The sequence below is a fragment of the Chlamydotis macqueenii genome, chromosome 2 (assembly GCF_036417535.1).
Source record: "Chlamydotis macqueenii isolate bChlMac1 chromosome 2, bChlMac1.mat, whole genome shotgun sequence".
Taxonomy (NCBI): domain Eukaryota; kingdom Metazoa; phylum Chordata; class Aves; order Otidiformes; family Otididae; genus Chlamydotis; species Chlamydotis macqueenii.
This window is the reverse complement of record NC_141557.1, coordinates 132,330,826-132,402,914: the sequence shown is the minus strand read 5'-3', so window position 1 is coordinate 132,402,914 and position 72,089 is coordinate 132,330,826. Positions and strand designations below refer to the sequence as shown.

Here is a 72,089-nt window from a genome sequence, read left to right as displayed (position 1 = left end):
GTTTGGATAAAAAATTAATTTCACCATATGATACAATTCCAGTGATACTTCCAGATTCATGTGAATACTTAAAGAAGAGTCTTGACACATTTGGCACAGACTAGATTGTAAAACATTATTCATGGTGATGAAGAGTTTCTCAGGAATTACTTTAATAATTACTCCAAGTTCTAATGTAAAGAACTAATAAAATGTTGCATTTTATTTTTTAATTTGGATTTAACATCTGGTGTGAAGTTTTATTTTTCACATCTTTATAAAAAATCACCAATCAAAAAATCAAAAATCACCATTTCTTCAACAAGAAATGTAGAAATATGAGCCAATGCTTTCACTTTGAGGAATGGGCCCATCATACTTATGGCATTATACTGAACTAATTCAGCAACTGGGCTGTGGCATGCTTCTATTTTTAATCTTATACATCAGAAATAGAAGGGAAATATGCTAGCTCAAAATAATTTTCACAATATATTCTTAAATACTTTGTGTTATTTGGTCAAACTGTAGAATTTAGAATTGCAAAAATCTGAATATTTGATTCACTGGAGAGTATTTGATTAGATATAGCTTAATATTTCAATCTCTTCTTTGGTTAACTGTGAAATTTCATATTGATTTAAAAGATTTACATACATTGGTCTCAAAACTGAAATTGAGTGAAGATTTCTGTTTTTATCCAGTAGCATGAGACACACTTTGAACTCAGAGCCTATATTAAGCTGATCTTTGCTCTAAGATATTCAGTCTAAAAAAAAAACCTGTTTGGATATATAGAAGCTATTACTTATGAAAATAATAGCCAGCAACTAAGAAAACCTTTTGATCTCCAACTGTTACTGACTGGCAGTGTAAGACATGGAAAGGGGAAGTGCAATCACACAAAAAAAATCACAAGCAGAATGAAGAGTTGAAATTGCGTCCCCTGACTCTTACTCACAATCACCTTGCATGAAGAAAGCTAAATACTTGTAAAATGAAAATTTAAATATGGGCATTTGGCTTTCATTTAATACTAGGTAGCAAAGGAGATTTTGAGAAGAATGCCACATTGATTACAACACTCTTTACGGTTGCAGTAGGGTGGGGGATATTTTGTTTTCCTTATACCACTTCCATATTATTCTTGGGGAGCGTGTTGATTTTAAATGGGATTCAATTTTATTTTCTCAACAGATAATGTATAAAATAAGGTTAAGATAAAACAGGCAGGGCATAATGCCTCAAATAAATATTTTTTATTTTGTAAATGTGTACATCCACATCTCTTATGTGCGTCTACTTAGTTTTTAATCCATGAACATGTTTTAAGTGCTCTGTTCAGTAGATTTTTATGTCCATTTGGGAAAGCCATTTAGATGTTAAATGCATCAGATGATGCCAAGTGTTGTCAATTAAAGTGCAAAGGAGTTATTCAGAGGTCAACTGTAGGCAGTAATGAGAGAGAAAAAAGGGGGTTTTGCTGGCAGGCACTGCTGGTTTTCCCCCTCATTGATTTCTTCCTTTGATTTTTCTTTCAATACTTTTGGAGAACTGATTCTCTAAAAGGTCTAGTTAAAATTGAAAAAGAGAAATAGGAAATCAAACTAAGCTTCAAGCCCAAGTTTGCATTTTTTAATATAATTTTTGTGTGTATCTAACTGCCACTAAGCCAGCATGACTCTTTTACCTGTCTAATATACTGACTTGCCACAGCTCCTGAAATATTCGCAATACAGTATCCTCTTTCCTGCAGTTTTGGCTGCCTCCCTCTGGTTCTAGGGACCACTTCATTCATTTCCCACCAGTGTGAAATCATTGCTTTTTGTGGACATAAATTAATTAGCAATAAACCAGAAAGACATTACTTAGCAATGTCTTGCAACCACCAGTTCAGATAGAAACTCCACTGAATTCTGTTATTCCTTTGAATACCTTAAAATCAGCCTCATATGTTTCTTTCTTGGCTTGACTTTCTCTGGATCTTTCAGATTGTGTTATTTCCTATGTCCTCTGTCCAAATTTTCAAGCTTTTCTTTCCAAAGCTTTGCTTGCAAGAATTCCTCCTGCCACCTCAGTTTCTCTTCTTGGTTATCGCTGCCCTCAGGCTGTTATTCCCCTCACTGATCTCTGTATTGTAAGCAGAACCAGATGAGGCCAGCTCCTTATTTGCCTCTCTGAGCTGGCTTGGATGACTATGTGTATACTATCCCTTGTATACAATTTATGCACTATAAACAAAATTTAGGAGAGCAGAGTCAGTAGAGACTTGACTACTTGTATCTACTTTTACCTGCAAACTAACTTAAGCTGAAGTTGCGTAGAAATGTGATTTGACCTTGTAAAAGGAGATGCTTGGCCATCTCAAAGTACCCCAAGTTCTCACATCTGTCCAGTGCCAGACATAAAATCACTGTATGCAGTTGGGACAGATGGAAGCTGTTCGACCAGGCTTTGGGAACTAGGGCTATTTGCACTTCAAATAAATATGGGACTAAATGGGCTTTAAAGTGCATGCAGTACATGCAGACAAATGCAGAGTTTAGCTTCGGGCATGGTGTCTGAGTCGCTGTAAAGCAAGCCCCATTTGTGTCTAACAAGTCAGCACTCTGCATACCTGCTGAATTTAGCCTTTAGCCCAAATTTAAACACAGACATACCCTCCCTGCTGACCAGTCCTACAATATCGAGTTACCTTATGGCAAAGAAGGTGAATGGAGTCCTGGGCTGCATTAAACAAAGCATTGCCAGCAGGTCAAGGTGGGTGATCCTGCTGCTCTACTCAGCACTGGTGAGGCCACACCTGGAGTGGTTGGTCTAGTTTTGGGCTCCTCAGTATGAGAGAGACATGGACATACTGGCCCTTCCAGCAAAGGGCCATGCAGATGATGAAGGGGCTGGAGCATCCCTCCTTTGAGGAAAGGCTGAGAGAGCTGGAACTGTTCAGCCTGGAGAAGAGAAGGCTCAGGGAGGATCTCATCAATGTATATAAATATCTGAAGGGAGGGTGAAAAGAGGACAGAGCCAGGCTCTTCTCAGTGGTGCCCAGTGACACGACAAGGGGCAATGGGCACACACTGAAACACAAGAGGTTCCCTCTGAACATCAGGAAACACTTTTTCATTGTGAGGGTGACCAAGCACTGGCACAGGTTGCCCAGAGAGGTTGTGGAGTCTCCACCCTTGGAGATATTCACAAGCTGTCTGGATGTGGTCCTAGGCAACCAGCTTTAGGTGGCCCTGCCTGAGCAGGGGAGTTGGACCAGATAAGTTCCAGAGGACCATTCCAAACTCAACCACTCTATGATTCTGTAATTCCTTCCAAACATACAAGTTCAGCACAGTTCCTGTCAGAGTCTGAACATCCCCTTGCACTAATATTTCCATGTTAGAACTACAATGTATTATGGATGAACAGATTTCTCTTAGGTCATTTAGTTTCCCTGCATTTGGACCCCAAACATTTTGGACCTTGGACCTTAGATTTGAACTACCATTTTAGCTCTTCCCAGTTCTGTGCTTCCCTGTAAGTCCTCCACAGAAATTTCAAATATCCTTTCCATCAGCTGATGTGTAATCATCCATTATCTTAATCAGTCATCTTTTGTGTATTTTATCCTATAGTTGTGTGTATGGCAGTTCAGCTAATATGCCTGATGCATAAACATCTGGTAATTACTAACAAAATTATTACTATTTTTGCCATAAACAGAAACAAATATTAGAAGCAAATGCTGCCACTGACATTCTTTGAGGTAATTGTTTTTTTCTTGCCAATGATGTACAATTACTGTGTAGCTATTTTTGTATGTAACAAATTTCTCCGTTCTAGTAGAAGCGCCGAGGTCCCTGTTTCATATCTTTGGAGATCAGCATGCAGTATTCTGCTTGATTCAGTAATTTACAGGAGCTCTGTGTTGTTCCTATTTGCACTGTGAATCCAGACATCTGTACTTGCTATCAAAATGGCATATGCACACCCTGCAAGGCAAAATTTCCTCTTTTTTGTTTGGTTAAGAGAAAGTATTTCTTTCCAGGTCCTATCACAAGGTTTGTGTTTGCAGCTCTAAAACTCCAGCTGCTCCCAGTTTGAGAAAACACCATTTTAATAGAAAATATCGTTTAGTTATGAAGCATCCTCATTACTCCTATGGATCATTAAAACACTATGAAAACAGCACGGAGGCTGAATTTGTAGGCTGCTCTGGTACAGATGACTGATGTCCTTATCCTGCTATCAGTCATTCTTTGGGGAGTGATATTGACAGAAGCAAGGCTTTGTACAGGTGTAGGAAACCATGCAAGATGATTGTAGGACTTGGCAAGAAAACTATTTTGGCTTAATTTTCACTTCATTTCAAAAGAGTTTTTCTATTCCAGTACTCATTTTTAGCTACAGTTCTTTTAAAGTAGAAAGCCTTTTTCTGAATGGAAGGACATCCTTAAAGGTAAGAAAAAATTTCCTGGTCCAGCTGGATGCTAAATAATAAAAACTGGAAAGTGTTGTACAACCATGAAGCAAAACTGAGAGACTCAATATGGGCGTGCACTGTCAAGGAATATCAGAACAATAAAACAAGTTTATTCTGCCATTTTCTCACAGCAACTCTATAATTCCAGGAAAATCAATAATAAGGGGATGTAGATTTCTCTGGATGCTTGAGAGTAGGTGATAAATATCAGTTTTATATATTTTGATCATTCTCGTTATGGCTATTCAACTATTTGCCTCAAGGCAGAAAAACAAACTGAGAAATTTTTTTTTTTTCATGAAGCTACCTCTTTTTTAATGGCATTATGTTAGCTCTGTACAGAAAAAACAGATTTGTTTGTATACATACTGTGACTAATACAGAAATGCTGTGGGGTTTGGTAAATATATTTGTTAGAGGTTTGGGTTTTTTTTTAATTTCACTTTCTAAAGAGGTGAATGAGAACATTGATCTATTACTTGGCTCTGCCTTTCATTTTGCAAGATGGGATTTTTTTCCCCCTTACTTAATAATAACTGAAAGAGTGGTATTTGTTTTCAAATACCTCAGTGCTTGACTTTCTGGCTAAAGGAGGTTACACCCACATAATTAGTGTAGAAAAAATGTGACCCTTTGTTATTAGTAGATGCTAAAGCTCACTTTTAGCCTTTCGTGTGTTCAGTATGTGCTTCCAAAACCATCAACCTGAGATCTGATCTCACATTCTTACAGTTTCTTACATTATTCTATCTTCTTATAGTTCCTATGCAAACCTCTCCTTCATTTCAAAGAGAGTTTTGCCTGAAGGAGTTGTACAAAAATGCCCCTATGCTTTATTCAAAGATGAATTCCTAAAGTTGTGAAGGTTCAGCTCAGTTAGGAAACTTATAAGCCAGAGTAGAAACACAGTGATGTGGTCAAATGCCATTTTGAAAATAGTAATGCTGTTTATCTAACAACATTCCTAAAATTCTAGGCAAGGCCTGACAGAGTACTTTTTTCCTTCTTATGAGAGCTATTATAATATTATAGATGGGGAGAAACTCTTTAGCAGATAGTTGTGATAGGACAAGGGACAATGGTTTTAAACTAAAAGAGGGTAGATTTAGACATAAGGAAGAAGATTTTTTTTACAATGAGGGTGATGGAACACTGGAACAGGTTGCCCAGAGAGGTGGTAGATGCCCCATCCCTGGAAACATTCAAGGCCAGGTTGGACAGGGCTCTGAGCAACCTGATCCTGTTGAAGATGTCCCTGCTCCTTGCACGGGGATTGGACTATAAGGAAATCCAGACTAGATGACCTTTAAAGGTCCCTTCCAAACAAAACTATTCTATGATTATGTGATTATATTAAACAACAACGGTATTCACTCCCAGAGCTTTTTAGTAATGCATGAAGGGATTGCTGCATAGTCTTCTATTTCTACATTAACCAGTAAGACTTAATTACTTAGTAAGGTTTATCATTCTCTATCCAAATGTCACTAAAGAGTGCTGAAAAGCATATATCACCAACTGCAATTGTCATAACTGTAATAATATCTTAGAGCTTTTTAATTAGTCAGTCCTTGCAAATTTGTTAGGCCAGGAAGTGTGAGGAGAACAGATCTCTCGCTGGTAGCTTCTTCTGAATGGAACCTTACACAAGTGACAGCAGTAAAGCCTGTGGAGTCCTCTGGTGTCTGAGAGTCTCTGCCCAGAGAGGACATTCTCCCTGACTAGCAGTGCTATCTCTCCTGTCTACTCAGATCCCCAGATGTGTAAGTCGTGATTGTTTTGGGTACAGAGCACTGGCTTACAGGAGAAGCTTTGTAAGTGTTCTCTCCTTAGTGAAATACAGTCAAGCAAAATGCTTCGTATTAGACCTAGAAATCTTGAAAATAAATGTTTTTCTTAAAAAAGAGGACAAAGAAGAACCTGTCATGTGATTGCCTTAATAGACATCCATCTGCTGTGTGACTTCATAGCTTGCTATGCTATGCTGCATCCATCTGCTATGTGACTACGTAAAAGGTGACTACAAATGGCTTTCTGAAACTCTTAAGGAAAAGTACCTCTCTCCATAACTCAGCCTTGCAGGACTTAAAACATGAAATGGGACAAGGTGAAGTGTAAAAGAGAGAAAAATCATCTACGATTGTTCAGGAAAACAAAATTCCAACTTGACTTGGAAGATGCTTCAGTCTGGGATATCTGGCTGCTTCATGCCTGCCAAGGGGCTGCAACAGAAAGCCAAAAGCCTATGTGCTGTTGGAGAGCTCCAGTCCTAGCTGGAGCAGAAAGGCAATGCATTCTGTAACCAGCAGGACTGGAGATAAAGCTCAGCATTTCTAGAACCTGAGTTGCTAATGACACACTTTGGAAAGAAGAACCAGGCTGGGAAAGTCTGAGGAAAGGTATTCACAGAAGTGGTGGATAAGACATGTCCTTGCAGAAGAAACCTAACTGTCCTATCCCACTCTTAAAAATACTGCTGTAAACCAGAAATTGAACCAGAAGCATGATGTGCATCAGGTTTTCGAAATCTCAGTGTACTCTGGCTGTCTACTGTGTCCTCTGGCCTTGTAAATGTTTTAATTTCTAAAATTTCCTCTGTCATCTCTCTGAAAGCATTCAAACCATGAAGAATTCATCCAACAGATCTCACACGTATTACTGTAAATATGTTTAACTGGGCAGTGTATGGTGTTGACAAAGTTACCTTTCTCTTTACATACTTTGAGTGAAGAAAAAGTGTTCCACAATGTGTCAGACATCATAGTTTAGAAAGGATCAGGTCTGTGGGGTCTAGCAAGCATGAGATGATCCCTCCTAGAATACAGCATTGAACGTCTAAATTGGAAGACCCAGGCTTCTTGTGCCCCCTCACAGGGAAGTAAAATTTTTGTGTGTATCAGCTCACTGTTCCCACTCTAATGGTTTCCATTAGAAGGAAATTGCATCTGCTGGCCTAAAAAGTCTCTGTTTTGGACAATGAGAAAGTCAAGTGTACTGAAGATAGCACTTGACCTCAGCAAATATAGTTAGTAAGCTCCAAAAAGCACCGTGTCTCAGATAAAGAGGATTTAGCATATGAGACCTTACCCTTTTCCCTTCCCAGTAAAAAAAGTGAGGGTGAAGTAGAGAGGTGGCATCACCTGGGTTCATAGGTATGTCAGTCACCAGGGTGGATGTGTCCCAAGGATAAAACTTGGAGGCATGCAGAAGATGTTCATTGCTGATACATACCATTATATTAAATTAATTACTTGCTATGTCTTAAATACATGCATGCAGTTGGTTTTTTTTTACCCTTATATGGATGACGCTGTGTTTCTGTTTGGGTTACTATTTTGTGAGAAAGTCTTGCAGAGCCAAGCCATGACAAAAAAAAATGCACTCAGTATTTTATTTTTATACCTAATAATAATCATAATAATAATCATAATCCCTCCTCATGACTCCTCAAGGATTCAAAGCAAATAAATACGAGGGGAATAAAAATAACTAAGATTTTGTTTGAAGGCTTGTGGTTTTGTGTTTCAAATTTATTGTTTGGTCTTCTGAACTTTCAGAACAATATGCTGTTCCTAGACGATGCCATGCAGCTCTAACACTGTAAACAGTAATAATATTTGTATTCATATGTTCAAGGAAAGAACTGAGCTCTGAAATATCTTTGCTGGATTCTGCTAAGGATAATTTTTTAGGAGAAAGACGTTTTGCATAAAAGGAACTCCAGTCCAATGTTGGAACCCCCTCTAGTGGACCTGAAGTAGTAATTATGCAGCAAACATGCCCTAGGAATAAATACATCTATACACAGATTTAAATCCATATGAAGCTGATTTACAGCATGGGCTTGATGCAGAAATTATAGGGTACAGTTGATTCCTGCTCTCAAAGCCAATAAATAAGTGTAATATTCACTTCAGCACTATTATTCTAGATTTACATCATAGGAACTGAATTTGCCCAGGCAGTCTCACATCTACTGAGGGACAGAGAGATGGAGTCACAGGAAAGCTCCTACTTGTAATTTACTTTTTTTCAGATGAGCACTCAGTTTCAGTGTCTGACTTCAGCATTTTCTCTCATCATAGTTATATATTTATGGTATACTTTTCTGTCATATAACATAGAATAGAATAAATATATTCCTATTTCCATGCATACCAGATATACCTATCTGTTAAACACAGTTGTATAAGCTGTATTGTTTGAAGTATACTTATTTAGTAAAGAACAGGTCTTTATTTATAAAAGTCTTGTCAAAATATTTGTTCAAAATCCTGTAAAAGCAACTCCCCCAAATTACTAACTGCAATGATTCGGTAGATTTTTTTCTTCCTGCACCCCCAAATTATATTCATCCAGTTGTATGTTTCTCTTGATAAATGATATTTTGGGATTTTTTATGAACTACCATGAAAAAGGCAAGTTGTGTTATAAAGGCAAAGACCCTAGGATGGGGAAGCAGTGGTTAACTGACAGCTTCAAAAGCAGCTCTCTCCCACTAGCTTCTCCCAAAATTAGCCTGGAATATTAATGCCAGAATGAAATCTGCTCCTAGATGCTACTGATTGGTTGAATAGTTGTAGTTTAAGGAGGTTTTATTATTCTTATTGGAGGGAAAGTGTTGGTTATGTCTAGATTTCAGATCAGTCGTGGTTTACGACAGCTCCTGTGGGAGCTGAAGAAAGTTAATAAATGTCGGACTGCGTTCATGAGAAGGATGCAACTATTGCAGTTCTCTGTCCCTTGAGTGCGCCTAGGCTGACTCTATTTCTCATAGAAATGAGATCTATGGAAGTCATGTGCCTGTGCATAAGCCTGTAAAGAACAGCACAAGATGGTGTTTAAGACCTGCTTGTCAAGGATGTAAATCTCTCCCTTTGGGCTTGGGGGTGGCTTTCTCTTCTTTGGCTTGACTGCTCTTATTAAGCATGTAAATCCCTTCGAATAGTTTCCTTTGAAGATAAGCTTATCAATCCTACTCTTTTTCCTTAAAGAAAACAATAAATGTAGTTTTGGACCCATTGTCAGATCTAGTGTGTCAGTCTAGGGGTTAGGGCATTCACCTGGGAGAAGGTAAGGCCTTTAATTTCTTTTTACACAGTGGGGAAATGCTTTAAAAAGAAGGCTTGAGAGGCTCTGCACCAGAATACTTTCTTACCTAGAAGGTAGATGATGGAGATCCAAAGCCTCAGCCAAAGAATGGGATTTATTCTGAACCTTTGATGTCCCAGATCAAAGCTTTAATATTCAAACTGTTGTGAAAACAGGCGCTGTTGCTACATTCTTTGATAAAGTGGTGTTCTAGGAAGACTGAATGTTAGGCTAAGACACAATGTACTGTCATGATCATCTGGCCCTTGTTTTGTTTCATATTCATAATAATCACGAGGTATGATTAACTTGAGGTGTTTTCTTTAAAGAATAAAATGCCCTAAAGTTTCTGTGGCTTTCAACAGAACCGTCAACCACAAAGGGACACAGCATCTAGACCTTGAGCTATATTTAAGACCCTTATTTAAGGTTTTGAGTTTTGACTCAAAAAAGATCAGCTGGCAAAAGTGATGAATAGCTATCTAAAAGAGAAGGAACTCACCTTCCTGGAAGAATGAAAGTATTAGGACGCAGTTCTGGCCTCAGTAGTTTCATATGCAGTGGCTCATACTCAGAGCCACTAAATTAGCTTAGTCGAAAACAATCTCAGTGGGAGAACCCTTCCCTCCAACATTTATTTCAGCTTCCTAGTAAGGACGAGTGAGCATATCAGCTTACAGCTAAAAAATGATAACTGAAAGAAAGGGCTAACCTTTTTCACGTGTGAAGCTTCAGGGTTATATGCTGCACCTTCACTTCACGTACAGTGCATTTGTGCTTCCTTGTGATGCAGCCTGACAGACTGGTTCATAGAAATCCTGTATTTCAAAGCCAAAGCTGTCAAGCTACAGCATGAAAGCTTTTAAGATAAAATTGCTTACTTTCCCTGTAATGTATCTGCAAAAGGGTTGGTGTACTATCTTTACTGGAATATAAATGCTAACATGGCATTATATCTCCATAATCGGGCAAATCGTACCTGACCAATTTGGTGGCCTTCTATGAAGGGGTTATAGCATCGTTGGACAAGGGACAATCAACTGACGTCATCAACCTGGATTTGTGCAAAGCATTTGACACTGTCTTGCACTACCTCCTTATCTCTAAACTGGAGAGAGAGGTATTTGATGGACAGACGACATGGTGGATAAGGAATTGACTGGATGGCTGCACTCAAAGAGTTGTGCTCAACGGCTTAATGTCCAGTGGAGACCAGTGATGAGTGGCGTTCCTCAGGGGTCGATATTGGGACCAGCCTTGTTTAAAGTCTTTGTCGGCAACATGGACAGTGGGATAGAGTGCACCCTCAGCAAGTTTGCCATTGACACCAAGCTGTGTGGTGCAGTCAACATGCTGGAGGGAATAGACGCCATTCAGAGAGGCCTTGACAGACTGGAGAGGTGGGCCCGTGCAAACCTCCTGAAGTTCAACCAGGCCAAGTGCAAGGTCTTGCACATGGGTCAGGGGAATCCCAAGCACAAATACAGGCTTAGAGGAGAATGGGTTGTGAGCAGCCCTGAGGAGAAGGACTTGGGAGTGCTGGTGGACAAGAAGCTCAACATGCCCTGGCAGTGTGCACTTACAGCCCAGAAAGCCAACCGCATCCTGGGCTGCATCAAAAGAAGTGTGGCAAGCAGGTTGAGGGAGGGGATTCTATCCCTCTACTCTGCCCTGGTGAGACCCCACCTGGAGTACTGTGTCCAGTTCTGGAGCCCCCAGCATAAGAAGGACATGGACCAGTTGGAGAGGGTCCAGAGGAGGGCCACAAAGATGATCAGAGGGCTGGAGCACCTCTCTTATGAGGACAGGCTGAGAGAGCTGGGGCTCTTCAGCCTGGAGAAGAGAAGGCTCTGGGGAGACCTTACAGAGGCCTTCCAGGACCTACAGGAAAGATGGGGAGAAACTCTTCAGCAGGTACTGTTGTAAAACCATTACAAGGGGTAATGGTTGCAAAATAGAAGGAAGTAGATCCAGATTACATATAAGAAAGAAATTTTTTACAATGAGAGTGGTGGAATGCTGGAACAGGTTGCCCAGAGAGGTGGTTGATGCCCCATCCCTGGAAACGTTCAAGGCCAGGCTGGATGAGGCTCTGAGCAACCTGATCTAGTCGGGGATGTCCCTGCTCCTTGCAGGGGGGTTGGACTAGATGACCTTTAAAGGTCACAATCTCAGCCTGCCTGGACTAGTAAGGTATTATAATGCTCATGAAAATTGTGTTCTGCTTTTCCTGTTGCTGAAACTGAAAAAATAATGACAGGTTTGCCATGTAATTGTAGTTGGTGAGTCAAGCAATTTTTATGCTTGGGAAAATTGTACTGTTCTAGTCATCATAGATTATAGACATATAGACATAGTACATAAACAAAAAAAAAGGAAATCAGTTTACTAATATGTATGAAATGTATTAGTTAAAAAGAAATAAATTCTATGTAATTGTATTGAATTATATTAAATATCATGTTCAATTCCAGACATCACCACTGATCTAATTCGTTATAATAGTTCTTCTGTTCTGTTCACTTTGCAGCACCATCCAAATCTTAAAATAGAAAAGAACATGGTAGTAGATGGAGAGGAAATATGTTTCAAAGTGACATACATCTCCCTCCTCCTTCTGCCATGTAACTGCAAAGAGATACAATAATATGAAATATAGTAGTGTCATCATGTCCCTTTAAAGTAAAACCACTGGCACAACCCAATCCACAGCTTTTTCATATATGGCAAAGTTTTCAAGTTTTTGTGTAAGAACAATTTTCAAATTCATATCAAATATTACTGAAGGTTTAAAAGCAGAAACTTGTAGCTGCCTGTAACCACTTAATTGTCAGCTCAGTCAGGCACTTTTATGTGCAATATGGTTGCTAAAACGAACAAACTCCAGACGCTGTTACCAGGGTTATTAATATCCTTTCTTTAGAACCTTGCAGAGCTGGTCAAATTAGTGTCTTTTGGGATACTACTCTGATTACCATTTCCAAGTTGGTTTTTTTCAGCTCACTAGATTATTATATGTTGAGTATTGGTGGTTTATCAGCTGCAGCCTCATTGCGAATCATCTTGTGTCTAAATCTGCAAAGCCTCATTCACTCAGGGAAAAAATACAGTAGCCTCACTTCAAATATTTTGCAAGTTAAAGTGGTTCCTAAAACGTAATAATGACTACAGTGAAACTGTTACATATTTTTTGAATAGCTGTTCCATGTTGGATATGAGCCCTTGCTATCTCATTTCATGAGAAAGGACAAAATGAATAGAAAATCAAGATTAAAAGAGAAGTTTGTGTGTCCTGATTCTCCAGTGTGTAGGTGGAGGGAAATACTCATACTAGAAACTGAAGGGAATTGTCTGTGTAACTAAGCCAGGTGGTGCCCCCCAGCACTTTTTGTAGGGGGCAATTCAAAGAACCTAACCTAGATTGTGCTTCTTAATCATCCCCTAGAGAAGCTTCTCTCTCTCTATTGATTGTGCACATAGAAAATTAACTCTATCTCAACCAGAACTAGTACACTTGGTGAGATGAGGGATAGGAATCATTGGTTTTAAATTGGGGCAATTTATTTAGTGAAACCTCAGGGCAAAAAAATACTCCATTAATTCTCCTTGTGATTGAACTCCTCACAAAAAATTTATCAGATGAATCTGCCTCTGGTAGTCATAGTGTACCTCCAAGTGAGTTTTATACTAGTCCAAGTCTATTGTCTACAGTGAAGGGAGCTATTATGAGATTACTCTATGCTGTGATTTTGTGAACTACGACACTCTATAATCTGTATAAATCAGATTCCCCTCTTTTTTAAAAAACTGTTATTTTTGCAAATATACTGAGCACTGTCAACTTATTATTTGTGAATATGTAGTGTCAAAAAAAACCTCAAAGTAGTTACTTGCTTCTTTTGTAGCTTCAAATTAACTGCTCAGTTCTTTACATTTACTTGCATTCGGTATTCCTGTTAAAATATTTAGGAAACAGGAATATCTACTGCATAGTCTCACTTGCCCTAAACAAATAAAAACAGTAGAGAAAAAATAACAGTTTTAATATGGGGGATAAAAGTAGTGAGTTCTGAATGTTTTCTGCTTTCACAACACATGAGTAACAATCACTGAAGTATTTTAGAGAAACAGAATAATACTTCAGAGAAGAGAGTCTGAATATTTCATGGGAGACAGCAGGGAGAGACCAAAAAGAGGTTGTGAGCTCTTAGGAAGATGTTGACTGGCCTTGCGGGTAGCTGACATGAAAGCAGCTCTCCTGCAGGTCAAACACTGATAAAAATATTATGTTGATGCATCTGTGTACAAGCTTTGCATCAACATAATTGATGGGAAAACCACCAAGGTAGAATAAATAAGTTACTTCATCTTTTGAAACAACAGTGTCTGCAGGGCAATGCAGTGACAACACAAGGAGCTGACATTAGCATCAGGTATTTTATGGCCAAAACTTGGTAGAAGAATGCTATTTAGTAAAGGGTGTGGATTTTTCTGTAATATTAAATATGGGAACTTGTTTTGCTTTGACTTTCATAGGCCAGTAAGTAGTAAAAAGGACACCAAAGAAAGGAATGTCTGCCTATATATATATTAGAAAAGTACATAGTTTTCATCAGGGAGATTTATCATTTGCAGCTTTCAAAAACAAGGATGTTTTAGGGAAGAATGTGTTCCCAAACAAAAGAAACAAAATCCACAATTGATAAGGTTCATAGGTGGTTACATACATTTAGGTGTATCAGTAACTCCACTGGAGAGATGTGCATGTGGCAGAACTGTGTTTGGAATAGTTAGTTAGCAATTTATATTTTTTTAGTAAGGCAAGCATAATATTTTTCCTATGTTTTGGAGTATCATTGCACAAGAACTTACCATCACTGTCATTATTCATAATATTACAATATCCTGTGGACCCTGAATTTGTGAAAGCATAGATAGCCTGCTTTAAAGGGAACGTAATTTCTCTGTGTGGCTTTATTTCATAATCCTGAAAAATGACTGGTCTAAAGACTTGATTTTGAAGAAGGAACACATAATTTGTTGATATAAAATGGAACCCACTGCAGCACTAGATTACTTTTCAGACACTAGGAAAGAAGGTAGAAACTAGGTTTACTCACCAGAGTTGTGGCAATGTTGATTATGTATTACCATAAGCAAACATTATGTGGTTGAGGTAAATGGACAATCCTTTATTTTGGCAAGTATTGCCTTTAGAAAAGCAAGTATTTTAGACTGTGGACTTATCCAGAGCTTCTAACACCTGACAAACCTTCTTGAAATGTGGTGGAATTAACACTAAAACAAAGAGAGAAGCAGTAACGGAATAAAATGGATTAAAATTGATCTCTTAGAGAGCTATTTTGGACTGGAAATGGTAGAAAGCTTCCATCTTCTTAGCTGTATTCATATAAAAATGCACTAATGTTGGTGGAGTAAAGGTTCTCTCTGAGATTTTTTAAGTGTCTGGTCTGTTTTAGGCATCCGAGATTGACATCCTAGCTCAGGACTCTTCTGGTCTTTTGTAAAAACATGTTGAAAAGTTGTGTTTCTTTGAAGAAATAAAAAACTAAAGCCTAAATATGAGACTGTCAGCAACAGGACACAATGTGGTAGGTGAGGTGAAAGAGGTGGCAGGACGTTAATTGCTGCATAGTATTGAAAATCTTCAGAAAAGCAGCTTTCTGAGACTTCTGCACTTAGATAGCATAGTAACACGTAAGTACTGGCCTCTCCCGGTGTCATGCCTGGAGTTAGTTTAGGAGCACATTGTGTCCTTTCCTATCCTCCAACACTAAGCCTCTCTGTGAGAAAATGGCAGACAGGCTTGTTTAAAAGATTACAAAATGAAGTGGCTTCTCATCCACCTTTCCATATGATCTCTTCTTTTTTTTTTTTTCACTAAAAAAGCTGCTTTCATGCGTTGCTTTTCTCTTTGAAACATCTTGGGCTACTTATGGTAAATCCCTTCATTATTGGTCGCTCTAACATCTAGTTACTTGGCCCTGATCATGGGATTAGCACCAGGAAAGAGAGGTCTACCCTAAGCATCCTGTAATGTTTTGGAATATCCCTTCTTGTTCTGAGTTTGCCTTGATGACACTTCTGAGTTGTTTTTTTTTGTTTGGTTTTGTTTTGGTTTTGTTTTTTCTTCAGGAATTCCAGTAAGCACAAACTTCCCACAAATGTAAGAAGAGTATTCTTTGTTTCTGCTATCATGACTTATTTTAATTTAAAGCCTATTTGATATACTCAGGTTCTTCATTTCCTGATAGTAGAGGTCACCAGGAAGGTAGACTGGTTTGACTGTGCTCTCAGACTGGGAAACACAGTGTGGTATTCTGTGGGCTATCCTCTTAGCAGTCAGAGTTTGTATAAAGACAAGAGAATAATGCATTTCTCATTTCAGTTCATCTACTGGAATCAGTTGCAAGGCCTACTTTAAAATCCCAGTTTTACTTCCAGCAGTTATGGACATCTTATTTGTGGGGTATGGATGCAGATCCAGGGGAAACTCTGAAAAATAATAAGCATTTTAAAGATTAAGGACAAAAGCCAAGCCTGTAATTCAATCCTGTAAAAAATGCATTTACAACACTTTGCCCTCATGATTTCTAAAGAATTTTCTCAAAACATTAATCATCCCAGATCCACTGTGGCTGTTTGGACCTTTGTTTCCATAGGTCGGTTTAATTTCTAATCCCTCTATTTAAAATATCCCCAGTGCCACCAGGAGGTGTCCATGTGCTATTTATCGGATACTTCCCACATTTTTTACTTCTCGCATTATTTTTTTTTTTTTTGAGAGGAGGGCACCATAACAACGCCACAGTGGTAGCAGTTTTTATAGGATCATTATTATTCTATAACGTTGATGTCTGCACTTCCAAACAAACGAGGATGCTGTGTTTGTGTCCAGGGAGACTTCTTAATTCTCTCCCTGGATGAGAAGAATTATAGATGGAAAAGACGTATTAAGTGATCCATCTTCTTCCCTTACAGCATGCCCTGTTCTCTGAAGTATTCTGTGTAATGTATTGAGGATATCAGTCTGTTGCCAGGGAAATGATGACTGTAATGAGATGTTACACAGTCTACATTTTGACTGCACTGCAGGATCAAAGATGAGGCTGTGGAAATGAAGATCTTGTACATAAGCTGTGTCCTATTTGCACTTGTGTATGACTTCCAGGATTCCTAAAAAGAGATGAACGTATACTACAAAAAGCTGAATATCACACAGTATTTTAATGTTGCATATTCCCACTTGTCTGTGGTATTTAACTGGAAAGTATCTAGTGTATTTTCAGTGTAAATATAGCCATAAAATATGTACAGACATTATAAATGACTGCAAGACATCCTGTGACACTACAGCCTTAAGTAGTGCCATATTTATTACCACATGGATATTCAGAAGTCTACATCAGAGTCAATAGTAAATCTGATTTCATTGAGCATCAGATAGGAAGAAATAATTAGTTGATAAAATACAATCAGCCATGCCTGACGGTAGAATGTATGGTTCAGATGTACTCTATAGGGTCTCTTGAAAATCCTGTTCCAAGCAAATTAAAATTCAGTGTGTTGCAGCAGTCACAAGCACTGCCTGCAGATGCTGTATGTGAGGGAGGGCAATGTGCAGGAGTGACACTTTTCATGGTTGTACAGTCAGATTGACTATTTCTGCCTTCTGTGGCATCTTGCAATCAACACATTTTGACAATGTGGAGCCATCCTTGTTGAGGAGAAATCATTAGCTTGAAAAAGATTTCCAAATATGATGGCGTGCTGTATGGGTTATGGCCAACCTTCTTAAAATGTTAGGGGGTTTATAAGTTTGCCAAATCTAATTTAGTAGTCACATTTCACTGAGGATATGGTTTTCAGGCTACCTGTGTAAAACTGCAAGCTTAACTTGGCCCTGCCGCCCCCATATTTACCATAGTCTTGGTCTTTTATATTCGTCTACAACTGTAACACTATTCCACCAAAAACCTAGCATGGGCTCTTCTAGGAGTAGTTGTTGGATTCCCACCAGTGACAGTAGTCCCAGGAAGTTTCCAAGTAGTTCCTGACCCAAATGACTCATGTGTTCTTTAACTCCTGTTCTATTGATAAAGAGAAACATTAAAGCAGCAGATAGATATCCTTACTGTACATGAGATTTTAGCTTTCACAGTACATGTTCTTACATCAATAGCCAGCTAAATCACTGAACTGAAAAGGACATGGATAATACAAATCATTTTAAAGGCAAGTGAGTCAACTGAACTAGTAGGAAAGACAGTGCAGTGCCACTGAAAATTAATGATAAAACATTCCCATATCAAAGATATGGCGAATACATTGGCTAGATACTTGCCCTTTGAGGTCCCAAGTAATAACCACTGTATCAAGACAAATGCATGGTTTTGCTGATGTGCACATTGCAATACTGAATTTCTTTACACAACCACACCTGTGTTGTTCTTTTCTAGTGAAAAACAGGACATACAAATGGAAACATGCTAGTGTTTTCTCCTTTCTGCCTTAGAGGCCAATATATATGTGTTCACACTTAAAAACTGCTTCTGTGTATCTGTTTGCAATATTCATGTTTGATTAACACAATGAGACTTAATTGACATGCTAATACAACACAAGCATTATTTGGGCCACAGTAGTACTCATTGAATGACAGGTAGCTTTAATGCCCTGATACTGGTTTGCAGAGCTGCTCAAGATGTGATCACTCTACAAATATCTCCCATCCATATCTCGGATGATGTCGCTATTTCCTAGAAATTACTGCTGTGTTTTTTAAATTTCATCTCTCATCCTTTTGTATGTTAAAATTGATTAAGTTTTCAGAATCAAAAGGTGTTTTCATGGAAGCAGATCTAAGCATTAACTGATTAACCATTGATACAACAGGTTTATTATTTAACAAATACAAAACACTTATCTATCTTTGCTAATGCAAGAAGGTAGTGTGAACTTTTTTGCAAACACTTTTTTTTCTCAGACATTTTGGGAGCACTCAAGAGGATCCCCCTTCATCAAGCCTGTATCAGGGTATCACCTATTGCACTACACTCACGGATCAGCACCAGAGAATTTCTTAATAGCAAATAGGATTGAAAATGCATACTGAGGGCTAATTTGATAAAAGCTTACTTAAGAACTCATAGTCAAGCCACCACTAGAATTGATCTTTATTTTATAATCACTTGGTTTCAGGGTACTGAAGCATGTGTTGCCTGAAAATACCAAGGGATCATCTGCATGCACACATGTCATAAGTTGACAAGTCTGTCCTGCCCTCCATCCTAAAACATCAGGAGCTCCAAGCTATAGCATAAAAATAAATGTAAAAGGGTAGGGCATGAAGTCCTGCTACTTTCAGAAGAGGGGGATGCTTCTTGTCAGCACAAGTGTGTTATATCTGTGTTTAGCTTTACTCTCTGCTTTTAACATTTGTTCATAGCTTGTTAACTTACGATTAGACTTATTAGTCACACACAACAATAGGAACTGATTCACTACCCTCTTATGCTATTTGTCCAGATAATTGCCTGGCCATTATTTTCTCTCAGACAGATATTTGCAGAACATTACATAAACAAAATAATAGTGGAAATGTACCAAGCATCCATATTGACCACCTCTGTCCTTATTCTTTTGCAGGAAAGAATAGAGTTCAGCCTGAGCCTGCAGAGAACAGTGAGAATGTTCCTCCTGCCTTGATTTCTATCGCTTTCATAGCTGTTAAAAGTTTCTGCTTTTCAGAGAGTATCCTATATTCTAAGTTGTCTAAGAAATTTCTCATTTTTTCTTGTTAGAACCTGATGATTCTCATTTGTCTCAAGGATAACGGCCACAGATTTATGCATACTTCTGTTCTAGAGCACTGTTGAAAACCTGAAGTTGGTTCTGAAGTAAAAATATCACCAAAGTCAAACAATTTACCTTCTTTTTAGCTAAGACAAACACATCCTGTGTCCATCATATGATGGGAGAAGGTATTTTTTGCACTGGGCTCCACCTGCCTTACTATTAAGAAAAGATATCCTCCTTATATTGCTGACCTATATCTTGAATGCACACTCCCTTCCTCGCTCTATTGCTTCTCTCATGCTGAGAACTTTAAAGCAGATTCTCCTTTGCATATTGATCAAAAAGATTACAAGAAACAACCTTTCCACTACAAGACTTCAGTTCATTAAATATACAGAAAATCCAATACAGCACTCCATATCCATATATTTCTAGGATATTATTTTACATGAGGGAAACACAGGACAGAAAATAAAGCAGCCAGGAAGTGAGGCCAAGCGAAACGAAGAAACAAGTCAGGGCAAAAATACAGCAGTTTAACATGGGAATACTGCGGAGATAAGGCAGACTTTGTCAAAGTTGAGGTTACATTACTGTGCTCAGTCTCAACAGCAGCTTGCAATGTTTCCTTTGTACAAAATTAATTGATGTTTCTGAAACATAAGACAAACGTTAAACACACCTGGAATTCTTCACTGTTTAACTGAGGAGGGCAGTCATACTGTAGAAGTTCCAGCTTAACCACTTCAGCAGTTGTTCCCCTCCTGGACACCAGATAATTTCATTATCCATCTGCATGAAATCTAACTCCTGAGGACCTGTCATTTAAACCAGGATATTTTTTTTCCACTTTAAAATTGTGAAAAAAACATGGCAAGGGAAATAGCAGGGATGAGTAGCAAGTACACCAATTCTTTTTTTCGTATTTATTTAATAATTGTTGTGTGGAAGGTCATGGTGAACTTTTGGCTTAAAATGATAGTTTGATGAAATATTGGTATGTGTGTGTTTGCTGCTGTCTTTTAATAGAAACTTTTTGAAGCACATGGACAATGTTAATGGAAATAAGCAGAAGAAAGAAATGCCAATATCTCTGTCCACTTCTAGTTCTATATTCTTTGCATTTCAAGTGGATGGAGAATCTAAACCCTGCAAGTGCAATGCTTGTGAACACAGTCATAGACTTTATTATTATGGGCAACAGGAACATGAGTACAGAAACTACTTTTTGAGGTGACGAGGCTGGCACTGAAAACATAAAACTAAAGAGACAGTAAAACAAAAACCCCACCAAAGCCAAAGCTTTAAGGAGTATTCTATTAAGCTGACAGTCCAAGACCTAACTTTGCTGAGTTTATGTAGCCTTTGGAGAGATCTTTCTAAGATAATCCTGGATTAAACAAACATTTAAATATTTTACCTATCATGAGAACAATAAAACATATAGATGATACTGGAACAGATGCCAGAGTGGCAGGCTTACTGAAAAACATAACTAGTAAAGGGAAAAATAACCCAGTCAAAGTCCAGTTCTGCCACCAGTGTTCCTGTTATACGATGCAATTACACAGAAGTAAAGGTATGACTATACATGAACTAGCTCTCTTGTAATTGCTTGGGTAACAGTAGTACTCAATATACAGTGTTATGATTTGGGACAGACTAACCACACGTTTACATAAAGTGAGGCCTGCTTATAGATGCTACAGAAATACCCCAAATGAAGAGAGCAAGCAGAGTTCACGTGATAAAGCAAGCACTCATATACTTTTGGGGGATGAGGAACATAAACAGCCTTGTACTCTACTAAAATTAACAGCACTGTTTTTCATCACACAGAGATGTGTTTCAAAAACCAGCAAAGGCCTCCATAATTGTTTCAAAAACAGAGGAAAACAAGAGGAGAAATAGAAGAAACGGGTACAAAAGAGAGAGGAAAGGCTGAAATGAATTTTATTTCACAACACAGAAGAATTAAGAAGGAAAGTGTACTGAAATAAAGAAAACCACTGAAGGAAAATAAGAAAAACCATCACTTCAATGTACTCTAATTACTTATTCCACTATTGCCTTTTCCTGCGATATTTTATTGATGATGTTTCATGGATCATCAATAACATAACACTATTAAAAGCCCTATAATCTTATTTCCTTCTGGTGTTTGTGCTAGATTGACAGTAACTAGTCCATGACAAAGGGGCAACCAGTTCAGCTTGAAGACATGATGCAAAAGCAAGGGAGGGAAAAATAATTTTAAAAGATCAATAATAATGTGTTAACTTTGAAAGGAACACCAAGTGAAACAAATGAATAAATAATTAGTTTAAGGGTAACAGTATTTTCAAAGCAAATAGACTACCTCTGTTACCAAAAAGATAGGGCATTTGACAGCTACTAAGACAGTGAGGCATTCAGCTTCCAAACAATAAAAGGTGAGAGTTAATATTACACTAATGAGCCACAAGCATACTGCTGGCTTGTTTTTTATTAACACTTATAAATGAGCTCATAATACTGATCAGAAGTGTTTTGTTTTTTTTTTTTTTCTCCACACATCTCACAAAAGAATTTCAGGTGACAAATACTATGATACATATGGTAGAAACAAACAGCTGTGGCCACAAAGATGTTTTGTTAACTGATGATTAATATATTCAGGAAGCAATCACACTATTCATTAGTAAAAGTTTACAAACATTAAAAAGTGCATAACATTTGGAACCAACAACAACACAAAAATATATATAATATATATATACTATATATAAAGTGACATCACCTCCTGTTAATAAAAGAAAACAAATCTTCTGACTTTGTGATTGGTGCTTATGTGATTGCCATGGTTTACTAGTCCGTCACTCTCTTTACTCACCTTAGTCACAGAGGTGTGGCTGCCCCATTTTGCAGTATTCAGCCTCAGTTATGGCCTTGACTATTGGGGCAGGATAGGGGGAACAAAATCAGTCAGCGTAGCTACTGCAGAATGTGTTATTAATTTGTTGATATTTTAAGTAATCCTCTGGATGGACAAGCTATCCTGGAATTTCAATGAAGGTCCAGTTTGAACTGTCATTTTGGAGTAGCTGAAGTGGGAAAAATCGAGTCTTTTGGGTGCTAGATGCTAAGTGTCTCACTTCCCTTTCCACTCTCTAGCCAAAAGGCTGCTGTGGCAGCTTCTAGCACTTGGCTGTTCCTGCTGCATCAGTAACAGGCTACTGGCTGTGCAAACTCAACAGCCTGATCAACTGAGGCAAGAAAGAGGAAAAATAGTCCTCCTGGCTGGATCCAGCCCATGATCCACTAGTTGGACTGTCCTGCAATCTAAAACTCATTCCAGAATATATAACCTATGCCAGTTACTTTCCCATGTGTAAACAAGGCCCATCTTTAACAATGTGAACCAGGAAAATCTCTAGCACCACAGAATTTATTTGAATTTTAACCCATATAAGGTTATAAATGTATTCTTAAAACTACCATAACAGTAAAATACTTGGACTAACATTTTAAAAAATATCTCAGAGAAAGATTAAGAAATTGGGAGTAAAATTAGAAAAATGGGGAAGAATAACATAAAAGAGTCAATTTGAGTCTCTGATATGTAACTAGCTACAGGCAAGTGGCAAAACTGTACCAAGGACACAAAACACGCTGAAGTATTCACATTAACAAATCGTTTTGAAGGCTCATCTAGTAACAAATTAGAGTGTTGCTGAGTCATTTAGGTTTAGGCGTCATCAATTTAGCGGTTGACGTTTTAAATCTATCATGTGCACATCACCACATCATCCAAAAACCAGCCCTTTCAAAACGCGTGGTAGAAAAATTCACAGTAACAGAAATATTCTTCATAAGCAGTTGAGAAGGGGCAGTGTGGAGCATGTAAGTCATACAATACAAAACCCATTGTAAATGACAGAGCTGTAAAACAGATGCAAAGTTCTAAAAACAGTGCTTTCTTTACAGTTCTTCTAATGGGTGAACACTTTGGCCAGAGAATTTTAAACTCTGAGGATCACACAAGCCTTTGCCTAAGACACACAATTAGATCCTCTGACGTTTCAAAGGCCATTTGCTACAAGATTTACCTGTTGTACTTTCTAAAAGTGTTCCCATCAAGTAGTCATTATGAAGGGATCCATCTGTTGACACTATCCCAAAAAATCAATACACGTTCAACCATTGCTAATGACAGAGGTAGAGAAAATTCTGTCTTCTGCCACAGCTTGTACCCCCATTTTTAGCATTGTGTTGAGTGGGTTCCAGCAGTGAAGACACATGCACTTTCTTTTCCACCAGCTTGCTCATGGAAACAAATTTGTTCCAGCATGCTCTTGTAGTCTGAGAACATCCAGCAGCTGCTTCAGTCAGTCAAAGTCGGATGTCAGCTTTCTTGCTTTGCTGCCTCCCCTTGGGCCTCCCCAGTTTGCTCACTTGGATTTCGTTGAGCATCTCCTTCTCCTTCTATAACATACAAGAAAAGGACGAGTGATCCACCTTGAAACAAAGAGGTCTTGCTCCCAGAACCCCAGTGCATTGATAATGGTCTATTAGTACAAAGTATTGTTTTTCACCTAACAATTAAAGACCTAACAAGTTCAGACGCCTGGAAGCTAAGTGCAAGTAAGACAGAAGTCCCTGAACAATGGGCTAATTAGCTATAGGTACATAATAAGGAATAATGTTAGGTAAGGAATAATATTAAGACATAAGTTGTATCTTGCAAAGATTCTGAGTAATTGGTATTGAACTGGCTTGATATAGTAGTTAAGAAAATTCCACGGACTAAGTTGTAAAGAGGTCTAAGTAGAAGTAGTAGTGTCTCTTAACTTTAATCTATAGATCTTTAGAATAAAGGCAGGGTTCTCAGTACAGATATTTATTGTTTCCTCATTTGAAATCACACTGTACAACTGTTCTGTTTACAGAAATAAGCACCACAAACATCTTACCTTTTCTATATAGAAGAAATGGCACATTGCTAGTGGAAAAAAAAATTCTTTGCATTGCAAAGAACATGGTAAGAAGCTCAGATGTGACAGCTGTGTTTTGTGCCTGCACCAAGTATTTAGGTGGCAAAATGCCTCAGAGGGTATTGGTAATTATCAAATTCAACCTGATGAAAAGTTGTACAGAAAGTTGATTAATGTATTAAACAGTGAGGTTTGTTCTGTTCCTTACTGGTTGAGTAATAAATAAAAATTTGTTTTGCAAGGCACTTTCTCAGAAAACTCTATTTCTCAGTTTTATCTCCCGCATTACAAAGGATTCCATCAGGATGGATCTGGATGCAATGATTTCCTGTTGGACAGGAATCCCTTTTGCCCAAGTTGTCCAAACACTTTCTACAAAGCCTCCTACATTTGTTCTGATACTGCAGAAGTTCAGGTAGGTGAAATTTGATTTTTAAATTCCTTTTTTACCTGCTTCATACTCGATTTATTCTGAGTACTAGAAGTCTTTAATATCCCTCATGCTATCTGGGCAATTTAAACTTTCCTGTAAGAATTCTTATTTTTCAAAAAATAATAATAATTAAAAAACTAAAAAACCCCCCAAAAGAACACCAAAATGGATAAAAGTGAAGAGAAAAAAACCTTGCAAAGTATTTGTGTTTAAAAGAAAAATAATCCTGGACACAAAGCTCAAACATTTCACTATCTAAATATTAAACATACTGCACAAAGATTCAGAGAAAGAGCACTAAGGTTCTGATACACCACTTCTTAAAAGATTCTCTCACTGAAAAAACTCAGTAGTCTAAATCCATTTAATCTATAACACACTGTCCTGGTACTACAGACTTTGTCTTTCTGCTGGCAAAGCCCTCCTAACAAAGGCCTTAACATACATTTACGGAAATAATTTTGGTTCTAGGTTCTGAGAATCCCCAAATTTCCTAAGCATACTCTTGAACTATTCTTCCTTCAAAACATGATGCCATAACCTCTTAAGAGTAAGAGTTGTGATTCTTACACAGCATTTTGACACCCAGTACAGGCAGCGTTAAAAAACCCCAAACCAAATACAATGCTGTAAGCCACAATGCAGTTGGGTGAGTTGGTAAGCTAGCAATAATTACTAGTTCTGCTAACGTGCAGCTTTTAACTCATTTTTCTTCCTGTAACATTACTGATTCTTCAGCGTCTATCAGTGTTCCCAGAGCTTACACCTAAAACATTTCTACCATGAACTAAAATCACTTTTAATCACAAATTTCTAGAAGTCTTTCATTCCAGTTCTTTATGACTTCGATGCCTCTGCCATCCCCAGTTTTTTGTAGATGGCTGGACCATTACAACTTATACAAGGAAGCTCCCCTTCTGCACTGAATCTGTGTTCTGTAGCATATCTGCAGATATGTCTAAAACAAACTGCTGGTTTTCTAGGTTAGACTTGCAGAGACGGGCCCTTGTTCTTCATTGTACTTTTTCCTTACTACTTTATTTAGCTAAGATCACTTGTAAGATGATCTGAATATAAAGTTTCTTGGAATTGTATTGGTTACCTTGAGAGAGAGTTAAGCAGGGGAGCTACCTGATGAGTTCCCTACTAAAATCTTTCTTTTGCCTTCTGTTGCATGATTTCTGTTGCGATTTTCTACTTATCAGATGTACACAGTGTTGCTTTTCTAAATTTAGATAAAACACGTTGCCACAGAGCACTTGGAACCTATATTTTGAACTCTGGTAAGTATACCCATTCCACAGATATTAGCAGGTTGTTAGCTTATGGACAAAGAATACTGGAGCAGTTGTTTTGAAGGGAGAGTATTAGACAGTAATTATATGTCTTATACACAATTATGCAGTAAACTCTTGATTATCTGTTGTTGGCTCATCAATGAGGGGATTAACCAGCACTCACTTTGGGTATCAAATAGTGCATGCAGAAAATATGTGGTCTTTGAACAAGGCCTCACTGCCTAGTGCTGTTCAAAGCTGTTCCTGTTCTTCACAGGAAATGTATCTGCAGCCTTTTCAAAGTGAATGTACCAAATATGCTTGGGTAGCTTAATTTACATATGTTTTATAACAATCTTTTTTTTTAAATCTGCATTATTCTACTCTGCCATTACTCCATGCAGTTGAAAGTAAATGTACTTGCAATTTTGTAAGAAAATGCATATAGCTGTAATAAGAATAAAAAAAAAAAAATCAAAACTTGATGTCTACATTTGTATAATTAGGTAGTACTTAGGTAGTATACCTTGAAAGAAATAAGATATAACCCCCAAATATATTTTTTCCTCTTAATCCTGCCAAGTGTGATACATACATGCATCCCGCAAGCACTAGTATATTCTGAACTGGAATTTGGGATGCAAAATATTTTTTAGCCTCTCTTTGATTTGGAAAGAGATGATGGGATAATACACTAATACTCATATGAATGCATAAAATAAGTTTTCCAATATTTGTGGTTTGGAGGCTTTTACCAGCACCTAGGTGTACTAATAGTACAAACCAAACATATTTTCATTGTATCTGCATTGAACTGCATAACCTCCTGAAGAAGTACACAGGCATTTTTGTGCATCTACCACCTAAGGTAATTTTATGAGTAATTCTGCACACTTTTCTGCAATGATTAAATTACCCAAGCTCCAAAAGAGGTCTCCAAGAAAAACTAAATAGCCTAATTTTTAATACATAATTCAGGAGTCTAACAGTTATTTAAACCATTCCCATCTCTGCAGAGCTAACTGCATGTACAAAATGCATACCGACATATATTACAGGCACAAAGTCACATTCTTTTTATAGCTCACAAAAGGACACAGTTCTGGCTTACAATCACTCCAACAGCTCAACTTAAAAATAGAGATTGTTTACATCTTCTAAATGGACAAGATCAAAGGCAAATTTGATAAGTGTAAATTTGAGACTGAAGAAAATTAAAGAAGGATGGTTGGCATTATGCATTTCAAATGCCACCTACTTTATATTTTTCCAACACTTTACATATATCCCCACATTAAAATAAATAGACACACCTACACACATACTACTAAAGCTTTTCTTTTTAAACAGAAAAAAAAAAAATAAAAATCAGAGGCCTTGCCCAGCTAGAATTGCATGCATCTAGAAGCTATAAGCCCCAAACTGCCAACTGCAGAAGGAATCACTTAGGATGTACATTAGTCTGAAGGCCAAAAAAAGAATCCCCTCCTCCAAATAGCACTACAACCACTCAAACATCACACTGCCCACATCTGGTTGCCCAGTGATGGGACTGTCTCTCAGAACTCTTGCCCTTGTCTCTGAGAAAAATATGTGCACAAACACAGCAGCTGCTTATCAACAGTTTGTTCTTTGCTGCATTTTTTTTCTTCTGCTATTATTAAAATAAGCATAAGACTTCTTTCCTAAGATCTGAAAAGGGCTTTCAAATATCTGTAAGACCCATTCATTAACCCCCACGCATGTAACATGAAAGTAATTATACAGCCATATTACTATTTTTATTTAATGTAAGGCCCTTCAGCATACACTGTCTCTGCTTCCCCTCAACTGAAGGTGCACAACCAGCTAAAAATTTTGATATTACAGGTGAAGTAAGATTTAGGATTGCATTAGTGCTAATAACCTTAAAAGAAGGACAAAGTATCAGCAGAAAGGGGAAAGAGATAGACCTGTCCCCTGGCAGCTAAAAACAATATGCTGGAAGGGAGGGACCTTGACAGGCTGGAGAGGTGGGCCCGTGCCAACCTCATGAAGTTCAGCCAGGCCAAGTGCAAGATCCTGCACCTGGGTCATGGCAATCCCAGGCACAAATACAGGCTGGGCGGAGAATGGATTGAGAGCAGCCCTGAGGAGAAAGACTTGGGAGTGCTGGTGGATGAGAAGCTCAACATGAGCAGGCAATGCGCCCTCGCGGCCCAGAAGGCCAACCGCATCCTGGGCTGCATCAAGAGGAGCGTGGCCAGCAGGTCGAGGGAGGTGATTCTCCCCCTCTACTCTGCCTTGGTGAGACCCCACCTGGAGTACTGTGTCCAGTTCTGGAGCCCCAACACAAGAAGGACATGGACCAGTTGGAGAAGGTCCAGAGGAGGGCCACGAAGATGATCAGAGGGCTGGAGCACCTCTCCTATGAGGACAGGCTGAGAGAGTTGGGGCTGTTCAGCCTGGAGAAGAGGAGGCTCCGGGGAGACCTGATAGCAGTCTTCCAGTACCTAAAGGGGGCCTACAAGAAAGATGGGGAGAGGCTGTTCAGCAGGGCCTGTTGCAATAAGACGAGGGGTAATAGTTTTAAAATAGAGGGGGGTAGATTTAGATTGGAAGTTAGGAAAAAATTTTTTACGATGCGAGTTATAGAACACTGGAACAGGTTGCCCAGAAAGGTGGTGGAGGCCCCATCCCTGGAAACGTTCAAGGCCAGGCTGGATGAGGCTCTGAGCAACCTGATTTAGTTGGGGATGTCCCTGCTCCTTGCAGGGGGGTTGGACTAGATGACCTTTGAAGGTCCCTTCCAACCCTAACCATTCTATGATTCTATATTTAAGTCCATAATAACCTTTCAAGCAGACATATGGCTGCTTCTACAGGCTTCAAACCAGAAAACTTCCATTAAAGGATATTATGAAGAGTTGGGTCTTAATAAAGATTTCCTTATTTTCTTCCTTACGTTTAATTTTCCATAAAATGTATCCTGAAATGGACCCTGCCATTAGGCACTCACTGCAGAATTATTTTTCTTTTCTCAGTCATATGTTGTACTTGCAAATAACCACCCTTCCCATTTCTGAAATCTGGGCTTCTTATTGCAGGCAACCCCTGCTGATCAGGGGAAAAAAAAAAAAAAAAAATTGTTGCTGAGAGACAAGGGAATAATGCATGCAAATAAACCATGTTTTATGTACCACTCTTGTCATTTTAGGTTTAAATACAATAACAGACCAAAATGTACTCACCTGCTTTGTTTATATCAAGCTCTGATAACTTTAAGGCTAGTTCACTTGAGTTCCCACCCGGAGAGGACACAAGTATGTCATGTAATGCATTTCTTCTACCTGTTCTTCCTGAAGCAATAAAGTCTGCATATGTAGATTCCACATCAGTCATTGCTAACAAATATCCACATAGCAGTACCTGGATGGGAGAAAATAGAAGAACAACACTTAGACCACCATGAAAACAGATGACCTTATGAAACAGGAATAGAAGAACTGGAGGGTTCTCATTGGGGTATAGACTGATTAAGCAGTAAGCAGCAAAAGAAGATGCCTCAGTCTCAAAATTTGGAGAAACTATAGAAGAAACAGAGTAGAAAGCAAAAAAGGTGTGTGGTTTTTATGCAATCTCTATTCAACAGTATTTTAAACAACTTCATTTTTCATACTTCATAAAGTGCTAGTGAGTACTTTTTTAAAGCAATGACCTCAGCAACATAATTTCTTTATAGAGCTGTCTCTGCTTTTAATATTAGCTGGGAAGTAGGAGGTAGGTAGGGGGTGGAACAAAGTTCTTTTCTGCACAAAAAGCAGAGCGTAAGGAGTAAGAAAGTACAAATTGATAATGTTTTTGCATGCAGAACACTGCTCATAAACAGGCAGAGCTATGCTTTGTGTATTTTCCTTTCTGTTGGTATGATTAGTTTTAGCATTGTATATAGACTCTTCAGACTCAACTATTTGTTGTGGTATGCAAATGCATTAGCATAAAGTCACTGAAATGAGTGGAGACATGCTAACAGAGCAAGCAGAATAGCTAAACTATAATGCAGAGGTTAGAAAGCAGTGCTCTGTAAGCTACATATAAACTCAGAATGTCTTTTTATCAGAAAATAATTATTTCTTATGTTATTATGGAATAATATGATGATATGCATTAATTTAAGATCTGCCAAAGATACAAGGAAATCCTGTTTCAACCTTAGTAAGAGAAAGATTTGCATCCCTGCTGGAGTGTCTGCTGCATCTGCTATAGATCTAACCTGTCAGGATTTTTTTTTTTCTTTTTCTTGATTTATAGAATTGTAACCAGAGATGGAGGGGGTGGGGGAGGCACTTTATCTTGCTGATCACTGCGTTTACTGTAGTTCCATTTGTACTCGTCTAAGGTTTCCTGCAAAAAGCTAGGCTACCGTGCTTCAAATGTAGCTTCCCTCAAATATTATGTTTGGATTTAGTAGTTGTTCTTTGCAAAGAAAAGGGAACCACTAGACAAAACCAGCACCCTCACAGTTGTATGCTTCCTTCATTTCTAAGCAGTATTTCTGTGGTGTTGCATACTACAGAGAGGGGATGTGGCCATAAGGGCAACATTGCGCAGTTGCCTACGGTGAGAAGCTTTAGCTGTTGTTACGAAAGCAGCTGAAACTTCATGTTTCCTTAGAGTACACAAATCTTTTTAATCAGTTCCTACTGTAGTTGCTGGACGCTGAAGAAGCCCCTGAAGTCACCACAAACACTACAGCAGCAAAAGATTCAGTTTTCTCTCTTTAAATAACAAGAAAAAGCCCTGTTTTTTCTATAAACACTTTTTATTTTAAAAATAGATATAAAGATAACAGCCAACCCTTCATCACTCTCAACGCTGAATAACTTCACAAATCCTGTCCATTCTTCATCTTCGTTCTAGTCCTCACCTCCCCAACTTAGTCAGCTGTATGAGGGTGTGCATATGATGTGTTTGAGAAGCCAAGATGAAGGTTCTACACCATATTTTATTTAGTCTAAATATAACTATATCAAGTATCATTGCAAGACTGACTGACTTAAAAAGAAGTTCATTGCTATCAGGCTTTGGTGTCCCATGCCAAATATGCTGAATGGCTGACAGGATAATTTTACTCCTATGAACAACCACTATGAAACAGGAAACTGCTTTGGAAAAAAAAAAAAGAATAAAAAAACCCCACCAAACAAAAAAAAAAACCCCCAAAAAAACCAAAACCAAGCCAAAACAACCCACCACCTAAAAAAAACCTCCAAAACCAACCCACAAAACCTAACAACAAATGACTAGGGAATGGAAAGAGGTCAGCATTGCCTGAAAGCCTGCCTGACAAACATAAAATACTGTAGTGCCTCTCAATTAACAAATGCTTTCCTGAGCATGAGATCATGTGCATTTCTTCCCATTAAGTGCCCTCTTCTTGAAACACTGCAAGAATACTGAAGCACATTAGAAGGCTACTATTTGTTCTTTGCCCAAGGTGCAGACGTCACAATGCCAAATATATCAACTACATAATAATGAAGCATATAACTTGCAAAGGTGAAGGGAAACAGCGAGGACAGTTGTGATGAGGTAAGAAAACAGCACATGTTTTCAGACTTCTCTGACCTGTTCACTGAAGAGTACTGTCCAGCAAGATCAGAAGATAAAAAATTTTAAGTGAAATGTACTGAAGTTATATTTGTTCATGCCTGTTACTGCAACTGGCCTGTAGAAAATGAAGTGCAAAACCTGAAAGTTATCAATGCACAGGCTTGTTTTTTTTGTCATTAGCAGAGCACCAGTCCAAAGTCACAGAACCATAGAATCATTTTGGTTGGAAAAGACCCTTTTGACCACTGAGTGCAACCGTTAACCTAGCATTGCCAAGTCCACCACTAAACCATGTCCCTAAGCACCACATCCATGTGCCTTTTAAATACCTGCAGGGATGGTGATTCCACCACTTTCCTGGGTAGCCTGTTCCAATGCTTGACAACCTGTTCAGTGAGGAATCTTTTTCCTAATATCCAACCTAAACCTCCCCTGGCACAACTTGAGGCCATTTCCTCTTGTTCTATCACTTGCTACCTGGGAGAAGAGACCAACACTCACCTCGCTACAGCTTTCTCTCAGGTAGTAGGAGAAAGCGATAAGGCGTCTCCTCAGCCTCCTCTTCTCCAGACTAAAAAAGCCCAGTTCCCTCAGTGGCTCCTCATAGGACTTGTGCTCTAGACCCCTCACGAACTTCGCTGCCCTTCTCTGGACGTGCTCCAGCACCTCAATGTCTTTCTTGCAGTGAGGGGCCCAAAACTGAACCCAGTATTTGAAATGCAGCCTCACCAGTGCCGAGTACAGGGGAACAATCACTTTCCTACTTCTGCTGGCCACACTATTTCTGATACAAGCTATCACACCTGCCAAGACATTAATTTAACTTTAGCACAGAAAAACACCACAGATATTTGCAAAATATTCTTTTGCTATTTTGGAAGCTGCGTATCAGTGCATCAGGAACAGAATAAGCAGAGAACACTACGACTGAGGTAGAACAAGCTATAGAGCTGTAAGGCTGGTGAAAAGAGCAACGTTGTACTCCATGAGCAATTCCCTGGTCTGTACAAACTGCACTCCACAGAATACTCTTCTGTAAGATTATATTCTTCTTGAAACATTCCATAAAACATGGCGAGCACCAGGGGAAATCTCAGGCTTATTTAATTTTAGCTGTGAAACAAGCTATAAAGCCATAGAAAAATGTGCTTGTGGATAACTTTATTTTAAAGGTTCATTTTCTATAGGCTCAATATGGCATTACTAACAATATTCTGATTATAAAAGAATGTTACCAAACATACATTTATTAACACTTCCAAGTTTTCCCATCTGCGTCCTCTCCTAAATATCAAACACCATTCTGTTTTGCATTGGCATTATCTTGAGACATTACTGTATAAATATGGAACTCCACTGACATCACCCGAGCTCCCCTTCCAATGAATGGCTCAGTGCCCAGCAGTCTGTACTGATTCACTCAACCAATCGTTAAGGAATTACCATTCACTGCAAAAAAATCCTTTTTTTCCTTCAGTCTCTGTAGAAGGAGTGGAATTTGCTAATAATTCTGTGAAACATAATTTGAATTTCCTAACTAATTGCATTAACAGCTATTTCTCTTGTCAACTGAACCAGCAAACTAAAGAAAGCAGTTCTGCGAGCATAAGGACTAATGAAACCTGCTGTCACAGGATTGGATTCCTTGGTAACGGATAAGATACTATCCCATCTGAAGTCTCCCCTAGCTGTGCTTCGTCTTTCCCTCCATGTAGAGTCACTTTGCCTAATAATGGGTTAGAGTTTGCAATACAGCCCTGGGGACTTTCGTATAGTATCTTTCCTTTCCTCAAATTCTTTGATACCCACATTTCTAGAAGTTTTATGTATCTTAGACTTCTGTCTTTTTCCCCTCTCAGCTCCTTCCTCTCAAAATTAGTTGCAAGCACTTAAAGAATTATGGAGGATGGTAGATAGGCATAGCTGCTATCTTGGATTTTAGCCAGCGTAACAAGATGCTGTATTATTAATCAATATTCTGGATAACATATATTGCTACACCTGCCCAACGCCTACTTCTATACCCTATGCAAATGAAGAAGTTTTACAGGTAACTATCATAAGGAGTAGAATTATTATCCAGAGAGAATACAGAAAGAGAAAAGAAGGATGACAAGAATAGTATAAATTAATAGGTACAGAAAGAATCAGTATTTGTGTTTTCAGAAAGTTCCCGGAATACTCTTTGATCTCTACAATCCAATTTCTGTGTTAAATTTTCTGTTTCCGTATTATATACAACGAATCTTATCCCCCAAGTTTCTGAAGGTAACTGTTGAATTTCTACAACTGTTTTCCTGCTTCTATGTACTTTGGTTTTATTGAAAGAACCCTTAAAAAAAAAAATCAACTAGAAAGTTAGCGATGGCTTCACAAATGAAATCCCCATTTGACTGCATTCTATAATCATTCAGTGAAATCAAGTGTTACATAGTGTCATTGTTCTCAAGAGTTTAGAAATGAAAGTACAAAAAGTATGTGACATACCAGCGTGAATTAAAAATCAGTGTCCATACAGTTCATGGGCTGTAAGTATCTAGAGTTGTTGAATTTAGCCTGTTTAAGGGACTAGCTACCTAAAAGAAGCCCAAATGCATTTCAAGTACCTTCACTAATTGTTATTCATTATTATTTTAAAAGGAAGATGGAATAAGAATGGGCACTTGACACATGGCATATCTATGGGATTTGGCATATGTTGCTGGCTAGCACAGAAGAGCTGCCATTTCCTTGGCAAATCTGGAGAATAAGACTAAGAAGTATGATCCTTCAATGTTTACTCCTCCTCTTTCTCCATATATGCTTAATGATAGCATTGAATAAGGGATTTTCAAATAAAACTCTCCCAGCCTTTGGCTGCTAAATGTTGTATCACGATCAGCACATTATTTAAATATAATTATCTATATTCAGCTTTCATAAGGGGAAAAAAAAAAGAGAGAGAGAACTTGTCATTTAATAGCATGTCTGTTTTAGAGAAGGTGTATAATTATGCTTTTAAAATAAATTTTGGATCCAAATCTAGCCTTAGCTTAGACACAGGGCTCTTTCCAGTGAGGAGATAGCTCTATTCCACAGCAATCTGTGCCTAGATTCTCACCTCATACATAGAATCAGAGAATTAAAGAATAGTTAGGGTTGGAAGGGACCTTTAAAGGTCATCTAGTCCAACCCCCCTGCAAGGAGCAGGGACATCCCCAACTAAATCAGGTTGCTCAGAGCCCGTCCAACCTGGCCTTGAGGGTTTCCAGGGATGGGGCATCAATCACCTCTCTGGGCAACCTGTTCCAGTGTTCTACCACCCTCATTGTAAAAAGATTTTTTCTAATATCTAACCTGAATTTACCTCCTTCTATTTTAAAGCCATTACCCCTTGTCCTATTGCAACAGGACCTACTGAAGAGTTTTTCCCTGAGTTTCCTGTAGGCCCCCTTTAGGTACTGGAAGGTCGCTGTAAGGTCTGCCATGTTGAAAGCAGAAACAGAGAAACAATTCAACAAAAGTATACTTCTTCCATAAGAGATTATATATGTTGTGCTATACAATAGTATTGCTTTTGCATAGATACAGATGAAGAAGAAAGTAGCATTAACTACTGAAAGCCAATTAAAGGAAATACAAATATCCATACCAGCAAGCGAGCTGGACAGTATTTTAATCCGCACTTTGAAAATCCCTTATGTAGTTTTTTCTGTCTGATGTTTCTGAAGTGACCACTTCTACACAAGAATAATGTAGAACAGGTCACTTACCTTTTTGACAGTTAACATATTTTTTTCTATGAACATAGTATATGTAGTACTCTTAGTACTAATAAGATCTTAGTGGAAATTACTGAGCAATTCAACTGGCTAAACAATGAAACAGAACAAAGAAAATGACTACCTGAGATTTTTTTATTAAACAAGAAAAAATTAGGAAGCTGTTTTCAATCTGCATAAAAAACCACTATGAAGTTGGATACCCTTCAGCTCATAACCTATACAAAGAGGTCATTCACTAAGACAGTTAACAGGTTTTCCTTCTGTCTCATCTATTTTACCTAAAGAGATCTACAGAACTAAAAGCCAAATAGTTAAATTCTTACTATGTGCTTGCTCAGGCAAATTTTGTTACGCCCGTGATCATAAGGATTTGCTCTCTCATCTACTGCTTAACTTCAGCTCACAAATTCAGTTTTATCTTCCACTATTCCATAAAAATGGGTAGTGAAATAGCAGCAGCAAATTAAAAAAAAAAAAAAAAAAGCAAACATAATCAATGAAGCAATAGGCCTTGGTTCTTTGGAAAGATACAGTACAGAAGTTGTCATTCCCATTGACAACTACTGAGGTTATTGCAAGTAATTATAAATAACAATAAATGTTTTGATACTTTGAAATTAATACCCTATGCAGGAAACAAATCACAATATTTAAGTATCCACGTGGGGACCCTATGCTAGGGAACAGAAAATGGAATAGGGTGAGCTACCATCTACCATCAGGAGTTACTGCTCAACCTAAAGAGAATACTGAACAGCAAACAAAACGTGTTTGAGAAAACAAGCATATATTGCTATGTGACTTTCTTACTCGCAGTTGGTGAAGGGACTTCTTGGATTCTGAAGGGAAGGAGGGAATTAAAGTACCACTTTTCAGGATGCTCTGATACTGATACTCTCTATGAGCAACTAAATCCATTGCTACAGCACCTCATAATGATAAAGATGGATAAGGGCCTCAAGCAAGATGGGAAAGATGGGACTGTCAAGCTCTTTCAAGCGCTTCACATGACACGCATCTGGCAACCCTGCTGACATTCCTGCATCCATCCAAGCTGTGGGAATGTTGATGTTACAGCACAGCCAGTGCTTTCAAGGTATTGATCAATCCAATTCTCATTAGAAAACATAGCTGAGTCTCTGATGTCTATTCTTTAGAGAACTTGTTGTAAGCACTGCAGTGACTATTTTTGTAACAGCCACATCTCTTGTATTCACAGCTACATACAACAGCATGTATATGGCTTTATGGGGAAAAAAAAGAACAAAACACCAAACAGTCATGATCAGTAGTCTGCAAACATTTTGGGCCAAACTGCTATGAGCCACTGCAATCCTTATAGACAACTTTCAACTGGGAAAAAAAAAAAAAAAAAAGGTTTAGCCAACTTTTAACTGAAGGTCTGATAGAAAAATAGTTCTGTGCATTACCTGCAGATCAGTATGAGCCTTCTAAACTACCAGTAGTACAAAGGCAATAATGTGGAAGCCACTCAGAGTGGTTTCTATCAAATAGATTTCCAGTTTTTGGCAGAAGTTCAATGTTGTTGAAGGGGCTAAGAATGAGATTCATTGGACCAATTTTAAATGCCTGTATACACATACGTAGGTAGGTACCTAAATGAGGTGATTCATCTGATCCATATTAAGCATTTGTTTTAGAATGAATGCAACTAGCATCTTTAATGTGCTTATCTCTTCCTACTGAATAGAAAAAAAAATATCTAGAAGGTGAGCAGATATCTTTATTATACATGCATGAAGTGAGGTGACATTAATGCTACTCTAGATGACCTAAAAAGATTCTGGTCCATTGAATTTTTAAATTCAGCATACATAAAATGCTTATGCACATAAGACCTATTCTCCTTGAAATCTTTTTTTTTTTTTCCCCTGCAGATATACATCTTGCTAGATATTACTGTACTAGTACTAAGGCTTTTGAGGTCAAAGCAAAAAAATACTTCATTCTCATTAAAAAAAAAAAAGTAAAACAAGAAATGGCACAGAGAAAGCATGCAGTACATTGTTGTGTACTTTTCCAGTTAAATGAGAACCAGCTGTGTTTTTTAAGAAATAGCTCCATGGTGCAAGGCAACCTCCATTCATTTATAAGGGCTGCAATACTCAGCTGAACTATAAATTTGAATGGCTAAACATCCCTAAGTAATTTACTATAGTTGCTGCAATTCCTAACAGCAAACCATGACACTAACGTGAAAATTCATGATCTTTAGCTAGTTACAAGCTAAGAAATATAGACCATCTCTTCCATAATGACATATGCCCAATCTGATAAAATACATAGCTTTGTTAGGCTAGGATAAGAACTAGTGTAAGTCTTGCTCTTCATTGTTGAAAAATGTTAGTAAAGGTACTGGTTAGCAAGAAGGTATTAGCTAGCACTGCCAAGACTTACCTATATATGTGCTGGGTTGGGAGAATATGATGGAATTACAAAACCACAACATGTGCATGAAGAATCAGATTTCAGGTGGGGAGATACCATCCAAAAGGGTACTCTGACTGGAGGACAAGATCAGGAAGAAAAAAAAGCAGATGGACATAGGAAGGAAGCAGCAGTTGCCTTAAAGAACTCAAGAGTTCAGTTAGAGAAACCAGTTAAGCCTGTACAACCAGAAAGCTTCGACTGTGGTGGACCCCTCCAGATGCTCTACCACGAGGTACACAGTGGGCTAAATTGACTCAAGGACTTCACACAGCGCCACTGATTTGAATGAGGGGTTTGGCTCACTGAAAAGACATTTTATAGGAGGAGGGAGAAAAAAAAAATCAGACATATTACAATGGAAAGATAATCTAGTCAGATGCTTAACAATATTTTATACTAACTCTTTGTATGGCATCTTTGTATTTACTAATCATTAAAAAGACAAATTTTAACACTGTAGAGCCTATTTACTAACAAAATAGATATAACTTTCCTCCTCCTGGAGGATTCTGTCTTAAATATTTTGAATTTCCCATCCTTGGAACGTGGAGTATTTCCATGGCTTACTGCTGAACCAAGATCTAACACTATTATGGTGCATACTTTGTTTCCAGGCAATACTCATATCATTGCAATACCCATTTTCCTCTGAAACTGCTGTGCATGAGGTCGTCTTAGAAGACCTTCTTTCTTCTCATCTCACTGCAATAGATTTGGCTTAATAGAGTAATCCTTCCTATTACACTGCTCCCATTCCCAAGCTTGCATTTTGTGATGTTCTGTATTCTGATAATTTGATTGATATGTTTACAGCATCTACAACAGCAGTTTGTAGGTTACAAAAAAAATTTCAAAGGAAAAGCATGCAGTTAAAATAGCAAAAAGAAAATGCCTAGGTAACAGTATCATGACAGCATTTAAAACTTAGGCTATACATTATCCTGTGTGGACAGGAGGGTGTACCAGCATTTTCATATTTCTTCCAGACCTATCTGCTAGTATTCCTCAATGTTTCAGTACAATATGTAGTCTAGCTATCGAGTATTTAAAATATTGAAATGCTCCACAGTTTACCCATCCTAAATTCTTTCTTAGCAGTTAGAAAACAACTGCTCCCTTCCAAGACACTTTCCTCAAATCTTTAAGGCATTACAGGTGCAACATTTGTTGTAATATCTATCTTTTCAGCAGGTTGTGGTGCAATAGCTCAATTGTCTGCATGTGACTACCTTTTAAAATCATGCAGTCATGACTCATCATGAAAGTATGCGTTGCAGCACGCAGAACAGAAGAGCTTGAGCTTATTGCTCTTTCTTCTTGGGCAGCGGCAAAAACAGTACTGAAAGGAAGGGATTTGCCTTTTTTTTTTTGATAGAAAGATCATCCACAACTGTATGCTAGCAAATATTAAATATTGGTTCCTACACTTCAATAAAATCAATTACCTCTTACAAAACCAAAGCTGCTACAGCGTAATATGCTTCTGTTAAGATCTCACATTTCACATGCAAGCTTCGAGTTTGCAAAGAATACACCCAATGACACCACACTTCTCACTATTTGCAAAGATAAATACCACTGGGCCAACCTGGAGACCCGAGAACATGAGATAAGCAACTTTTTAATAACTTAAGTATTTTAACCTCTTTGTGCTGCAATACATTAATCAGTATTTCATTCATGGTATATTTGATTAACTTTTTGGCTCGTCAATAATAAATTAACTTTCCATGCAATTTTTTTTTTCCTGTGGCAGGCATTTAACATCTACTTTACATTTGAATTAGTTTTTGCAGCCACCAGACATTCTGCCTTTCTTCTAATTACTATCCAGAAGCTACAAAAAAAAAAGCACAATTTGGCTGACAGCATTTCAGTTTTTGCAACTTAAAAGTAGTTCAATTTATTATACTTCACATGATAAATTCACATTTTATATTGTGTATCATTTCACTTTGGCTTCTCTTAGTCTCAACCTTACATTTTTTCAAGGTTTCCATCATTTTTGCATTCTGTTCCCATGTGTACACTGACTGTTTTAGAGACTAAGGACAGCCTGGCTCTGTTGCTATGCAACAGCATAGCCTACTTAGGGCTTCCTGAAATAATCGTCTCAAATGTGCTTTTTTTAGACTTGTTTCCAGCAGGAATACTTCACTGTTTCTTTATAATGGACCACCGATATTATTACCACAATATTAGACAGTGGTCACCTGGGAAGTTTTGGTGCATCTCTAAGATGACAGAAAAACCCCAATGTTATTGCCTGCAAAATTCAGGACATACCTTGTGCATTAGGACAGGGAGGTAAATATTTCAAATATCACTATATATTTGCAAAGAATCATATTTATAAGGGGAAAAAATCCCATTTAATTGTTGTCTTATTCTACTTCATTCGGGGGGGGGGGGGGGGGGGAAGGTTCTCTATTTAATGCAGAATATGCCACCAGTCAGGAAAAATTAAACCCTCTTTATATGAAATCCATTATAAATTTAATCAGCTCAACAGAAGGAACATATATGCAAATATTCCATGTTGCAATTCATTATAAAATAAGCTGATTTCAGAACTCTTTAGGACAAGGTTCCACATTTTTAAAACCACATTACAGATGCCACAAACTGGGGCTGCATTTGCTTTTTGAGGTACCTTTGAGCAGCCCTTGAAAAACTCTCCTGTGAAACACTCAACCTTTCCAGCCTCAAACAGCATTTTCCTTGTTACAGCCTTCTAGTGCGGCTGCTGCAAGGGTGGACCAATGTGTTTTGTTTTCTTCTTGCTGGCTTATTTGGGAATCTTAAGTTAATTCATTTCTGTAACAATATGTAGAGCAATATAAACACAGGGCTCTTGTTAAAGCATCAATCAGCTCTACAGGGCGAAATGCCTTACTATGCACTAGGCTGAGGGATCAAAGGAAGGAGGCCTAATAGTACAGAAGAGATTTTAATGAAAGGAAATATTTTATCTCATATTCTTGTCTTTTCCTTGTCCACCTTAGCACGCACAGCAGCAGTTGTGTCTATGGAGAGCTGTGGGTCAGTTCAGAACTGAGGTAGAGAGAGGAAAGATGTATCCCAGACTCAGAGAAAACAGGAATAAGCTTTAAATGAAGGCCCTTGCAGAAGCAAGTCCATCTGCAGTCTTTTAAAGGCAGAGGGGGGAAATAGAAGCAATTTCATATTGTTTGCAGGATCCTAAGTCTTAAAGATTACTTTTTCTTAAAAAGAGTAGACTGTGGTAGGCACAGGAACAGGCTTCTCAAAAACAAACATGAGGTGGTATAAAGGGATAATTTTCCATATCTATATGCGTAGCCACATACATGCATAGTAGCCAAGGTATCCAAGAACATTATTCAGCAAGTGAGTGTGACTCTCCCAGAGTGATGCATTTCACATCCCTGTTCTTTAAAACCACATAAAAAGTACAGCAAGTACATTATTCAGCAAGTGAGTGTGACTCTCCCAGAGTGATGCATTTCACATCCCTGTTCTTTAAAACCACATAAAAAGTACAGCTCAGACTCAAATCAGTATCAATACTGTTTTGACAGCAAAGAGGTCAAGCCCTGAAGAGCAGCACTGTTTGGAAGGATGTCCTTCATGGTAAGCAAGCAGTCTAAAACCTGAAAATGATGCATGATCAGCTGGAGGACCGAAAAGCATTAATAAGGAAGTCTTATAATGGGGAAATCCTTTAGTATGTTCAGTTTGCATTTTACACTTTGCAGTATTTACAGGCATTTAAAAGACAGGTCAAATAATTTCTAACATAAGATGACAAAAAGAAAGCCCTCACGTTTGCCATGATAAGTCTGAAGATGGGAACCTTACTGACCTCTTTTGCATGTCCACATTTAAAAAAAAAGAATCTAATTAAGCAAAGAGGAAAAAAGCAAAACAAACAACAGCTCTTCTTCCTGAATAATCCTCTGTGACCTAGGATCATTTTGAACACTTGGGATTGAAAAATCTGCACTTTAGAGAGCTGTGCTTAACAATGCTGACAAGTTTCCACATGCTGGTACCAGATGGAAACTAAAAAAATGGCTTGCAGATACTAATATTTAATTAGCAGTTGTGCTGCAGTACACAATCTGTCCATGACACTCAGATTTAAGATGCATTTCTAGATGCAAACCCAGGTACTCTGATGAATATGATACCAACAGCAATTGAGGAAGGTACAGGCTTTGCAAACCACAACTAATTAAAATCAGTGCTAGTTACAGATTTGAATCTGAGGGTCAAATAATGCTTTTGTCCCCAGGTTCAAGCCACACTAAAGCTCAAATACTTAATGCTTATCCCGCTAATGTCCCAATTTTTCATCTAAAAGAAGAAAGGGCCAAATGGAGGAAGATAACAGGTTGGCCAGCTTACAAGAGGGGGTGATGGAAGCATACAAAGAAAGTAGAATCTTCTTGGCTCTCACAGAGAGCAGTGATTTCTGCCAACCATAATAAACTACTCAATCACTTTAAGACATGGCCTATTAAAAAAAACATACAGTAGACATTCTATACTCATGCCAAGAAAAGTTATTCAACGAAAATAACACATTTTCTGTAGCCCAAGCTCTTAATTCTAGCTCACAACTCTTCCTTTCACAGCAGTTGCTGAGTACTAAGAAATGTTAGAAGAGCCTAAGAAAAATCTGAACATACAGTTCTTCCTACATGCATAAAATGAACAAAATGCAATAAAGCACAAGACATGTCTTTTGGATAGGAGCAGAAACAGAAGAACCTATATAAACCCTTACTACTGTACAAAGTTCCTGAAAGGAATTCATGTTGTCGGACTACATGAGTACTGCCATACTTGGCTTGACTAGCTTGCCTTACCCTTCAGAGGCCATGCAAAGCACAGAATGCCTGATTTTTTTCTACCTGCTGGTGTATTGTGGCTAATGAAAGGAAGGACTAGCTGTCTGCTTACGGTAAGAATGCATATGTGCACAGAATGTTTCTTAAGATTTCCAATTCTGAAATCCTGGCAAAGGAAAAAAAACCTCTCAAGAATAAGAATCAGCTGCAGATGTGAGTTTCTGGATACCATTTTTTTCCATAAAAGGCAAGCTGCAGGTATAACCCCAAAGAGGAAGAAAATAGTTATATAAAATATGTTACTACAAATCTAAAGCAACAGAAAAACCACACACACATTTCAGTCACTACCTAAGTGCCTTGTTCAAATAAAAACTAAACTTTAGAAACAAAGAGAATATAAGAATTAAGTAAATGAGAACGAATGAAGAGGAAAATAAACATACAGGCAGACCACGGTAAGAAAGTGCATAAAAGTAAACCCAAGTGGACTTTAAGACTGAGCAAGAAGAGACAATCAACATTAAGTGCTTCCAGGCAAAGAAGAGAAAGAAACCTCCTCTATAATCATTATTCCTCTTAGCAAAGATCTTGGGATGCTGACAGCTAGCTGTAAGCCTCTACCTCATCCCAACTAAACGTGTCCACCTTTGGACCTAGATGAACATGGGAAGGACCATAACACCAGAGAAAATTAGTAGATACTAGGAAGGTTTCCTATACAACGCTTCGAGTATTCAGGGAACTATGAAAATTACCTCATCTATCATGGTAAATATACATAGGCTATATATCTCTGCTGAGATGGGGACTGTTAAATATTCACTCCATCTGCCTAACTGCTTGCATCTAGACATACTTACCAGTAGAATCTGTGAGCTTGGTAGATTTTCTGTAAGCTGTACAAAAACTGCCTCATATTCCAGATGTTTGTCTATTTTTTAAAAAAAAATATATTTTGGTACCTAAAATAATTAGCTTTAAAGAGCCACCTGTGTTGAGTTGACCTTGGCTGGCTGCCAGATGCCCACCCAGCTGCCCTCTCACTCCTCAACAGGGCAGGGGGAGAAAGTAAGATGAAAGAGCCAGTGGGTCGAGATAGACAGGGAGATCTGTTACCAATTACCAGCACTGGCAAAACAGACTCAACTTGGGGAAAATTAATTTACTGCCAATTAAATTAGGTTTGGATAGTGAGAAACAGAGACAAGTTAAATCAACACCTTCCCTCTGCCCCTCTCTTTTTCCCAGGCTCAGCTTCACTCTTTCAGTTCCTGACTGCTCTACCTCCTCCCCACCACCCAGCAGCCCAAGGGGACGGGGAATGGGATGGTGCAGTCAGGTCAGTCCATAACAGTTCCTCCCTGCTGCTCCTTCCTCCTCACGTTTTTCTCCTGCTCCAGCACTGGTCCTTCCCATGGGCTCCAGTGTGGGCTCTCCCCAGGCTGCAGTCTTCAGGAAATATCAGGCAGCTCTGGTGTGGCACCATGGAAATCACAAGCACGTGATGATCTCATCCGCTACTCATCCCTGATACGAGGCAGTCTCTTTCCAAGCAAAAGTTATGTGGCAAGTAAACTAATACCACAAGAGACAGATAATACAGCACTCTTCTGTACTCACCTGTCTTTACCATCACAGACCAAGAAAATCTCAGTGCACTCAAAGACCATGATCACAGCAGCCATGACTTTATTATAGACAGCAGAAGCAACGTGTTTTTCCCCAAGAATGAAGCCTTTGTTCCATATGACAGAGGACAAGGAATCTTTTCTCTGTTATTCTAAATAACTTAAACATGAGATTAGCTTTGACATTTTTAGGTTTCTGTACCATGAAAGGTAGAGGAGGAGTATATACCAGCTTTTCAAGCCTATAGACTATGTCCAAGAAAATATTCACCATAGAAACAAAATTACAAGTTCTTTCAAGATCACACCTCATTTTTCAGTTGAATCAATGCCTCTCAGAAGAGCAAGAAGTGCCAAGGATGAAAGCACGTTGCAGGAGGCAACATGTTTGCTTGTGGGTTTACTCTAAGCGTTAATTAGCTTCTTTAAAAAGTAAATACTCCATAAGAACAATAGGTAAAAAGATGACACTTGCTGATATGCAAGTAACATGCCAAGTTTGGGTGAATGAACACAGTATGTAGACATCTGTGTTTTCAGTTTCAGAAGTTAGTAAGAACCAATCTTTAAAAAGTATGTTGGGATAAGTAGTGAAATGAACTAGTAAGTCTGAGCCTCTCATCATTTCTGAAAATCTGAATTAATGTAATGTTGAAATGTAGGATATCACCCATGAAATCTGAAGATATAGTGCAAACTTCAAGACTTCAAGTGGATGAAAAAAAAAAAAAACACTTTGATTTCAGCCAAATCAGAAATTCACCCATACTGTAAAAAACATCAAGGGAAGAAAGGGATGGAAGGCAGAAGACAAAGACATTTTTCTTTCTACTACTACGCAATCAGTGTCCATGTTTTCTAACATGACTATTTACACTGGATTAAAAGCTTCACTGAACCTGTGTTTCACACAGCTAACTAAATTTTAACTTTCAGTCCAATGTCTTTGAAATTTGCCATCCCAACCACCAAAAAACTGTATTTTTTACCCTTCCCTTAAACAAATTTTTCCATTGCTCTACATACCTTATACCTACAGCCTCCTCATGCTCCAATAGAAGCAGCATCAGCATTTTCAAACAAATAGTCCTGGTATTTGCATAACAGATAATAGTTCATATTTGTTTTCATCATAGATTCCAATGGAATCAAAACTGAACTAAAAATGGAAAGACAAGATGTATCTTCATTTCAGAAAAGCCTGTCAGCACAGTCTGAGTGAAATAACATTCAGATGAGAGAGATCTTAACTATATCCTGCTCAGTCTCAGCATCTTTCTCTTTTAAATCTTTTTTTCCAAAATGCTCCTCCTCCTCAGCAATTTGCTTGTTAACCCTTTGTCAGGAATATCTTTAACAACCACATAAAGGGATTATTAAAATATTAATAACTCAAATATTAAAATCAATGACAATTTTAAATACTAATTCCATTATTAATTATTAAATATAAACTTTTAAGAAATTTTAAATATGCAAAACACTGAAAGGAAAAGAAAAAAAAGAAAGTCAAGGATCTGGAATTGAAATGGAAAACTATTTCCCCAGAGCTGACTGTTGGATGAAGACTCACACACTCTGGGCACTTCACTTCTGTTTGAAGCGCTGCTGAATCCACGTGTATTGACATGTGTCGCCTCCTTTCCACAGAGCTATTTTGTATTATGTCATTACTGGAATAACATATCCGTATCCAGACAGCATTGATCTACATGTGCCAAGATGTTTTTTGAAAATCACTACAAATTTGACTAATGGCTATTTGGCATTTGTGTACTTATCTGTAAAGTCAAAGCGAATTTGGCTATTTGCCTGAAATTCCATGTACGTCACATTACATAATGTGATGATTCTTAGCTCCATTAAAGCTATTTTTAAGTGAATTATTCTCCTGTTTGGCATACTTCAGTATACTGTTTAAGGGACTACCAAAGCTAATGGGTTCAACAGAAAGTAAAACAAGCTTAATCAGATTTTCCCCACAAAAAAAAAAAAATACATACAGAAGGATTTTATTTCTTTTCTTAAAAAATATACAACTGGACTGCAGAGTATGCAAAGGTGCGCAGATTCTCTGAGTCTGACAATTGAAAGAGGATATTATTTGAAGACAGGATTAAAATGAAGAGCTATGCTATCCTCACAACAAAAACAGTAGCACAAAAAAAGGCAGTCACCATATTCACCTTAGGAATATAAACAGAAAGAAGAGGGTTTATTTACTTTCAAAAACAAACAAAACCCCCACACTCCCACAAAAAAATACACCCACACCACTCCCACTCATCACACACAACATAAACCAGCGCTTCTTACCCAATGAAGCTTATGGGAAACATTTTCAGTCAACTTTCCAATTAAATGATAACTTGAAGAAAAAAAGAAACAAAACCAAAAAGGACCACTACACCCCCCTCATCCCCCAGATATGCCAAACAAAACAAACCACCACTTCTAATTTGATTAAATAGAGATGGTGATTACGTTGCCAACAATGGCAAATTGTTTTAGTCTGATTATGAAGCCTGTAATCAAATACTCCAGGGATCTCTAATGTTACCACATAAAGTTTTTATGAGGCTGCATAGTGTTGTGTCTTTCTGACGTTACAACAGCAAAAATCAAGTATTTCTCAGCTAAGCCTTATGACTCAGACAATTTTTGCTCTGTTCGGCTTCATATTAGGTTCTTTCTTCAGCGTTCTTCCTATTGATCTTGGGCACTCTAAAACAACAATAACAGGGCAGAGGGGCTCCAGAGACAGAACCATGGCTGACACTAGATAAGGAGAAGGTTCATTCTTAGAAACAAAAGGCTGGTGAGATACATCTAGAAGAATAAGTAGCTTTAAATCAGCTCACATGCTTCATTAAGAAAGTTAGTCTCAGTATCTTATTATAAGGCTGAATATCTTTTTTTCTTAAAACACACAGATAAAAACATGTTATATTGCAAGGCTATTTCTGTTTGCTGTGAAGAAGTCTTGAAAATATTGTGTTGATCATGGTTAACACCAAGTAGATTAGCATAGAATTTAGTAGCTATAATCCTATGCTAATTTTGTTATAAGAAAGCAAGAACTATTAATAGGTAAAAGCAAAGTATAAACTATAATAGTCCAGGATGATTAGACAAACATTTATAAATAAAAAACAAAACAAAAACAGAACCACAAAACACAAAAAGGCAACAAGAGTCATGAACTTCTCCACTCTTTGCTTGATTTCTGTTGTTTCTTGTGCCACATCAGTGTAGTTTGAATGATATACAGTTATTAATTTAAATTAATGTACTTTCCAGGGTTGCTTTAGATTTCACAGATTTCAGCATGTGATTGAGGTTTTCTTGAATATCTTCTATGTGGGCAGACATGATAGAAGGATAAGTTTAGTTTGCAATGCCTGTTGTCACATATCTGTGTTTTTCTGCACCAGAGTAAGGCACATAAAACAATGACAAACTCACTAACATCTAAATATGGAATTGTTTATTTGGTTTGCATCTCACTGTCTTAGTGAGAATTTCACTTCATGTGACAGCATAAGGAAAACCAGAAGCATTCTCTTCACAAACAACACTGCAGTCATGTCTTACAGGTTCAGGAGAATATCAGCTTGCCATAGCTCTGTTCCTCATGTAGAAGTTTGAGAACCATACAATCTTGCCACTCAAGTACGGTTCTCCTGCATTTGGACACTTCCTGTGGGGCTGGCCTAAATGAAGCTCTGTCTCTGTTATAATCTTAGATTAGCTTCTTCCTGTGAAACAAGCATTGAATGACAGAAAAGCATGTCTTGTGTATAACATCTAGAGCTAGAAGGACTTCCAGAACTGCTCATATATTTTACTGCAGAGTCAATTAAAGTAATCTAAGGAGCATGACCCAGAAGTGAAGGCTTCCTGTTTTTCAGTATCCAAATCATAAGACTATGGGGTCAGGCATGCACTTGTCTGCAAAAAGGAACAGGACCAGAAGGAAAGCATTTTTGCCTGTACACAATAAACCAGTTTCAATATATCTTTTGTACTAGTGGTTCTGTCCTTTGCTCAGACATAGGTTCAGGTTCCTTGAGGCTGAGGACAGTATGGAGACCAGATCTTCTCCTTCCTTGACATGAGGCTATTATATGGAAGATAAGCAATGAGATTCGCTTTTTCCTTATCTCCATATGGAAGGTATTAAGTTAAACTCAGACGCTGAGTCAGGACTGCTAGGTCTGTAAAGGCACACCTAGTATATCAACAGATCCCTTAGAATCATAGAAAAACTGTGACTGGAAGGGACATCTGGAGGCCATCAAGTCAAATTAATACTTGCTCAAAGCTAGACTAACATTAAACTTCAGTCTGATTGCTCAGGGACTCTAAATGAATTTTGAGTATCTCCAAGGATGTAGGTTCCCGAGGCACTTTGTTTAGCACTGGCACCTGTACCAGTGCTAAACAATTCTTGCAGAGAAAGATTTCCGTTTCATTTAGTTGGAATTTCTCTCCTTGCAACTTGTAACCATTGCCACCTACCCTTTTGTTGTACACCTCCAAGAAAAGGCTCTGTCATCTCCATAACCCCTCCCTGGGTAGTGAAGTTAAGTCTCCTTGCAGCGTCTTCTCCATACCGAATAAACCCAGTTACCTCAGCCCTTGCTTGTACTTCATATGCTCCTCCTCAGAATGGTTTTGGTAGCCTTCACTAAACTTGCGTTGGTATATCAATATCTCATTTTGTACCCAGCAGTCCAAATGACTGCAATGGCACACTGCTGCCTTATTCTTAGAGAGTTTAGGATCAGAGACTCCTAGTTACCAGATCATAAACAGCCTTAGGTGAAAGACAGATGGTATGCACATAGAAAGAGTCTGGCCAGCAGTTCTTGATGCTTTAGTTTTTAAGTAAAACAAGAAAGATTACAGTATTTAATTCAGTCTCCTAAAAGGTATATGCAGTTCCTAGACATTTTCTTGGCTCAAGAGCCCAGCCTCATTAAAAGCACTGTAGAAGTGAAGGGTACTGGTCACAGAAACATTGTTTGATCTGTGATTAGCAAGTTTAGTGACACTATCACCATGTCATAGGTGAAATACAGCCCTCAACTTACACACACAACTGAGTCTTGGCAAGATGATTCCCTGACATTAGTTTGAGCTACTCTAGACTTGCTTGTTCCTGATATATATTACAAGTAACCAGATATTTTCTTTTTAATCACACATCTGCACAGAGTATATAAAATCAGATTTTAGCTCTCTACTTGCTAGAGGATAACAACCCAGGTTTAGACTAAAGCTGATACTCCTTTGTATCCTGGTACAATTCAAAACATTAGCATTACAGGCCAAAGCCATTAATCTACAAAGGATTAATCTACAACACTCATCCACAAAGGATGAGAGCTCTAACCCTTCACAAGGCAATGTGTCCTCTCAGCTTGTGGTCTCAGGCAAGGACTATCTAGGTATCTGCTCCGAGGCCTAAAACTTAAGCAGGCTGCCTGCAGGAACCAGGCACTGAAAAATCCAACTGTGATAGCACGACAGCATGTTTTAAATTACAGTCAGTGTAATTAGGCTGAGCAAATGCCACCTTCTCTTCTGGAGAAAGACCTGTTAATTACTCTGCTGTCTGCCTTCTGCTGCCATTTCTTGTCCTGAAGGACAAGCTGCCCTTTACCTCTTTCTTTTCCCCCTGCTCAGACTTCAGAGTCTATTTCCCCTTTGGAAAAGGGGACCAGTATCTCCTCCTTTCTTCCTCAGATACCAATATTCAATTAGGCATATGCCCCTTGATATTTTTTAAGCCCAAACCAGTGCTACGGATTAAGTAACAATTAAGATTTGATTAATTAAGGTTGCAGAAAGTAGAAGCATAATATGATACAAAATTAATGCAAAGCATTCTCAGGATACCAGCTTTAATTAACTTCACTGGAGAATTTTCACTGGTTGAATTCTCATCAGATGCTACCCATACAGTCAAAAATATTTAATTTCTCAAGAGAAGATGAAGATTTACATATTTAACTCCTAAATTTGCAAGAACACACATTCTTTGGCCTTGAGCTTGATGACAGCTGAAAAGAGAAACACTGCTATGTATTTTGCTACTAACAAATATACATATCCTATCTAATAAAGTCTTATATGCACATCTTATCTACAAGCTCGGTAGCATACTATAGGAGGCAGAATGATAATCTCCAGTATAAACTGGTGCACAGGAGAAAGCCTTAGGAACAGGGCAAGCAGGCATTGAAATAAGATCTTATTTTAAACAAAATTTTTGAAATGGTAAAATTAAAAAGTAGTAAGAAATCACATCTGTTAGCAGCATCTGGAAAAAATGATGTAATGTATTTTTGCAGTGAGGTTTCCTCATTAGTATATTGCAATTATGAGCTTTTAAAGCCTTTGAGTGAGTTTGTTTTTAAACTATGAATTTGTAAAAGAAGCTAGGAAAAAAAGCAATAGATATATAGTATGAAGCAATGACTCAGACATATGGTACAGAGCGCAGAGCTGACCTTCCTATCTGTCCTTTGGGAGAAAACAAAAAGAAAAGGGAATGAAAAGAAAAGAACAGAGTGAGCTGGAAATACTAGAGGCTGAAGACAAAAGCACCACTCATACAGTTCTGGCCACAGCACTGAAAAACAAGTAGTTTATAAATCAAGGGGTTTTTTTTGTTGTTTTGTTGTTGTTTTATATTTTTAAGAGCTGCTTCTCAGACTCCTCAAAAGGTCTTACTCATTATAATTGGTGACTTTTTTTTTGCATTTCTTAATCTTGTATTTCTCATGCCATTTTCAATAATTAATTTGAAAGACCCAGTAAGCATGCTCTGACTGCACCTTATACAAGAGGTTCTCTTCGTGCTACTAGATAACATGCATATGGCACAGCTGGCAGCCTTCTGTTTTCACAGCAGTCAAGTCTTCATTATATCCACAAGAGAAGCGGGGAAGGTAATAACACATTAAGTCCCCCCTCTTGATTTTTATGCAACATGCTGATGTCTGGAAGAATCTTACCCTGTTGTAGATGGAACAAGGAGCTGTAATGGACAACAGTCTGTACCAAAGTTCAAAATGCAAAAAGACAAATAAAACAAAGTTCATATTGTCCAGTACAAATAAAGTAAAAAGAACCAAGACACACAATGTAATCACAAGGAATTAATGAGGTGTAAAAGATTTAAAGGAGGCAAAATGATGAGTCATATGGAAAGAAAGAGAAATGCCCAGTTTCAGTGTTTCAGCAGTTTCATAGTTTTCCAGCAAGAAAGTGATCTTTTTGGTAGATGTAATACATGAATTTGCAATGAAGACGGATGCACTACATATAAACAGGCAAAAAAGCACTAGTCAAAAAAGACTAAGCAGGCCTGGAAGAACTCTTAAGCCTCTTTGTCCTATCTTTTAATTCATCTAACAAAATGCTTAGTGAGCCTTACAAAGAGGTATTTTAGGGTACTGTTGACAAATTTGCTATATTTAAACAACATTCTAACTACCAACACTTTTGAACGAGGAAACTTTATTTGAATGTCTTCGGTTTCAAAGTTTTATTTTAAGAAAAAGATTAAATGTTTCTGTGTCAAGCTAAGTTATCAATAGGAATTTTTTTCATTGATAAAATATGGAAGCTGTACAAAATCATGTAGCTCTCCAGATACTCACAGCTCTTTTTAGTGCTTCTGAATTGTGTTTCTACTTTCTACTGTAGGAAGAAGTTGCCCCTTTCTTTTCTTTCTTGGTGCGGAGGAAGGTCAGAGAGGAGAGAAAAAGGTAAGGGAACACCCACAAATATTGGAGACCATTGCAGAGACTGAGCAAGAAAGGGAAAACCAGATATTCTTTGTCAGATAGACAGTTGTTGGTATTTCCTGAGCAGGTAAGACTCTTGCAACTACTCCATCTTTTAGAAATCTTTTCACAGTGAATCCAGAAGCAGCTGCTTACAGTCTGGGCCAGTACTGATCTAAATACCACCATTAACTTGCTGGGAAGACATTAATCACACCTATATGACAGGCACAAAAAAGTTCCAGTGGGTAAGACATAGGTATGAACTCAACACATCATATGTTCTGCTGTAACTATCTACCACTGTGTTGCCTGGCATCTGGAGCCAACTAGCAAACCTAGTAGGTAACATATAAGAGGTGTTTGACTTGGCAGACATGAAATAGCATTAACTTCACTTTTCACCAAGTAAAATACACTATCAAGCCTACTTCCTTTAGCTAAACTCGTAAGCTCCAACATATATAAAGCCAGCATGTCAGGGTCTGTTTGACAAGATCTTTTTTTCATTAACCACACTGATTTGCATTAATTATAATCCAGTCCTTCAAAGCTATAAAAGTACATAACTTTTTCTACTGTTTTGCCTGGGATTGATATCAGATCAATAGACTTTGGTAACTAAGTCATTATGTTTATCTGTTTTTATAAAAGATGCTGTATTAGTTTTCTTGTGACTCCTGTTATTTCCTTTCTATTTCAAAAATATTTGAGTGAAGAGTAGAGAAGCATGGAAGAAAGAATGGTGAACAGTTTAATGTAAATTTGGATGGCACAGTTGGGTATTTTTGAGCAAGTTGTATCCAGCAATGTGGGACAAACAAATTCCACTGGTTTTGGTAGCTTATATAAGCATAGTAACATAAATATATTAGCAAATTAGTCACAGATGTCATCAGAAGATGAGAAGGATGCCATAGAAGTTCCACAGAAATAAACGTACTTCAAAGGCTTGTAGAAAAGTCTCCCTTGAAGATAAAAAAAAATATATTTCTTGCCTAAATCTTCTCCTAAGAAGCTTGAGGAAGGAGTCAAAATTATTTCAGTAGTTATATGAAGTATCATGTCAGAAAGGCACTTTGAACAGTGAAGACTACAAATGACAAGTTGGTAAACTACTTATTTTCTGAAATGCGTTATTTGAAGTAAAGCCATTTTAGCTCCCTCAAAGCACCTGGAAGAATGTTTGCATGTTGCGACAAGCCTCACATGTTTAAGTATGTACTTTTCAGATAGATGAGAAAGCACTGAGCACATCCTCTTCCAAGCAACTGTGGAAATAGAAATTACTTGCCAGAATATAAGCTGGAGCCACATTGCGCTGGAGCCCCCAACATAAGAAGAACATGGACCTGTTGGACCAAGTCCAGAGGAGGGCAACAAAGATGATCAGAGGGCTGGAGCATCTCTCGTATGAAGACAGGCTGAGAGAGTTGGGGATGTTCAGCCTCGAGAAGAGAAGGCTCTGGGGAGACCTTATAGTAGGCTTTCAGTACCTCAAGGGGGCTTATAAGAAAGATGAGGAGAAACTTTTTAGCAGGACCTGTTGTGATAGGATGGAGGGGTAATCACTTTAAAATAGAGGGAGGTAGATTCAGACTGGACATCAGGAAATTTTTTTTTTTACAATGAGGGTGGTGAAACACTGGAACAGGTTGCCCAGAGAGGTGGTGGATGCCCCATCCCTGGAAACAGGTTGGACGAGGCTCTGAGCAGCCTGATCCTGTTGAAGATGTCCCTGCTTCTTGCAGGGTGGTTGGATTAGATGACCCTTGAAGGTCCCTTCCAACTCAAACTATTCTATGATTCTACAAAAGCACGTATTTTCATCAGAAAGCTAGGGCTAAACCATACTGTCTGATAGATCCTGCTGGAGCTGCTCCAGCAAATAAAAGGGCTGGAGTATTGCTTAGTGCAGGTAGTAGAGTAGCTTCTGTCATTTTAAGATGAGTAGAAACTAAAAAAAAAAAACTGAAGAAAAAAGCAGCAAAACATGCTGACTAAAACATGTTTTCGGTGAGTGAGGCCACAAACAAACAAACAGTGATCCCAGTTATTTTAAAGTTTTTTTCAGATTTGTCATGATTAAATATCAGGATGAGACCTAGGCATTCCCATTCTCTGCATTACCATTCCAGTTCCCATGGAAAGGACATGTACTTGTGCACAGTCCAGGTAGGTGTGCTGTGGATGATCCAAGTGCAGATGGCGAGGCACTCAGCTTGGCATTTTAAAGCTTATTCCAGTCTTGGATTATTCCTCTTGTGTTCAGAGACAAAAGGATTTTCAGAGGATGACAAAGGATCCTTCAGGAGCAACTGGTTATTGTCAGATGTAGTTGTGTGCACATTTCCCAGGTGAAACCAAGCAAACTACTACAAAAGCCAGAGTGTGTTTTCATTAAATTCTATGTGGAGCTTTTGAAGAAGTCAGTAAATAGGGAAGGAGGCGCACAATGAGACAGTGCTTTGGTTAGGTTTTGAACAATAAAGCACTTGGAGGAAGAATTAAACTGGTGAATAGTTAGACCTTTCAGTTAACAGAGAAGCCAGCATTCAGCAAGACCTTGCATGCAATCTTCTTTATTTATAGAAGCACAAGGATACTGACTTCATCTATGCCTTGTTCTCAGATGTCATCCGTGCCACCTTAAATAACCAACAATTCTGGCCGAATATGTCTAAAACCACACTCAAGGGCAGGAGAGAAGAGACCCTTTCACAGACAGCTGATTATGGGGAAGTACATAACAACCATTTCAACCATTTTTCTTTATCCTTAATAGGCTGCTTTTCTATTTCTCTTTATACTTGATCACTTGTAAACTGAAGACCTCAGATTCAATACTTCCAGTAGCTGAAAGAATTTGAAGAATCTTCTGATTCCCATTTTACATGTTAACTTCCCACAATTAATGCCTCTTCCTTTAGCTTGCTTTTAGCTTTGAAAGGCTGCTCCTGCATGGAATAAATCCTTAAGCTTTGCTATTTAATCCTACTGAATCTTTTCATGCTTCCCTGAATACTTTTTCATTTAGTGATATATCAGCTGAGTTGAATATAAACCACACCAAGTGCAAGATTTTAGCTTTACATGAGCTGACTAGTTGGAGAGAAAAGTAGGAACCGAAAAGAAAAACAAAACAAAACAGAAAGCCCAACACAGAAGCCTTTGTTCATTAGTTTGTAAGAAGTCTTTATGCCCAAACTGTAAGATAGAAGTACCTGACTACCACCCAAATACATACACATGCAGAAAAGAAAAAGGAGAGGAAAAGTTCAGAGTAGAGATCATAGCTACCTGTACTTTAGTAATAGTAAAAGCTGAGTAACTGAGTCTTTATAAAGGCAATTACTTCTTCCCTTGTATCAGTCTCACACTCGTTAGTTCCATGAAGAAGGCACTTTGTGTGGAGGAGAAGAAAAATTGACCCACTGGTCAAACAACTGACATACCAACATGAGTATGCATAGATAGAGAAGAAGTTTTTAAGTTCTATATTTGACTTATCCAGAGAGACCCTCACTAGATCCACCCTCCCATTCTTCTGGTGAAAGTTAACTCATATTTATATTATCCTTTGTAACCTATGTCCTTACTTACAGAATAATCTCTTTAGAGAGAATCTTTGGTGAAAGTAAAAGCCTCATATTTTGTCCATGTTATCAGAATGTTAATTACTTCTATGAATTACCACTACATAGGGAGAATCAACAAAACTGGGGTGCTAGACTATGACATCTCTTGGATTTTCACATCATACTTCAACACAAAATAAACACATGTAGAGAGTAATACTATTGAAAGTCTCTACAACTGTTACTATGAAAGCCATGATACTCCAAAGTGTTTCTGTATATCTGCCTTCCTGGACAAAGCCTTCAAACGTGCTGAGAGAACAGAGATAAATTAAAACACTTCACTGGAATTACCGCTCTTTGAACAGAACAGGTATACTTCAGAAAGGAGGATGGGAAGTTGAAATTTCTTCAACAGACCAAATGGCAGATATGATTAAGGAAGTATTCAAGAAGAGTGTCACAGAAGGAACATCAGTTGAAAGACAGATCTCACAGGATGCATAAAAAGCTTCCACTGTTTTCACCAGTTTGAACAGAGAACAGCCAGACAAATTAGCTGAAAATCTGGTCTGCCTCAACAGCAACCACATCAAGGGAAAGTCAGGTAAACTGAAAGGCTTCTAATGGGAAAATTTATTTTCTAAACAACATTCCAATTACCTACTGGGAAATGACACCTAGCCAACATCAATTCCCAGACTAAGTTTTGGACTTGTTCGCAAGAACAAGTTGACACAAGTCAGAAATGTACCAAAATCCTTGGCAACAGTTTAACAGTCATACATGAAACTTCTAGTGTTTAGTGATATTCATAGGTGCTGTTTAACTTAAAGCAAAGATTGCAACTCTGATCTGGCTGATACCCGTTCCACATATGCAAAAAACCCTCAAAAACCCCATACTTATCACCAAAAATCATACAAGAACAGAATTCTGAAAGAAGATGCTGAAGACCATTCCTGCAAGGACAGTGTAATGAATCACTACGAAGTGCAAAGATATAGGCAACAGTTCCTCTCGTAAGGAGCTGGATAGGAGAGCTTACTTGCCAAAAGCACACCTGGACACCAAAACAAGTTGCTCAGGTGCTGCCCAAGGCTCAAAGAACACATGACCTTGAGGAATTGGCTCAGATCACACAGCCTGGAAAGCAGGGGAAACTTGGAATGGTTTTGGTACTTTTTCCTCCCACTGCAGCAGGAAATACAGGAAGACAGGCAGTCATTTCGATGCTGACCCCAGAACAGTGTCAAAATTTTCTTCTTTCTAGAATGCTGCCTTGTAGTTTGCTTAAGAAGTCATATGCATTTGTTTAAGGTGTGCAATCTGTTAGTTGCCAAATAAATATATGAGAGAGTAGTTAAGAACACATATGTTGTGGTTCTGTTTAGTGAGGGGGGGCCTAAGGTGGTAGGTAGAAGTTGCTCCCCTTTGTTCAGTGGACTCGGCCAGGCCTAGGGCGGACCTGCTGCTCGCCAAGGCCGAGCCGATTGGTAGCAGAATGTTCCGTGATAATGCCTCTGCGATAATGCATTTAAGAAGGGCAAAACAGAAAAAAAAAAAAAAAAAAAAAAAAGAGAGAAAAGAAGATGTGAAGAAGCTGAGTGGGGGCAGAGGCGCACAGGGGGAGGCGCGAGCCTTGTGGCCCTTGCAGGCCTCACCCTCTGGCCTCTCGCCAGGCAGCCGACTGGGCCCAACTCAGCCCGGCCCGGCTGCAAGAAGTGGAGAGGAGATGAGATGGATGATGCGAAGAGATTCTGAGAGGCGTCTGCCAGCCTGTTGCGAAGAACTTTTCTTGTGAGAGGAATAGCTTCAGACACCAAGGTCAGTGAAGAAGGAGGGGAAGGAGTAATGCTGCTCCTGGGCAGGATTCCCCTGGAGCCTGTGGTGACGACCATGGTGGAGCAGGTTGTCCCCCTGCAGTCCATGGAGGTCCGCTGAGGAGCGGAGATCCACCTGGAGCCTGTGGAGGGCTGATGATCCACCTCCGGGGGAGGTGGATGCCTGAAGGAGGCTGTGGCCCATGGAGGGCCCTCTGGGACAGCCATTCTGGAGAGACTGCATCCCGTGGAAGAGATGACCCACGCCAGAGCAGTTTCACGAAAGACTGTGGCCCGTGGGAGGGACCCCACGAAGGAGCAGGGGAGGAATGTGAGGAGTTCTTCCCCCAACCATGAAGCAGCGGCGTAAAGAACTGACTGCAACCCCCATTCCCTCTTCCCCCCTGTGCTGCTCTGGGGGGAAGGTAGTAGAGATAATGTTAAGCTTGGAAAGAGGGAGGAGTGAAGGGAGGTTCTCTCATTCTCTGTCTCATTATTCTGCTGTTTTTAGTAATAAATGAATAGTTTTCCCCAAGTCGAGTCTGTTTTGCCCGTAACGGTAACTTTAAGGATTTTCTCCCTGTCCTTATCTCAAACCTTGAGCCGTTTTTTCTTATATTATCTCTCCCTATTCTCTTGGAGGGTGCGGGGAGTGAGAGAGAGACTGCGTAGTCTGGTCCTGATCGGGGCTGAACTACGACAACATGTTTATAAATTACTGTCCTACCAAGAGAGACCCAACTATAAACTCAAATTTTACTTACTGATAAAATTCAGTTAAAAAAAAATACTTGGAAAATTTGCAAATGGAGTACCAGTGCCCGGTTTAGCCAGATCAAGGTGGCTAGAGGAAGATGGAAGAATAGAAATGCTAACAAAGAGTGGACTTGGAGAATCTAGTAAACTTATACAAAATACATTTGCATAGTGTGTTGTCTCACTAGAAACACTGCTTAAGAAGCAGAGATGCAGTCTGTAACGGATGAATGGCCTTCAAAAATTGTCTCTATGTGGCACAAAAGTGATAGGAAAGAGAATTTTCTGCTTGGAAGGAAATAGCATGGTTCAGCGTGCTGCAGCAGTCATCAGAAATCAGTACCTTTTCCTGGAGATTAGCATAAATAACTCCCTGATCTGCAGTCTTTGCAGCTATACAACTGTGGGGAAAACAATGTTTAAATAAGAGCCTTCATTCTTACTTGCAAATGTTGTCAAGGAAAATGGAAGTGCTGTAAAGTATTTTGAGGTCTTCCATGATGAAAAGTGTGACATAAATAATACATTTCCCCAGTATCTGGGAAAAAGAGGATAACAGAAATGCTTATTCTTGCTCTTTGGTCTGTATAGCCATTGTGTAAATGTGCAGAGTGTGCAATTGAAAAGTATCTTCTTCCAGAGTGACAATTAGCTAATGCATCATACCATGCAAAATATCTTCATGCAATTCCTTCCTTATTGTGCTAATGAAATCATTCCCCATTATTAGTTTTCTGTACATTAAAAGTCTATTGTTGGGTGAACATATAATGAATACTAAAGTATCAGTAAGGAAGTGATGTTACATGCTTAAATTTCTTACACAGTATCTATGTTCCTCTGGGTGTATGGCTATCATGTTCGTCTTCTATAAATACCCATTCAAACTTTATTTGTTCTGGAGATGCTTGTGTGTGTTGGGGATGGGCGAAGGCTTTGCACCTGTTTTTCACCATTTCTCAGTGGGTTTGCTTTTCTAAAATTCAAGAGAATATTGCCATTGCCCCAGTCAGGCCCTAGTAGTACCACATTAGGTATAAATACAAAAATCACACTCTAAAAGGACATGTAGTGGTGGTAGCATTATTTTTGCACGTTGTCACTCAGAGTGAATGACAGTGACATTATACAATTCTTTACTAGTTTATAATATTATAGCTGCCATTCAACAGATCAACACCTGAACTACCTGGAGGCAAATAAATACATTAAAAAAAAAAAAAAGTGTTCAACAAAGCCTCTAGCTATTCAGGATAAACTAGAGGACTCCATATTTGGCATAAATATTCTGCTTGGTAAAGGTTTTGGTGTTTTCCTAAGAACTGAAAGTAAACATTAGTAACCTGCATATAAACAAATATATGATAAAATGGGCTTATTTCACTGACAACATGCTGCAGTTTCCTTAGGCTTTTAAGGCATGCTGTAATCAATTTTGATAAGCTACATCTCTTTCTCAAGTCATACAGCTTCTATATTCATGCATGCTTCATTCATATCTCTTATCACACTTTGAGTCCATGAGACCTTACAAATAACAACTACTTAAAATGCAGCAGTCTATTTTTAGTTTGGTTTTTTTTTTTAACAAAATGTTTCACATTACGTCTGCCTTTTTAGATTCTGAATTTTTTTCACATGCTCCAATTCTTATATTCATTAATGAATGCTAGTCTCTTATTTTCTGCTTGCCATGTCTGAGCTTACATTAGCTGAAATAAGTAAAGCTGGCATCATCCCGCTATTTTAAAACAAGAATAACACAAAACAAAGGAAAGGTTTATGACTGAGTGTCTCTTGCTTTCTAAGGCTACACACTACAGTTTGTTCTTTCTTACATTTGAAATATAAATTTTTGATGTCCAGCTATCAACTTTTATGTCTCCTGCTAATGTCACCAGTTCTTTCCAGCCATACAAACATTATTGTACTGATCCTACAATGGAAATGAACGTAACAGGGACACAAGAGATCAGCCCAAATGAAACATGTAATTAGTAACTGGAAAAAATATGCATATTGAAAACACTGGGAAAATAATGGAACAGAAATAGAAATTACCATGCTACTAAACAAGAGTTCCTAAATACTGACCATTGCACATGAGAAATAAATTTGCACGAAGTCTATAAAAAAGCGACGAAGAATGAATCAGATACAGAACAGATTCTGCACGTGCAGAAAGAGTAAATAGATGAAGACAACCCTGTTCTTGAGAAAAAAAGGGAATGTGACAGATATGTGAAGCCATGAGAAACTGAAAAAAAAGCCATTGTTTAACATTTCTCACATCATGGCAATCAAAAGGGCCCACAATTAAATCATTAGGCCACAAATTTTCAGGCAAAACAGAGAGACTTACTTCCTTACACTCCACATGCACTGAATCATGTAACTGCCAAAGGAGTGGAGGCTGAGAAAATAAATCAGATCAAGCAAACACATTCAGCGAGGACACAATGCCGCCTGCGATTCAATGTAATAGCGCAAGTATTACTTTACGCTCACAGAACTCCTAATCAATGCTGAGCACCAAACACTAGGAGACTGTACCAAAAGATGATTACTCCATTTAATGTATGCATTACTTCTCTAAACATCTTTTACTGGAATTTTGCCAGCGGTCTTATTTTAATAGCACATTTATATTCTTACAGGCTACGTCTGTAATGATACGCCACACAGCTTTTCTGAATAAGAAGAGCTTTTTGTCCATCCTGTACTGTTTGAACAGGCATCTGACAGTCATCATTCTAGTGTGAACAACTATTTTTTAATTTACTAGCTATACTAGACCCAACCAATGTCATCTGTCATGCACCACAGGGAAAAAAAAAAGTCTCCATATGTATTTTATTTTTTTTTAAAAGGCATTTACTCTAATAGTTCCTAAGAGTTTTTGCTAAACTTAAATATCACACATCCTTTATTCCCGTTTGTGTTATATATTTTTTTGCAGTGCATAACATTGTTTTATTGGAATTCACCAGCAACATGCAAATATCAAGAACTTTCTGTGCCTCAGACAAGCACCTTGGGAAGTCTGAAGTAGCAGAGTCTGTTTATCCTGATTGCCCTTTTAAATTTACATCTCAGTGAAGTGAGAATGATAGTGAATTGCCACTTAACATCAAGAATTTGTCTTGGTTCACTTGTGGATAGACGATTTCAAAGTAGAAATACATTTATTTCTACCTTGACCAGGTTAGCAAAAAAAAAAAAAAAATTAAAGAGAAATTTAGAGAGTTATAGACCAGAAATATCAGGCAGAACTCTAGAAATTCTTTGAAAGCAAAGTTGAGAATCCAAGTCACTCATTAGACTGGACAAAGGAAACAGGGAATTGATGGAACATTTGTTTACCTAAAGTTAGTTTAGTCAGTTTAGAACTGACTTTTCCATGAAAAAAAAAAAATATTAGGAAACACTATAGATCGAGGTTCAAGTTCTGCTATTATTTACTTTCCCTATTATTTACATCCTTGCTTTGAAGTGTGAAAATTCTGCTTTTGGGTCTTGGCCTGAAGGAGTTCACATCAACTGAGCTCAAGACTTGAGCTCACTGCGCTCTGATAATCTGTGCACTCATGCTTTTTGCAGTTCTCCAGGCTGATCAGGTTTCCAAACAGCAGCAGTCATTTTCACAGAGTCCCTTGTACAGGAGTCACTGACAGCTTTCTCATTAAGCATCATAGCTTTGACTCTCCTGTGAAGTTTACTTCTCTCCTACCTATGAACAATCAACGAGTTAAGTAGAGATGCTGAACAGGAACCAGTTTAAGGCTGCTGCTGAAGTAATAATATCCTTTACCAATATGATCCACAGTATTTTAAGTGAGGTTTAACATGTACTATAAACAGTATCATGGAAGGACCATTAATAAGCATCTGTGCTATTTTAAAACAACAGGTGGTGAGATCGTTTCACCAGTTATGTGCTCACCATATGTGTAAGTGGAAATTCTGTAGGAGGTAAAAGGCAAATGAGTGAATAGTTAGCAAATATATATATTATATAATATCTATATAATTATATAGATATATTAAGATGTATATGACCTCATTAAAGCTGCAGCACATTTCACAGGCTAGCTAACAGCTGCCAAGATAACTTTCATATACCTTTGGGTCTTTTGGAATAGTTGCTATAACAAAGATGTGACAAAAAAAAAAAAAAAAAAAAGCAGTCAGAGAAACTAAAATTGTATGTTGGACTTAGATCTATTTGCCTATTACATCTGATGAATCATTGGGACATTAGTATAGAAAGGGATGAATAACTGTGCAAAGATCAGCCAGTTGCTTTAAAGTACTCCTGAACACAGGGCAGGTTAAATTGCCCATCATTCCTGTAAAGGCAAAGAACAGCAACATAGCCAATTTTAAAATTCATTTTAATAAAAGTTAGAAAATAAAACAAATTCTACTACAGAAAACTGCACCCTAGCTGACACGGAAATTCTTCCACTGCAGCTTTTCTGCAGAATTCATGTTTTATACTTGGTTCACCCAGGGAAGATGGGCAGAGATAGCCTGGAATCGTTTTACCACCACAGAAGTGCAATCAGCTCAGAAATGCAGTGTAGCTTCAGCATGTTAGAGAGGACAAAACCCACTATCATATCTTATTGGTTCTCCTGCAAGAATTAAAGGAAGAAAGATGAAATTATTTGATCTGGCATTCAGCTGGGACATTTGCACCAGCTCTCCTATGAGAGTTCATTTTGTGTTACTTTCTCCTCTGACATGTTTATATTTAAAGACAGGGATATGTACTGGGAGCATATTGTTCTTGTACAACCAGATTCTTTCTTTTATAATGTTGTTTTAATGCAGTCATTTTGTAAGAGTATGCAATATGAAGACTTTCTCGAAACTAGTCTCTCAATGCATCATGAAACTAATAACATATGAATGGCTTCATGCTTCTGTTGCTGTCACATGCAGTCCTCTTCAAGAGAAAGGCTTAAATCAGCTTGTTTTTGCAAGAAGCATACATGAACTCTGCATTTCTATATCCATATTTCAGATATTAAACTCAGAGGCTCATTATCTGAGTATGAAGTGATTATTTACTTGATTAGGTCAAAATAAAGATAAAAAGATACTTAATGCCTGTTTTGTTCCCACCACTAATATATTATAAATGGATAAAACTCTTAGTTCTCCTCAACCATTGGTACCTTTGCAGTTGACTGGCCACTCAAAGATCTTCTATTGACAATAATTAGAGTCCAACATGAAATCTATTTGCATAGTAGAAGACAAAGTTTAAGTTCATGTCTGGCATGATGGAATTTCCTCAGACGGAAATTTATTCTCACCTAGAAATGTCTGCTACTGCACATGAAGGGCTTGCATTTGGAATTGTGAATACATGTGTTCTTCAGAAGAGAAAAAATTGTATCACTATTGTTATGATACTCTTGATTGTTTGCACATGCAAAAGTACATAGTCTTAAATTCACTGTATAATATCTGTCCTCTTACACCTTGCTTAAGCCTTCCTTTAAGGAATTCTTAATTTGGGGAAAATAATCCAACTCACAGCCTAGTAACAACATAACTGAAAAATTACATGCTTGCTCTGGAACGTGGTTATTTCAGTTAATTCAAACGGCACTTAGAAACATCAGCTTTAAACAGTCTTATAATAATAGAAAATATATTAACTGAACTGTTTCATTTCAGGCCTTGGAAAGGACTGCAAGTGAAATCAAACCTTTGCAACTTCAAGTGCATTCAAGGTTACTGGGTTTTCCAGTTTTTTCTCCTAAGGAAACAAGTCTTATGCAAACATACCCATCTGGCCCCCACTCATAGATTTGGTCAAATGAACCTGCTAGTTCAAAGGCTGACTGCGGCCTAGAAATCTCAAAGATAATTAAGTTTTTACAAATTTGAAGAACTAACCCAGATGAAGAGTTCCAAAATAGCAGACCCTCTGAGAAAAAGGCAGCTAAATCTCAGCTGCTACCCAGTCTGTCTGGCATCAACCAGCTGGCCAACTAGGCTGTTCTTCCAGTCAGCAGGGTCGTTGCCCCAGATTAACCACAATAAAGATGCTTTTCTTTGCTTGGCAGAGGTATGGAAGTTACTGTAATGGAAGGAAGAAGAGGAGTTCTGGGAGAGAGGTCTATACGAAGTGAATTTAAATCCGTTACACCATTGAACTCAATTCACACTGATAATTAGATATACATCTTTTTCTATGGACATGTGCACATGCACTCTTGCATTTTACATGATTACACTATCTGTCTTTGGAGTACACATAACATAAAAACAAAAGCAATTAAAATTTCCAGTGTCAAACCCATCAGATGTACATTCACATTTATGATAATGTCTGATTCTTGGTCAACTACTCCTTCATCCCTGCCACCACATTGTTTTAAAAAAGGTTAACTAACAGTCTTTTGAAACATTATTTAGGTTTTCCGGGAAGCACAAACAGCTAAATTTACTGTGCTAATGTTGCGTCAACATTGGCGAGTACTCGTACTACCCTGTATTTGCACAACAGAATGGGAGACCTTTATTTGATGGTCTTATATAGAGTGAGTGTACTAATAGGAGAAGTATCTGAATTCAGCTACATGGTTTCTTTTTCCAACCCAAGGCAATTAGCTGAGAAATCAACAAATGGCTGCAACATTGCAACCTCTGAGATAGCCAGCCACACTCTTTTCTAAAAAGGAAAAAAAAACAAAAAAACAGTAGAGATGTCATAACCCAGATACTCAAGTCTTTTACAGGAACAAAGTAAATGTTTGGTAAATGAAAGATACAGGTTTGATGGAAGAATTTTTTTTTTTTCTACCTTGAAATGTATACATTGGATGTGCCATGTAGTGCTTAAAAGGAACAAGCTTTGTCATTAACAAGGGTCATAGTTAATGACTGCTCTTCAGAGCAAGGATTTGTCTTTTGAACTGATTTCTGACACTGCAATTCACTAGTCACTCTGTTTCAGCCTTGTGAAGCCTCAGTTGTCTTTTACACACATTTCTTGCCTCTGTAGCCATCATTTGCCTTCTGCATAACAACCAGCAACAGTACCAAGGCAAATACACGTAATAAACGTCTTCCCAGAAATAATGGCAACAGACCAAGCAACTGCCTGCGATCTCCCCAAGTATTACTTCTGTTACTCTAGCACCATGACCAGAGGCTCCAGCCACAACTGAGGATGCCACAACTGTGTGAGCTGCTCTATGAACGCATAGGATAACAAGGTCTTTTTAAAATGAACATACAAGTAAATAGACGTTGAATAAAATAACCTTCAGCTTCCAACATCCTGCTTCCTTTTTTTCAGTAAGAACAGATGAATACCATATCCTTTTCTTCCCAGAGGCACAATCATTGTTTTGGCTTCCAAACCAAACCACATAGAGCCATTAGCCATTACTATATGCAGATAGCGCTCATTCTAATGATCTGCCTCTGCATGCCAACCCTGGCCTCCTGTATTGACATGCCTACTTTAGAGCAACCTTTTTTAAAGCAGAACAAAGAAAAAACAAAACCAAAAAAAACCACCCGCCACATCTCAGATGGAGACACAGGCCAGGTAGGTTTTTCCCTTCTACTCAGTTCCAAAAGATGATTCACCTAACGTAAAGACCTGTGGATGTACCACACACAACGAGCAATGCCAGTGGCCAAGGTACAATGCTGCACATATTCTTGTTTTTCCACTTCTTACAGGTGATACGATGGAAGAGCAACTCACTAATCCTTCCATTTCACAAACAAAGACATTTGAATTTTACTGCTATTTAGTTTGCCCCACACCTTGTGCTAGATGATAAAAATGGAAAAAGGAAAAAACCACCAGCAGATGTCCCCGAAAAAGTGAAAGGAATCCATTTGGGTATAGGGGCTGCTCCTCCAACTTCTCCACTACCTTCAGTTTCCTGTGAAGCAACTCCCAAATTCAGGAATGTAAACGAGACGTCGTCCTTTTTTTTTTTTTTTTTTTGCTTCTGTTCCCCTGAAACCCGTCAGCCCTAAGATGTCTTCCCCGTCACCTGAGGAAGGCACGGCGGACCGGAGACAGCAAGAAGGAAGCCGCAGCGCAGCCCCGCACCTGTCGCAGGGCTCCACCGTCCTTTCCCGCTTTCCCGCCCGCCCTGCGCGACGCCACGGACAAAAAGCCCCCTTCCACGCGAGGGGATCGCTCCCGACACGGGTAAGGAAAGCGGCCCGGGCTGCCGAGCTGGCGCGGAGCCACCGCACAGCCTGGCAACGGCAGATAAGATGCAACGCCGTGGCGCTTCTGGGAGGGCCGCCTTTCTGCATTCGGAGGGAACCGCAGGAGAAAGAAGCGACGCGCCCTCAGCGCGACTCCGAGACCCTGCCTGCCTCCCGGGCCGCCGGCTCGGCCTTCCCCGCGCTCGCAGCGGACAGGCAGCGGCCCCGGCAGCAGCAGCGTCGCGGCTCCGCGCCCGCCCCCGGCAGCTCCCGCTCACCTTTCCAGCGACCGGCTCAGCGCATCTTTCTTCCCCCCTCCCGCAGACGGCTGCTCAAAGGCCCCGGACTTAGCGGAGCGGGGTGCCCAGCGCTGCCCCTCCCTCAGCCAGCGGCAGCTCCCGCTGTCACTTCACCCCCACATCCCTCCGGCGGCGGCAGCAGCTGCTGCTGCTCCTAAATTCACGGCGCTCCGGCGGCATGAAGTCATCCTCCCCGCCCCCTCCCCGGACCGCCGCACTCCGCTCCCGCCGCGGAGGGGGAGACGGGCAGACTCCGCCCGCCTGCCCGAGCCCCCGCGGGGCCCGGGCGCTCCACCCTCAACCGAGGAGCCGGCAGTCCCACGGAACCCCACGCATCCCGCTGCCTGGGAGGCTGCGAGGAGCGGCGCCGTTCCCCGGCGGCGCGGCTGCGGGTGGGGAGGGTCCCTCCCTGGGCAGGGCGGCAGGATGGGCCGCTCCGCTCCGCCTCTCCCCCCCACCCCGGTGCTGCCGTCCCCTCTCGGGAGTCCCCTCAAGTGGGTTTGCCGCCCGCTGGGCCTGTTTTGACCGGTGCTGTCGCGCCCGGCACTGAGGCGTCGCCGCGCCGCCCTGTCGTACGGGGCTGAAGCGCTGCGAGGAACGGGGAAGGGCAGGGTCCCGCAGCGCTGCGAGGCCGGAGCCAAGGGAGAGCCTGCCCCCCGGGAGAGCAGTGTGCGTGTCTCTTGTTGCGAAGGAAAATCCGCTGTAATCCCTCCTGCTTGTGTGTGGGCGCCCAGCTCTCCCCCTCCCCTCCCGGGCTCGGGGCGCGCAGGCGCTGCGCGGCCTGTGCCCTAAAAAATGCAGCTGCTTCTGGGGCGGAGGGGAGTTTCTGTGGCAGTGGCTCTTGCTCTGTGCCGGGGAGGGGAGAGCAGAGGAAAGGCACTGTGTTCAAGGTCACCCAGACGCACTTCTCTCTTACCAAGGGCATCCTGATATTTTTAAGCTGCACCAGTAGGCCACATGTCTATTTCTGTTACAGAGTGCGGTGAGCATACTGGCTAATGAACAGGCTCATAAAAGCTGGATTCCTGTCACAGTTTACAAACCCACGACCCTATCCTGTGTGCAGGACAAGCACGGCTATGTCGCCGCATAAATAACACCAGGCAGTCCGGTTCAGATAGGTACGCGTGTCGCCGAATTGTCGCAGACTGAGAGCTCTTTGTATTTCACAAGCAAGGCAAGGTCGTGTCTCGTCAAGAAAAGTCCTGCTGGATGAGCTCCCAGGAAAACACAAATGTTGTGAGCACCAGTGTTTCCAGGGTGCTGCACCTGCTCTGTTGGCCAGGTATCCAAGAGGTGCCTCAGCAAGGTTTTGGAGTAGACTCAAGTTGGAAATGTTGATGTTTTTCCATGGTGGTGAGGTCTGAAACAGGAGAAGAGCTGCTTCAGCAGCTGGGTTATAGGTAGGAAGGTTGTCTGTAGTGGTAGAGAAAGGCAGAAAAGGGGAGAGGAATCTCATTGAGGTAAGGATCTTCATCTCTGTCTCTCAGATTAAATACAAAAATTCTGAGCCTTAGCCCCCTTTTGGAAATTGATTGTGTTTATTTTTATAGTGGTTATGGTAAGGCTTTTAACTGTGCCAGTGTCTCTGATTTGATTCTCTGTACCTGTGCAGTCCTACAGTTGCACTGATTTTGGGCTGCTCCTGTTTACTCCCTGCCTTGAACCTCTTCTGTTGATTGGCGTTGCAGACCTGAATGTGCAGCACTGGCAGCATTCCACGGGTGATATTTAATCTCTGTTTACAGTGTGTTAGGTTAGGTGATTAAAGGCTCATCTCCACATACACAGAGGAGCTCAGGGGCACGTGGGCAGGAGAGGGAGCCCAAATAACCGAGTCAGCCCCTCCTAGGGCTGTCCCAGAGGAGCCTCAGTCCCATGGGGCTGAAGGGGGGGACACTAAGCAGTCAGCCAAAAAGCTCTATGGGTCACTTCACAGATGGAAGGGGTTACTGCCTAGGGCTACAGGACGTAAAATGCATAATAGGAAGAGTGTTTTGGGCTTGTTCAAGGCTTATTATGGGATGTTTAGGGCAAAAACCAAAGGAAGGGATCAAGGTGATATGGGAATGAGCAAGTGTTGGAAAATAGTAGGGTGAGGAGGTAAATAGGGCTAGTCCAGTGTAAACAGGCTGCTGATCAGTACGCTCGTCTGGCTATGCCCTTTGCCTGATCAGCACAGTTTCTCCCATCTTCTTGCTAAAGTCCATTTCTAACTCTTTTACTGGGTAAGATGACTCCATGTTATGTGTGTGTATGGGGTGTAAGTGCCAGCAGCAGGAGTCTCACCTCAGGTCATAGGGACCCATGCCAGAGAGGATTACATCGTTCATGTTGTCTGTGTTTGCTTGAGCGTTTGTGTCTATGCTGATCTGTGTGACTGGCCACGTGCATAGATACATAGATATTTGTGTACACATATATAGTATGTTTGTGCCTATTAGGAATATGTGCTCAGCCTCACTATTGACTGGGCCTGGGAAAATGGAGCCATGGCAGCCTCTCTTCTATTGGGCTGCGTAGTTCAGCAACTCCTAACACAGTCAGTGGATTGATTAGTGTACTAGAAAATCTTTTATCTGTGCGAAAGTAAGAAATATTATTGTTATTATATAATTATTATTATTTCTTATTATATTATTATTATTATTAAGGGGGCCTACAAGAAAGATGGGGAAAGGCTGTTTAGTAGGGCCTGTTGCAATAGGACGAGGGGTAATGGTTTTAAAATAGAGGGGGGTAGATTTAGATTGGAAATTAGGAAAAAATTTTTTACGATGCGAGTTATAGAACACTGGAACAGGTTGCCCAGAAAGGTGGTGGAGGCCCCATCCCTGGAAATGTTCAAGGCCAAGCTGGATGAGGCTCTGAGCAACCTGATTTAGTTGGGGATGTCCCTGCTTCTTGCAGGGGGGTTGGACTAGATGACCTTTGAAGGTCCCTTCCAACTCTAACCATTCTATGATTCTTCGGTAGCAGTAAATTCCAGAGTCAAGAGAAGAACTTTTGGCTCCTGGGCCAAAAGTATTAATTTGTACTATTTAATATACATATTGGAAATTTCTTTAATGAAGAACAATGTACAAGAAAGAATTCCAGACTTAAGTGCACAGAGGATGACTTCAAACAAGATATTAGAAGCAGGCTGTCAACCAACAAATGAAGAGAAAGTTGTGGCTTAGAGGTTAAAAACAGCAAGGGTGAGGTGGGATTTGCCAACATTCAAATTAAATTAGATTGTGAAAATAAATGATATATAGTAAAATGTACATCACTTGTGAAAATGTAAAGAGATACTGAAATTAACAAGTTGAGCTCTTTTTTAGATAGGGTGAAAAATCTAGGCTCTCTCCTTCAAACCAAATATTTTGCTTTCCTGATAGTTGCTGGCTGGAGTAAAGGGTGGAGCAAAGGAAAAACAATGAAGGGGGAAGAATGAATGTATACAAATGGAAGTTATTGTTTTCACAGTGAAACTAAAATCACAAGAGTGTATTCAAGTCAGAGGAGTAAATCTCCATATAAATGTAATAGAAAAAATATGGTATAAAATCTCAAGAAATTTTTGTAACTCAAAGATGGTACCCTATTCCTGGAGATTGTCAGACAGTACCAGTATTTAAGAAATGAGAAGAGACCTATGAAATTTCAGTTGCATGAGCTAGTTGGCAGTAGCATGTAACACTAAAATTCAGGGATGTTTTTATTATGGAACCCATTTGATAAATTGCAGGATATAGGGACACGTATAAGGTAGATATAGTGTATGTGTAAGAGACTAGGAATATGAAGGATGGCAAAAAGTTGCCCTGTTAAGGCAAGACGTCATTCTGGAGAAAAGTTAGGGGTAGCATTTCAAAAACAATAATCTTTGATTTGATTTTGTTTAGCATTTTCAGTAGTGGTCTTGTCAGGTAAGTACAAATGAATTGAATTTGGATAAGAAATGCTGTCAATATACAGGATGTTTGAATTAACATGCTAACTGGATGAGAAGTGAAATCACGGGACTGGGATGAAGTTTTAATGGAAAAAAAAGAGCCCAAAATTTTAACTATACACTAGAGACTCATTAGCTAGAGAACACAAAGGAAAAGAAAGAAAAATTCAGAGCTATTAGACAATCATAGGATGACTGTGAGCAAGTGGTGTCATAAGTTTTGAGAAAGGAAAATGTTTTTACCACATATCAGCTGAGGCTGGTATAAATAGGGAATTTTGTTGACCTGGCTGTACCTCTGCTCACCTGTTTGAGTTTACTGCAGTGATACTTCTCAGTAGAAAGTATGTTACAGTTAACAAATAGCTTTACAGAAAGGTATTTCTTCTTTGCTGTTTACCAGTGACTTGCAAACCCTTAGATCAAGTGTCTAAATACGTAAGCATATACTTATGTAGGAAGTATATAAGACTTTTCATGAGCATTAGGACCTTCAGGAAGTTCTTAATAAAGATGAGTCTCCTGGAGCAGACTTAGTTTTGTTACCACTTTGCTTGGAACTGCGGGTAAAAATAGGCATAGACCGTGAGGGTGGGTAAAAGTGGATCAGATTTACAAGACGTCTTATTAATGAAGGCATGTGTTATGTGGAGAACTGTTGTGGTTTAGCCTGGGTGGGCAGCTCAGGCCTACAGAGCGAATTGCTTGCCACCCCCTGCAATGGGACAGGGAAGAGAACTGAAAGGATAAAAGTGAGGCAACTCAAGGGTTGAGATAAAGACAGTTTGATAGGTAAAGCAAAAGCTGCATCCACAAGCAAAGCGAAACAAGGAATTCATTCACTGCTGCCCATCAGCAGGCAGATGTTCAGCCATCTCCAGGAATGCAGGGCTCCATTACAGTTCCTTGGGAAGACAAAAGCCGTAACTCCAAATGTCTTCCCTTCCTCCTTCTTTACCCCAGCTTTTATTGCTGAGCATGATGTTATATGGTGTGGGATATCCCTTTGGTCAGGTAGGGGTCAGCTGTCCCGGCTGTGTCCCCTCTCAATTTCTTGTACACCCCCAGCCTACTTGCTGGTAGGACAGTGTGAGAAGCAGAAAAGGCCTTGGTGCTGTGCAAGCACCGCTCTGCAGTAACTAAAACATCCCTGTGTTATTGACACTGTTTTGGTCACAAATCCAAACCATAGCACCATACAAGCTATTATGAAGAAAATTAACTCTGCCTCAGCCCGAAGTAGTACAAGAACATAAGAGGCTACATATAGGCTTCTTCAGTGTTTATATTCCTGGAACTAGGAAAATGGGTTGTACTGAGTATAAAAAAGAACTCTGATCCACTTTCTTCTGCCTAAATAGGCTACCTTCTATGGACCT

General features: G+C 39.1%; 1 protein-coding gene across 4 annotated transcripts; it reads right to left on the bottom strand.

The window, feature by feature from the left end:
- Nucleotides 1-21,294: 21,294 nt before the first annotated feature.
- PKIA (cAMP-dependent protein kinase inhibitor alpha) lies at nt 21,295-67,158 on the bottom strand. Of its 4 annotated transcripts, none has more exons than XM_086740946.1 (3): nt 66,885-67,158; nt 29,274-29,451; nt 21,295-23,824 (listed from the first exon to the last, which is right to left on the bottom strand). In XM_086740946.1, exons 1-3 carry the CDS (start codon nt 66,948-66,950, stop codon nt 23,745-23,747), a joined length of 324 nt encoding a protein of 107 aa, XP_086597072.1. In that variant the 5' UTR covers nt 66,951-67,158; the 3' UTR covers nt 21,295-23,744. The 4 variants fall into 4 exon arrangements, with proteins under 4 accessions (XP_086597072.1, XP_086597073.1, XP_086597074.1 ...); XM_086740947.1 differs by having other exon boundaries at nt 66,750-67,155; XM_086740948.1 differs by lacking the exon at nt 66,885-67,158 and adding an exon at nt 66,185-66,481.
- Between the last annotated feature and the right edge of the window lie 4,931 nt (nt 67,159-72,089).

Coding starts and splice junctions, on each gene's coding strand:
- PKIA (XM_086740946.1), bottom strand. CDS start 66,950: ATGCCGCCGGAGCGCCGTGAATTTAGGAGCAGCAGCAGCTGCTGCCGC. Junction 29,452..66,884: donor GCCGCCGGAGGGATGTGGGG/GTGAAGTGACAG, acceptor TCTCCCATCCAG/GTACTGCTATGTGGATATTT. Junction 23,825..29,273: donor GCTTGATATAAACAAAGCAG/GTGAGTACATTT, acceptor TGTATGTTATAG/AAGGAGAAGGAGATGCTCAA.